This window comes from Nicotiana tomentosiformis, chromosome 1 (genome assembly GCF_000390325.3).
Source record: "Nicotiana tomentosiformis chromosome 1, ASM39032v3, whole genome shotgun sequence".
NCBI classification, from domain to species: domain Eukaryota; kingdom Viridiplantae; phylum Streptophyta; class Magnoliopsida; order Solanales; family Solanaceae; genus Nicotiana; species Nicotiana tomentosiformis.
In genome coordinates this window covers 39,414,375-39,486,463 of record NC_090812.1, presented here as the reverse complement: position 1 = coordinate 39,486,463, position 72,089 = coordinate 39,414,375, and the positions used below count along the sequence as shown (strand labels likewise).

Below are 72,089 nucleotides of genomic sequence, written 5' to 3'. Positions count from 1 at the left end.
ATGCTTATACTTACGAAATGTCCGAATATCGACCACAAGCACGCCAAGTGCATAATAAAAATCCCGGGGAGACGGATAGCGCCATATGCTACGAAAACCAATCACAACTAAGGTGCGATAAATGACCTGCATCTCGAGAGCCATCCTGCTCATACAAGACCACAATCTACACGGGACCTCAACACATGTGTGAACAATCAAGTCGTCTCACAACCCACATGACACAATAGAGACTACACAGAATATCTGACGATGGGAATAACATCCAATGCCTGATGACTCCTCCATAAGCAATGCTATGACGAATGAACACATCTGACTTGATGTAGAGAACACATTCACATTAGACCCACCAACGGACCTCAAACCGATTCCGATTATACCATACTAGGCCAATAATCTTCCAAGGATCCACAATGGCCATATTCATGACACACACGAGCAGTCGTCCACTCCGGACCAAACTCCCACAGTTCACAACCAAAGGAATAGAGCGCCTTCCAGGCATAAAATCTCACATTAACGATAGTACCAAAAATCTCCATAATTAGTTTCAATCTTTAACAATCAAGTGACTAACATGTCACACTTATACAAATCTCCCCGTGGGGTACGCTCCCACGATCTTCTGCCCAAGTAGCAAAGTTCGCACATCCATACCACCAACCGTATTAATTCTGTAAAGTAAATCAAGAATCCGCAAATCAATACACAAAACCTCTTACATAGAACTTCGTTATCAGAGGACACTAATGAAAATGCCAGCTTACTCTGAACATCTGAATTCTCCCCTGATCATCCGAGCTCGTGGCATTCTTGTCAACACTGAACCGTAACCTTGATCCTCAACTTTCAAATTCCCATGCCGCTCACTTCACCTATCATGCTGCTACGCAAGAATACAAGAATCTGTCATAACCTCTGAACTACTAGTAGAATAAATACTTCATTAGCTATAAACCTTTCACATAACTCATTTCAGAAGAACCAATGAACCTCAAGTCGTGATCTAAACCTCCACGACTCTTCCAGAATCCATTTACACCACAAGGCCATTTGAATCAAATACCTCCCAAACCAATTAAGTTATGGTGGTTGTCTGTCACGGCCCAAATTTTCCCTCCGTATGATGTCGTGACGGTACCTAGTCTCTACGACAAGAAAATATGCAGTACAGGGAGATCTCCCGGAATACCGTTCCGTAGTCCCAAAGTAAATATGCAGCTAAACAATAGAATTTTATAGTTACGGCACTAAATTCTAAAGTTCAACCTAAGTACCAATTAAGGAAAGAAAGGTAAATTCACTAAACATGTTGCACGTAGTTCAAGTAAACAATTAGGGCAAGTAGGCATGTTATTCTAATCTAGCAGGATACTACACATGCTGATGAAACTCAAATAAGAAAGAAATCAGGTTATTACTTAGTAGAAAAATGGGTTTTTACACAATTAGCATGTGTACGTACTCGTCACTTCACGTACACGGCGCTCATATATCAAAATAGTTCCAAATCCTAAGGGGATTTCCCCCACGCAAAATTAGGCAAGTCACTTACCTCAAGTCAAGCTCAATCAATCTGTAAGAATGCCCTTTCCTAGATTATCCGACTTCAAATATCCAAAATCTAGCCAAACACAATTGCATATCATGAATACAACCATAATAGACTCATCTAATTAATGAAATCAATATTTTAACAAAAATTCCGAAATTCGCCCTAAAATGTCGATCTGGACCCACGTATCAAAATCAGGTAAAAGTTACAAAACCCGAAAGCCCATTCACTCACGAGTCTAACCATATCAAATTTACTAAAATCCGACACCAAATGGTCCTTCAAATCCACAAATCAAACTTTCCAAATCCATAGTCGCAAACTCCCAAATTCCACCGTAAATACACACTAACTAGGTGGAAAAATAAATGGGGAAGCAATATTATTGATAAAACAATAAGCACAAGGGACTTACCTCAAGAAATCTCTCGAAAATGCTCTCACAAATCGCCCTAAACTGAGTTTGCAAAGTCCAAAATGACAAAAATCACGAAGCCCTTCGGTTTTAAACACTGCCTAGGCATTTCTGCACTTGCGGAGCCTGGGCTCGCACCTGCACATGTGCTTGTGCGAAAAATGAGCACTTCTGCGCAAATCACTTGCCCCATCTGCCTCCGCACCTGCAATGAAATGGGCCTCACCTACGCGCCTACGGAAATCCCGTCCGCTTCTGTGGTCTAACTTCGCAACAGCGGTCGGGCATCACAGATGTGACCTTTTCCATGCACCAGTTATTACACCATGTGCATCCCAAGGTTACATAGAAAATATGAAGTTTGGAAAAAATCGAATTTAAGTTGCGGAAAAACTTACTAAGGATTTGCCTTGTAATAGAGCTTTTTGAGAAATAAATTTCGTGTGCTATCTGAGGTCTTTTTGGGACATATTATATACAAAATTTAAGGTGTTGGAAGGTAGTTTCCAATGCTCTTAACCGTTCATTCATACTACATCCGAATAAAATGATATAAGCGTTGGAAGATGGGCGAATGAGAGGGTGCCAAGCTAGCACCTCTTTAACTTTTCAAAAATTGATATATATGTCTTAACTCATCTCTCTCTCTTCATTTTCATATAGAACCTGACCATAGAACACCATAGAACCTGTCTTTGAGCTCTCTAATAGTGTTTCAAAGAATATTATCATCCCGGGTACGGAATCAAAAAGCGATAACATTAAAACGATCCCTACGACGTAAGTATCGCTATATCGCCTCTCTTTTTATTTGTAGTTTGAATTCTGGAAGGTACTTCAAAATTAAGAAAATGTGTACTTTCTGTATTTAAGTGTATAAATATCAAGTAATGTTGATAAATTCATTTCCTAATAGTTAGAACTCACGGGATGGTGATCGGAAGCCGTGAGTTCGAATTATTTGACTTGTAGTGGACTGTTTTATGGGATGTTTCGTGTTGCCTTTGGGCTGTATATTTTTCTACTGTTTAATGGATTTTTGGAGGACAAATGGGGTGAAAAAATACCACATAATGACAGAATGGTGGGCTGGTCGTTCATCGTTACATTGTTTTAAGTTGTTTGACACTACTTTGGTTATCGTTTTATGTATGAAGTGATTAGGGTGTGTGGGCTATTTTGTGGTATATCGTGATGGAGATAAGGTTGGAAAATGATGCTTGCATGTTTTTATTATTGTGTTCTTGTTGTTGGTGGTATATGGAATTGGAGGAGGGGTTAGTTACAGAGGAGATGCTGCCCAAATTTACGTAAACGAGCTACTAGTTTAAGCTGTGGATTTAGCCTTTACTCAACACTGATTTTGAATCTCCTTATGATGTAGTAGATTGAATTGAGTTATTTGAATAATTTTTTGGAAGGTATTAAGGACTCAACGAAGTTAAGGTATGTTAAGACTATCCCTTCTTTCTTTTTGGCATGATCCAAATGATACAAACGAAACGAGCAAAATACGCAACTTTCATAAATGACTCTATTCATAGAAATACTAGGGGTTGTCTATATTCTTAATTCCCCATGTGAATTATTATTATATCCTCTGTTCATGGGTCTCAAAAAAATATGTATTTGATAAAGTTTGTCCGAAAGGCATATTGATTTTATGATATTCCGAGAAATATTATTAACGTATTTCTTATGCATTTCATGCATTTATACATGTACATTGACCCATGACCAGATGGAGTTAAAAACGCGTATATTATATGTATATGGGGTATTGGGTATGGGAAACGGTTATGGCATTATATATGCACCACCACCTGATCAGCTGGTATACGTTGATGATTTCGCCCACAGTGGCTGAGATGATATGATGGGATGCCCTCAGAGGCTTGATGATGTTATGTACGCATATACCTATGCATGGTATGGAATTTATACGCACATGCATGATATTATAAATTTTTCATGATTCACAGAGCTATTTGGACGTACAGGTTGAGTTCCTTACTCCATATTTCTTTCATGCCTTACATACTCGGTACTTTATTTGTACTGACGTCTCTTTTGCTTGGGGACATTGCGTTTCATGCCCGCAGGTCCCAATAGATAGGTTGAGAGTTCTCCTAGTAAGCTATCAGCTCAGCAGAAGGTGTTTGTGCACTCCACTTGCTCTATTTGGTCAGTATGATTTGAATATGTATTGATTGGTATGGTGGGGTTCTATCCCGAACTTTATGATATTTATGTACTCTTAGAGGCATGTAGAGATATGTCATGTATACGTATACTGGTATGGCATTATAGGCTAGTACATCATATGTATAAGTCGGTATATCAAGTTGGGTCACCCTATATTGAGTATATCCTCATGTTTTATTCTACTTATCTCACGACAACCTCTCCGACTCATTTACCTATGATAGTATGATACTAAAGATACGTTATGTTGGTATTTGGCTGAGTAAAGTAGCGGGTGCCCGTCGCGGCCCATCGGTTTGGGTCGTGACAAAAGTGGTAACAGAGCAGTTCTGTCCTAGGGAGTCTACAAGCCATGTCTAGTAGAGTCTTGTTTATGGGTGTGTTGTGCACCACATTTATAAGCAGGAAGCTACAAGGCATTTAGGATTGTCACTCTTTCTTCTTACTCTAGATCGTGTGGTAGAGCTCAGTTGTAAGAAATTCAAATTCCTAAATTCTATTTTATTTGTTATACAATGACATCTACATCTAGAAAGACAGTTGGTAAGAGATTGAATGTGGTTGTGGAAAAGTTGAGTCAGAGGAACTCAATTTTGCGTCATGCTTATGATGAGTAAATGTAAGGCCTTCAGTAGATATGTATGTACTACGACGTGTGAGCCTCTTGATAAGGATACCTAAGGCATGAATATCTATCTACCCCTATGGTAAAAAGCAACGAGAGAATCAGAAGGTAGATACTAGTTTTAATAAGTAAAAGAAGCTAGGTAAAGAAGGATACTAGGTACCCAGTTAGTGAATATTATATGTATTTACAATTCAGGCAGAGAAATATAAGTATTCTGAGTTACTTTCAACAATAACAAAGATATATTCACTAGACAACACCATTTTAGTTATGCCTTGTGGGAGCTAACAAATATAATTTAAGAGAAGGATGGGATATCAGCATCCAGTTGGGGTTAGAGTAACCAAAAACTATGGATGGATTGTTATCATTAGCTCACATTTCCGAGGGATATTGCAAACGTGGTAATGGTTCTCCTTGTGAGACACCCAGATGGTGCACTATAGAATAGTACAATTAGATATGAATACTAGAATGTTCAGAAATTTCAAAAGATTGGAATTGGAATCCTAGAAGGGAAAAATATTTACCTTTGTATGGCTCTCGTCCCTAGTAAAGAGAAAGTGTTAGGCGACCCGAAGAGCCAGTGAGTTGAATCAAGGGGGGCTAAAAGTGAAAGAATGTTTTGAAGAAGTTTTCATAATAAGGTGATAGACAGAAATATTAGCAGGAGAATAAGAAGAAAGTAAATAAAGAATTATGAGTAAGATGTGATAAATGGATAATAACGGTAAATCAAAATATGATAGAACCACAGATGCTATAGTCAAGTGAAGGAAAAGACAAGAAGCTACAGGCCTTGAGACAATAAAAGAGTATAAGCCATAAAGTCATGTCCCCATTTCGAGAAATGAGTTGGTGACTCATACGTGATTACCAAAAGGAAAGGTTAGGCCCCTGGAGTAATAAAAATTAGTATGTGCTAGTGAATAAGATAAACTGAACATGAATTCAGGACCGAAGGATTTGATAATAATTGACATCGTGAGAATTTCATATATCACATTCCGGCGATAATTGAATGGACAACAGAAAAATAACCTTTAAAGGTCATTCAGGAAGACACTTCCCTAAAACAAGCGTTGTGAGTAGAGTTAAGCTTAAGGGACAAAGTGTGTCAGTTACACTAGGTGTCACCTTTGTATGTAAGAAATTAAATTATCCCTGGTACAGAAAGGTTACTGCAAGGCAAGTAAGAGTCTGTGAAGATGTGAAAATACTCCAAATAAGAAGAGGTGAAACATTTATAGGTAAATATTCATAGCAATAAATGTTAGTACTCCCCTAAAGAGGTAAAATAGTGTGATATGGTATTAAGTCGGAGTTATGTGGATAAGGTAACAATGGAATAGTAAAGGAAGAATGTGGTAGAAAGGCGAAAGAAATGAGATTGCATTTATTCAGATCCTACGGATATGATACGACTCCGGAACATTATATAAGTATGACGACGAGGAGAGGCAGTAAGGGTTCCATCACTAGATGTTATTGATAAATAAGTGCAAATGAACACTGGATACATAAGGAGCCAGTGTGTGGGGTAAGTTAAGACAAAGGATATAACCCAAGAGAGATTACGCATAATATAGATATGAAAATGGACTAACGTGTAGTTAGTAGTTGATTCAGGAAGAGCCTAGCCATGGCTAAACAAGAGGATACAGACAAATCAGCAAGTTGTGCAAGATAAACATAGTGAAACCCAACATAGAAAATTCAGTCTCACAAATATGATGACATCGTAATCCTTGAGAAATATTAATATAGGAGTTGGGGTTGTTAAAGGTACCATATAAGTGTTACAAAAATAATAAAAAATGGCGCCAGTGAGAAGACAGTCAAAAATTTCAGTTCAGAATCAACCTTACGAGCTCAAGGGTGTGGAGGTAAGTAATTAAGGATAATTATAGGTGAGTAAGAACGTCAAAAAATTCTTTCGGGTATACGATGTAATAAGCTTGCAGCTTTACATGAGTCAAATGGTCTCTCTTAAGTACTACAAAGAAAGACTAGCTGAGGGAATAATAAAGAAGGCTTCAACTTAAGCATAGTGACATAAGGAAGAAATGGTCTTGTAACAACAGACTCACAACAACATTGTATGCACTCCATAAGAAAGTGGCACATATCGTGGCTAATGAAGGGGGGAAAAAATCAAAAAATGATATTTGAGATCATATGAGTTACAAGAAATTCCAGTATTTGTGGGCAATAAGATAAGCCATGTATTCATGCAACAAGTGGCATAACAACCATGAAAAGTAATTGCTTATGTTTAAAGAGAACTAAGAAAGCACAAGAAGAATTATCTGACCCACGATTTAGAGTTAGCGGTGATTCATGCACTAAAGATGTGGACGCACTATTTGTATGGCACTCATATTGATATATATACAAATCATAAGAACCTTCAATATATCTTCAATTAAAAGGAATTAAATGTATGCTAACGGTGATGGTTGGAGCTACTGAAAGACTACAGCGTTGATATTTTATACCATCCAGGGAAGGCGAATATAGGAGTCGACGCCCTCAGCCATAGATCTATTGGTAGCCTGTCATATTTATAGCCAGAGAAGTTTAGGATAACCCATGAGATTCATCAACTAGCTAGTCTTGGAGTTCGATTACTGGACAGTGATACCGGAGTTACTATTCAGGACACGACAACATCCCCTTTAGCAACTGAAGTGAAGGAATGCCAGTATGAGGATCATGTGCTAGCTCATTACAGAGATACATCCCCTCAAAAGGAGAATACACCATTTGAGATTACAGGAGATGGAATCCTAAAATATCTAGGTCGATTATGTGTTCTAATGTGGCAGGGTTGCGCCAGCGGGTTATGGGAGAAGCTCACTATTCTCATTATTCTATTCATCCAGGAGTGACTAATATGTATCGTGATATCAAGGGAATATACTGGTGGGACGGAATGAAAAAGGATATAGCAGAGTTTGTTGCTCAGTGCCCTAATTGTCAGCAGGTTAAGATTGAGCATCAGAAACCCGGTGTATTATTATAGGCTATAGAGATTCCGACTTGGAAATGGGAAGTGATTAATATGGATTTCATCATAGGCTTACCTCGTACCCAACGTAAGTTCGATTCTATATGGGTTATTGTCGCTAGACTTACAAAAGTAGCCATTTTCTGTCTGCCATGACTACTTACTCAGCAGAGGATTATGCAAGGCTTTACATTAGGGAGATAATATGACTTCATGGTGTCCCTATATCTATTATCTCATATAGAGGTGCTCAGTTTACACCTAATTTCTGGAGATCCTTCCAAAATGGATCGGGGAATCAGGTAAGTCTTAGTATATTATTTCATACCCAGACAGACGGTCAGGCTGAACGTACTATTCAGACACGGGAGGATATACTACGGGCTTGTGTGATGGACTTCAGGGGTATCTGGGATGATCATCTTCCACTTATTGAGTTTGCATATAATAATAGTTATCATTCCAGCATTCAAATGGCTCCATACAAAGCTCTTTACAGACGAAAGTGTAGGTCACATATCGGATGGTTCGAGGTTGGGGAAACTAAGTTAGTAGGACCAGAGTTGGTACAAGAGGCAGTTGAGAAGATTAAGCTTATAAGGGAAAGGCTATTAGCAGCACAAAGTAGTCAGAAGTCCTATGCAGATAATCGACGACGAGACTTGGAGTTTCAGGTAGATGACTGGGTATTTCTAAAGGTATCACCGATGAAAGACATTATGAGATTCGATAAGAAAGGAAAGCTTAGCCCTCGGTATATTGGACCTTATAAGATTATACGCATAGTAGTCCAAGTAGCATATGAGTTAGACTTGCCTTCCAAATTGGAGTCTGTACATCCAGTATTTCATGTGTCTATGCTCCGTAGGTGTATTGGAGATCCCTCTAAAGTCATTCCAGTTGATGATGCTCAGGTTACAGAGCAGCTACCATATGAGGAAGCTCCCATTGCTATACTAGATAGACAAGTTCAGAGATTAAGAACTAAGGATGTAGCTTCGGTTAAAGTACTTTGGATTAACAATAATGTGAAGGAGATGACTCAGGCAGCTTAAGAAGAAATGAAGACTAGGTATCCTCACTTGTTTCCACTTATGGAGGAGGATGAGACTGAGACATCACAACCTTTAGGATGGTAGTAGTATCGTTACAGAAGAGACTCTGCCAAAATTTCTATAGATTTCTGGGAGTTTAACATTCGAGGACGAATGTTTCTAAGGGGGGAAGATTGTTACACCATGTGCGTCCCAAGGTGACGTAATGAATATGAAACTTGTTAATCATGATTTAAATGATTCTAAAGTCATAATATGGCTAAATATGATATTTTGATAGAAAATATGAAGTTTGGAGAAAATCAGATTTAAGTTGCGGAAAAACTAACTAAGAATTTGCCTTGTAATAGAGCTTTTTGAGAAATACAATTCATGCGATATATTAGGTCTTTTTGGGACATATTATATACAAAATTTATGGTTTTGGAATTTAGTTTCCAACGCTCTTAACCGTTCATTCATACGATATCCAGATAAAAATATATAAGCATTGGAAGATGGGCAAATGAGAGGGTGCCAAGCCAGCACCTCTTTGACTTTTCAAAAGTTGATATATATGTCTTAACTCGTCTCTCTCTTAATTTTCACATAGAACCTGACCATAGAACACCATAGAACATGCCTTTGAGATCTTTAATAGTGTTTCAAAGAATATTATCATCCTGGGCACGAAATCAAGAAGCGATAATATTAAAACGATCCCTACGACGTAAGTATCGCTATATCGCCTCTCTTTTTCTTTGTAGTTTGAATTTTGGAAGGTACTTCATAGTTAAGAAAATGTGTACTTTCTGTATTTAAGTGTTTAAATATCAAGGAATGTTGATAAATTCGTTTTCTAATAGTTAGAACTCACGGGACGGTGATCGGAAGCCGTGAGTTCGAGTTATTTGACTTGTAGTGGACTGTTTTGTGGGCAGTTTCGTGTTGCCTTTGGGCTGTATATTTTTCTATTGTTTAATGGAATTTTGGATGACAAGTGGTGTGGAAAAATACCACATAATGACGGAATGGTGGGCTGGTTGTTCGTCGTTACATTATTTTAAGTTGTTCGACACTACTTTGGTTATCGTTTTATGTATGAAGTAATTAGGATATGTGGGCTATTTTGTGGTATATTGTGATGGAGATAAGGTTAGAAAATGATTCTTGCATGTTGTTATTATTGTGTTCTTGTTGCTTTTGGTATATGGTATTGGAGGAGGGCCTAGTTACAGGGGAGATTCTGCCCAAATTTACGTAAACGAGCTACTAGTTTAAGTTGTGGACTTGCCTTTACTTAGCACTGATTTTGAATCTCCTTATGATGTGGTAGATTGAATTGCGTTGTTTGAATAATTTCTTGGAAGGTATTAAGGACTCAACTGAGTTAATGTATGTTAAGGATATCCCTTCTTTATTTTTGGCATGATCCAAATTATACAAACGAAACGAGCAAAATACGCAATTTTCATAAATGACTCTATTCATAGAAATACTAGGGGTTGTCTATATTCTTGATTCCCCATGTGAATTATTATTATATCCTCTGTTCTTGGGTCTCAGAAAAATACGTATTTGATAATGTTTGTCCGGAAGGCATATTGATTTTATGATATTTTGATAAATCTTATTAAAGTATTTCTTATGCATTTATACATGTACATTGACCCATGACCAGATGGCGTTATATATGCGTATATTATATGTATATGGGATATGAGTAAAGGTTATGGTATTATCTAAGCACCACCTCCTGATCAGCTGGTATACGTTGATAATTTCGCCCACAGTGGCTGAGATGATATGCCCTCAGAGGCTTGATGATGTTATGTACGCATATACCTATGCATGGTATGGCATTTATACGCACATGCATGACATTATAAATTTTTCATGATTCAAAGAGCTATTCCGACTTACAAGTTGAGTTCCTTACTCCATATTTCTTTCATGCCTTACATACTCGGTACTTTATTTGTACTGACGTCCCTTTTGCCTAGGGACGCTACGTTTCATGCCCGCAGGTCCCGATAGACAGGTTGAGAGTTCTCCTAGTAGGCTAACAGCTCAGCAGAAGGTGTTTGTGCACTCCACTTGCTCCGGAGTTGCCTATTTGGTCAGTATGATTTGAATATGTATTGATTGGTATGGCGGGGCTCTATCCCGAACTTTATGATATTTATGTACTCTTAGAGGCTTGTAGATATATGTCATGTATACGGATACTGGTATGGCATTATAGGCTAGTACATCATATGTATAAGTCGGTATATCTAGTTGGGTCACCCAATATTGAGTATTTCCTCATATTTTATTCTACTTATCTCACGACAGCCTCTCCGGCTCATTTACCTATAATAGTATGATACGAAAGATACGTTATGTTGGTATTCAGTTGAGTAAGGTACCGGGTGCCCGTCGCGGCCCATCGGTTTGGGTCGTGACACCTGCGACCCCTGACCAATCCACCAAACTCCGCTTCTGCGCCAATTTGCTCGCACCTACAGGCAGCCTTGCGCAGGTGCGATTATAGCAGAACCAGCCCAGCACCAGAAAATCTTCCACGTCCAAAAATGATCTGATAACCATCCGAAACTCACCCGAGGCCCCCGGGACCTCGACCAAACATACCAACCAATCCTAAAATACCATACAAACTTAGTCGAGCCCTCAAACCACATCAAACAATGCTAAAATCACGAATCACCCTCCAAATTCAAACTTAATGAACTTGAAAATTCAAATTTCCACAACCGATGCCGAAACCTATCTAACCACGTCCGATTGACCCCAAATTTTGCACACAAGTCATATTCAACATTTCGGACCTACTCCAACTTCCGGAATCGAATTTCGGCCCCGATATAAAAAATTCCATTACCGGTCCAAAACTCCAAAAATTCGACTTTCGCCAATTCAGCCTAAATAAGTTACGGACCTCCAAAACACAATCCAGACATGCCCTTAAGTCCAAAATCACCTAACGGAGCTAACAGAACTGACGGAACTCCATTGCGTAGTCGTCTTCACACAGTTCCGACTACGATCAAAATCCTAAAACTTAAGCTTCCGTTTTAGGGACTAAGTGTCCCAAAACACTCCAAAAACCAAAATGAAACCTCCCGGCAAGTCACAATAGCAGGATTAGATATGAGAGAAGCAGTAAATAGGGGATCGGGGCTATTACTCTCAAAACGACCGGCCGGGTCGTTACATTGTCGAGCCCAAACTTAGAACCACAAACCACATGTATAACTTCACACATCGAAGGAACTCATCATTGCCATAATCATGTTGATTCATCCATTACTAACTGGACCAACTTCTACCAATTCACTCTTCACTTGCCTTAGAAATAATAGTAGCTCTATTCAAGAATCATAACGAAACTCAACAACACTCCTCCCGAGTGACCCACTTCACGAGTCCACATCGTCTCAATACCCATGAACTATATCATACCTTCCTCATGCGCACAATAGCATCTCCAACTAGTACACCCATTCTGAAAAACCTTCCGTGAATCCGAAACTGTTTCTCCTATTTTTCCAATACTGCCCCGCAGACCCTATGATAACATAGAAATTCCCTAAGTGTTCTTCACATTCTACTGCAAAATCCCGGTCTCCAGCCTCATAACTGTTGAGAGTCACCCACTCTAACTTGGTCCCGAATATAAGCCAAACTCTAGTACGTTGTCAGCACATGAACACTCCCAAAGAAGTAACCAGGTGAATTATTTTTCCTTGTACATCACATCTACTAGAATCATTAACTCTGAGTCTCCCTAAAATCTGCGCATGAATCGATAAGGCAAAATATAGCACGCATTCATCAAATATTTTTCTTGAATTAACCCTGATGTTTTCTTTCCTTAGTCATAAATAATCCACCAATGCACTGATAACCAGAATCTGCACAAGCAGACAACCACGCGATCCAATCGTAGACAGTGGGCTCCCCCGCTTAGCTTTAAGCTACAATCACATAAATCTAGAACCCACAAAGATTCCTCCTTCTCAATCACCACGATCTCGCATCGTTAACCCGCCACATTCTCGAAACCTCCTGTTAAACTTTTCATAAAACATCCCGAATTATCAGCCACAATTGTTTGTTCAACCTCCCCTAGATAGTAAGTAGAACTCTTCGTAGAATCTTCATCAAAATCACGCGACCGCCAACCTGCTCACAAGAGATAGCCCAACTATGGAATTCCATACCGACATCTCCCAACGACGCTGCACAGGGTACAACTACCACAAAATCAGTAAACCCTCCTGGGCCCATGCTCGCCTACCAGCTGTACAAGTCTATCCATTCCCCATTGGCATCAACTGAAAGTCTGACAATACATTCCAAACTCGAAGTCATGTTTCACACATCTTCATTTCTAGCAAACTCCCCTCTGCCATAATCAAGCTTCCTCCGTCCAGCAGCCACCATCCCAAATGAAATGCTTAGGATTAGTCATTATCCACCATGATTCCCAAATCGCTATAACTTTCCTCAAGGCAAGTGGCTTTCCTACCACAAAATCCACATGCTACTCTCACTTCAGTTAAACCACCTCCTTTAAGCAACTTCTCGACATCTGCTCTTCATACTTGACCTGCTAGTAACTTAACCACCGCGAGACACCTATTGTCATGTCCTTCCTCATCCTTTGCTGCCCAAATATTGCCTCAAATCAAAATCCTTCTCTGTAGCACCTGAACTAATAAATTGCTACCAACTCTATGCCTCTTCGAAGAACATCTTTCTCGAGCCATCATCTTTCTAATCACCGGTTCGATTATAAAATCACTACACACCGCCATCTCTGCCCCAAAGGCAAATCAAAGAAGATCATAACACTGGCGAACCTTAATACATTCAAACAAGGACAACAACACCACATCACAAATGAAAATTCCACCACGCTCGAAAATATCAAGTCTCATTACTCCATCAACCAAAACCTGAACATCCATAGTCTGATTGCCCTTCCTCCGCTGGAATTAGATGCCGAACCTCTAAACCATGAACTGAGAAATCCTCCTTTCGAGTCATTCACTGCCGCGAACCATAAATAGGCACCCTACCATTACACCAACACTGTGCGATAACAACACATGGACATCATAGCAACCTGTGCAAAGTCACAAAACTATTGGAATATAGATACTAAGTCGAAATGACAGAACATCCTTTCGCAAGGCGACAATAATAGTCCGCCCGAACACGCAGGGAAAAACATCCTGCACCACATCTGCAGTACCACCACAACTCCTCGATGCCCAATTGATAACAAGCATTTTGCGTCTCATAAGATTAAGTAAGAAGGAAATAAAGGCATGAGCCTCAAAGGAATAAAATCACACGATGAGGAGTCAAGAAGGGAAGTGCTCCTAACAGCCTTGTAGCCTCTCGAAGATAAGTACAGACGTCTCCGTACCGATCCGCAAGACTCTACTAGACTTGCTCATGACTCGTGAGAACCAAGTGAGCCTAACGCTCTGATACCAAGCTGTTATGACCCGAAACTCACTATAGGTCGTAATGGCGCCCAACGTCACCGTCAAGTAAGCCAACTGTGAACTACCAATTTAATTATGAACTTTATTATTTCTGAAATCGTAACTCTTTATTAGATGAATAAATCAACGCATAAAAATTATGGAACTTTATAATTTTTAACAGAATAGATAATATAAGTGTGTAAATGCTAAGCAAAATCACAAACAACTCCTAGAACATCCCAAAACCCGGTGTCACAAGTGCATGGGCATTTACTAAGGAGTACAATAATAATAAAACATTTATCTGGAATGTAAATAAGACATGATAGAATAAATGGTACGATGGAGACTCTATTGGCTGTGATACGCAGCCTAAAATGCAGCTCACCATAAAGTCTCCCCAACAACTGCGCCTATGAGCCAAGATAACCGCTAATTAAACTTGTCAGATCCTACACATTTAGTGCAGAAGTGAAGTATGCATACGTAAATCAACACGTACCCAGTAAGTATCTAGCCTAATCCCAGAGAAGTAATGACGAGGGGTCGACATCGACACTTACTAGAGGTCGAATAAAGCAATATAATAAATTATAAGCAGATATGAAGCACACAACAATAATGAGGTAAATATATAAGTTACATAATCTTCCAATATTTCTTTTTAAAGTATGAATATCACAATCTTGTATTCTACCTTAATAGCTCAGAAAATGTCAAGTGCCAAATATCAAATGAATAAGGAATACCATATAAAATTTCGGGCATCAGCGGAAAGATAATCTCGTGAATGTTCGGACTGCCAGCGATATAACGCACGATTATGCTGAGGTTGTTCGACCCGATCCAAAATAATGTGTACACTACCGAGGATCGAGCGACTCAAATCATAGATGCAACTATTATACTGTCCAGGCGTTCGGCCCGCTCCACAAGAAAGGAAAGAAATCATCAAATTACGAGACACTTGCTTACAATACAGTACATGGGTACGAAGAAAATTTAACCTTTACCGTTTCTCAAATAACTTGCCAACAACTCAAGATAATAAATATATTTATTTATTTATTTATTTTCTAAATCAATTCAATTATAATTTCAATTAATTAAGCCAGCAGAATAGATTCAAGTATTTCAAATATTACATGGTATAAAGTCCTAAGTCTACTCGGACATAAATATGCTTTATCTACGTACGGACTCTCGCCACCTCGTGCGTACGTAGCACCCACAACTAATAGCACATAACAATTACATCACCTAGGGCTAGTTTCCCCCTCACAAAATTAGAAAAGAGACTTACCTCGCTCCGAAGTTCCATAACCATCTCCAATGCCGCACTAACTCTTTAATTCAAAGCCAAACGATCCGAAACTGGTCAAACAATGTGCAAAACAATCAAAATATACTCCAATGCGTATAACTTAATAATTTATAATAATTCTCAACTCCACTCGAAAAGTAAACAAAGTCAACCCTATAGCCCACTTCTCGGAACGCGACGAAATTTCATGAAATCCAAACACCCATTCCGATACGAGTTCAATCATACCAAAATTATCAAATTCCAACAACGAATCCTCCAAATCTCCAATTTACACTTTCGGAAGATTTCACAATTTTTCTCAATTTCTTCCATTAAATTTGAAATAAATGATGAATATACCCATGGAGTTATGATATGTAATTAATTTCGGATATAGAACACTTACCCAAGTCGAAGTCGTGAAGAACTCCTCAGAAATCACCCAAAACAGAGCTCCAAAAATCCAAAACGAAATGAGGAAAATGACCAAGTTAGATCCCTTAATAATTTGTCCAATTTCGCTTCTGCAGACAGATTGGCGCATCTACGACGTCGCTTTTGCGAAGCCCAATGCCCAGTCGCACTCGCGCACCTGCGAAAATAATTCCGCTTCTGCGCCATCGCAAGTGCGAGTCTTATTTGCGCATCTCCGAAGCCGACCGCTTCTGCGGTGAAGATTTTCCCTTGTGTGATCCATGCCTTGTCCCTTCCTAGTCGCTTCTGCTTTGCCAAAGACCACATCTGCGATCACGCAGGTGCGTGAAATGCTTCGCACTCGCGACCACTACCAGTCCTTCCAAATTTTGCTTCTGCGAATGCTGCTTCGCTTATGCGATTGTGCATCTGCGATCAACTTCATCGTATATGCGATGACACCAGTGGCTGCCAAAAACCAACTTTTACAAAAATTCCAAACAATCTGTTAACCACCCGAAATCTCCCCGGGGCCCGCTAGACCTTAACCAAATATACCAATACGTCCTAAAATATGGTACAGAATTAGTCGAGGGTTCAAACCACGTCGAACCACATCGAAATTACGAATCGCGCCTCGAATCGAATTATGAGTTTTCAAATCCTCCAACTTCTACAATTTGCACGGAAATGTATCAAATCAATCCGAAATGATTTCAAATTTTGCGTACAACTCACAAATAACTATATGAACATATTCCAAGGCTCGGAACCTAAAACGGATATTGATAACATAAAAATCCACGTCAAGCCAAACTTAGAAAATTCTAAAACCTTCAAAATGCCAACTTTCCACAATAAGCGCCAAAATACTCTTGGGCGACCCGATACTCAACCTGAACATACGCCTAAGTCCAAAATCACCATACAAACCTATTGTAACCTTCAAATCCTGATTTAGAGGTTGTTTAAATCAAAAGTCAAACCTTAGTCAATTCTTCCAACTTAAAACTTCCGAAATTAGAATTTTCTTTCCAAGTCAACTCCAAACTTCCCGAAATTCAATTCTGACCACACGTACAAGTCATAATATCTGAAGCAAAGCTGCTCAAGGCCTCAAATAGCTGAACGACTAGAGCTCAAAATGACCGGTCGGGTCGTTACAGTAATAATCGAAGAACATTATTACCTAACAGTATATCACTACGGTATATAATATAGTGTGGGAGTATATAACTATATTGCAATAGTATTATAGTATACAATATACTATAACTGTATACTGTAATAATATGCAATATACTATAACAATATGTTGTAATAGTTTATAATATATTATAATAGTACACTTCAACTGCTATTTGTTGAATCATCTAGGTGCTATTGTGCAAAACTAAAGTCATGGTTATAGTAATATTATACTATTATAGTATACAATATATATAACAGTATACCGTAATAAATAAGTCATTTTTTAATATTTTTAATTTTTCCAACTAGGTCCTTCAAATATTTTCTAAAATGAATTTTTTGATGGAGTTCTATAAAAATAATATTCATCGCACAAAATAGTAATATGGGGAAAAAAAGAAATCAAAAAAATGTTGAACGAAATTAGAAAAGGAAAGCGAAATTAAAAAAATAAACAAAAGGAAAGTAAAATGAAAATAAACGAGCCAAATTGAGTATAAATGTGGTGAATAAAGAAAATAAAGAATAATATGATTCTGAAAAAAATATATGAACATAAAAAATAAAAATAAAAACGAGAAAAATAAAAGGAGAAAAGAAAGGGAAAAAAAGCAGAGAAATTAAAAAGAACATGAGAAAAAAAATAATTACCCACAAAAGCTACAATGGGTAGGAAGAGTAATTAGTTTGGTAGGTAGAAAAATCAATGGGTAGGCAAGAGTAATTAGTTTAGTTTTTGTGGGTAAAGCTACAAAACTCCCAAAAAATAAATCTATCTATCTATATAGAATAGGAGAAGAAAATCATTGTGATAATGCCAAGTGTCACAACAAAAATTCAACGAGTGTCAAATTTTAGGACAAAGTTAGTTAGATTAATTAATTTAGTTACTCTTTTTCAATTTGAATTAAAAATAATCTATATCTATTTTTAAGGAAATTATTATAAAAAATAAAAAAAGGATATAAATAAATAACTTCAACGTAGAGATATATAAAATGATAAGACTAATTTGTTTTTTGAGATGAGGAAGTTTTTGAATAATAATTCATGTGGTCATGATATATGAATAGGATTATCTAACAAAAAATATTATAATAGATAAAACTAAAGACAAAAATATAAACAATAATTTCAAGAAATAAATAAAATATATAAAGATATAATTTAACTTATTATGTAGTAATTTTCATAAAAAAATAAACTTTCATATCAAATACAAACGGGAAGAAAAATTCAACTTAATTTCATATTGAAATACAACAACAACAACAACAACAACAACTCAGTAAAATCCCACAAAGTGAGATCTGGGGAGGGTACTGTGTACGCATACCGTATGTCATGACCCAAACCGATGGGCCACGACGGGCACTCGGTACCTTACTCAACCGAGTACCAACGTAACGTATCTTTCGTATCATACTATCATAGGTAAATGAGCCGGAGAGGCTGTCATGAGATAAGTAGAATAAAACATGAAATACCAACTTGGGCCTATAAGACCAAAATGATCACTCGTATACTAAACATAGGCCGACAAGGCCATACAATCTTTTACGTACATGGCATATGTCTACAAGCCTCTAAGAGTAGATAAATACCATAAATGTCACGGCCCAATTTCACCTATAGGTCGTGATGGCGCCCAACATTACAGCTAGGCAAGCCAACTTAAGAAATTAAGCATATATTGACAAAATTTAAAACCAAAAAAATAATAAAATACCAAATTCTACCAATGTATGTGCCAAGACCTGGTGTCACGAGTGTATGAGCATCTAGTAGATTATACAAAACCTCAAATATTGTCTGAAATAAAAATAGACAGAATGAAAAATACAAGGAGAGACACTAGTAGCTGCAGATAGGGGTGTACGTGAGGCGGTTTGGTTCGATTTTTTATTAAACCAAACCAACTATGTCGGTTTACTAAATTTATAATCAAATCAAACCAACATAAACTCGATTTTTTCGGTTTCGATTTTTGTCGGTTTTTTCGGTTTTCTCGGTTTTTCGGTTTATTTTCGATTTTCCTTTTTAGTTATATTATGCTTGAAAAAGAGATCAAATAATCACCAATTGTCCGCATGGTTACTATTCATTAAAATAATATATGAGGAATAGCAATTGTTCGTATGAATCATAATTCCAAGACCTTCCATAATAGAAAATGACAACAAACATGTGATAAACCAAAAGCTACAACCCAACTTGTAGTTCCACAAAAAATATTAAGTTAATTAAAGTTGGTCAAGACAAAAGTTAGAAATAAGCAGCAAGCAGCCAAGCACCATGAATAGGTTGACACTATTTTGTTTAACTGAAGTTCTAAACTAATCAATACTCAAAGGGTCACCTGGACATTCTGGAAAAAAAAACAGTTACATGTTAAACAATATAAAGATAGAATCAAATTCATTACGAATTAAATATATAAAATTACCTTCTTCAACTTGCTCAATTTTCTTAATTTCTTCTAGATAGTCTTGAAGCTTGCATTCCTTCTTAGAGAACCTTTAACATTAAGCAGTGATTTCATCACAAATGTAAGTGCAATATTGGATTGAAAGAACACAACTCGTAACATCAAATTTCAGGACCAACAATCTAAGATAACAATTATACCCAAATTTAAAGGGATAAAATAACATAATTGGTTTAATCAAATACTTTAACTTGCCAAATTGTGTTGGAGCAGTAAGACTAATATGTAATTACAAACTTGGACAGTGGCTCGGAATTGCAAAGAAGGAAGCTCGTCGTGAAGTGGATGGAAGGGTTTTCACTATTTGGAGTTTTTTGACTTGGAGTTGGAAGATAGGAAAGATACAGAAGAATAAAGACAAGGAATAACCTATTTTATTATCTTTTCTTATTGGGTTTTAGTTTGGGCTTCAAATTTAGGTTGTGTAATTAGAATCTATTAAGTGGATAGTGAATTTACAAGCCCACAAATAAATAATATCTCAAGACATTGAAAACTATCAAATAATTTAGAAAATACTTACAAATTAAATTTTAATGATTATTTTTTATGTATATATTTATATATATATTATGTCGGTTTGATTTAGATTCGGTTTGACTTTTTTTTTTTAATACCAAACCAAACCAAGAGTGATCGGTTTTTTATTTTCCAACACCAAACCAACCAAACCAAACCACAAGTCGGGTTTTTTTTCGGTTTGACTTGGTTCGTCGGTTCGGTTTGGCTTGACGGTTTGGCTTGTACACCCCTAGCTGCAGAACGGCTCAGAAAGGCAACTCACCACTATGCCCCTGGATAACGTGGGTGTAAGACGATAGGTCCCCCACTAGTACTTGGCTCAGGTCCTGCACAAAAAGTGCAGCAAGTGTAATATGAGTACGTAAACAACGTGTACCAAGTAAGTATCAAGCCTAATCTCAAAGTAGTAGAGACGACATGGCCGACTTTGACACTCACTATAGGTCAATAATAATAACTGAAATATAACTAGAATATCTAAATCAGCATTATTCATAGAATTTACAATAATTTATTTAACCAGCGGAAATAATCATATTCCTTCAAATGCAACAATTCTCAATATATTAATTAAATTCCTTAAATTCAAATAATTTCTAATTTATCGATTAATCTCATTTACAGGAATAACAATTAATTCCTTAACAAGAAGGAATAATAATTCATTAAATTTCAAAGATTTTCCAATTTATCAAATTGTTTCGCAAGCTTGAAATAACTATTAAAGTATCGTGTGATTATTATTATTAAGCACGAATTTTTGCCGAGGACGTACGGTCCGATCCAGAGTGTCGTGTACACTGCCAAGGGACGCGCAACACGATCCATAGATGCATCTATCTTGCCGAGGCGTTCGGCCCGCTCCACAAGAAAGGAGGACATTTTCTTATGTACCTCCGGAAAGAGAGTATATTTATTATAAGATAAATTCGGGAGGAAGAATAATTTCTTTTAACAATTAATTAATTTAAACAGAAAATCAAGCATATGAGATTTCCATCCTTTAATATCTTTATCTAACAATTCACAATATATTCATATATATCAATTAGTATTAATTATACAAGGAATAAATTTACACAAGTAATTCATGCTTTGAGTCCTAAACTACCCGGACTTTAGTATTAATAGTAGCTACGCACGGACTCTCGTCACCTCGTGTGTACGTAGCTCCCGCAATTAGCAACAATTATTCAATTTAATCCCTATGGGATGATTTCTCCCTCACAAGATTAGACAAGAGACTTACCTCGTCTCAAAGTTCACTTTCCGATTACCACGTCGTGTTGAATTCTTGATTCGACGCTGAAAGATCCGAAACTATCCAAATATTATACACAATAATTAATATATGCTAAATGATTCGAAATTTATCTATTAAATAAATTACCTTATCCAAAATGGTAAAATTTTTAAACTTCACCCCGGGCCCATGTGCTCGGATTCTGGAAATTTTTGGATGAAAACGTTACCCATAATCTCAAGAACTTAAATATATAATTTCTACCCAATTCCATAACTATTTTCGTGTTTAAAATCTCATTTTTATAAAAATCTATGTTTTTCACCTAAACCCTTGATTTCTAAGATTTACTAGTTATAATCTACCTATAATCTATATATTTAACTCAAGGGGTATGGAATTAACTTATCTCCAAGTTGTTAGTTAAAATCTTCTCTCAAAAAGCTCCAAAATCGCCCAAGAATGGAAGAAAATGGGCTCAAAATGACTGAGCCCCAATTTTTAACACATTCTGCCCAACAATCATTTTCGCACCTGTGGAAGACTACCGCACATGCGGCTTTCGCACCTGCGGAAATTCTTCGCAGGTGCGAGTTCCACTCGCCTGGGCCAAGGTCGCATTTGCGCACACAGCTTCGCACATGCGCATTCGCAGGTGCGCAAATCATCCGCATCTGCGATCGATTGCCCCCTTCCCTTTTCCGCTTCTGCGCACAAAAACTCGCATCTGCAAGGTTCGCTCCTGCGAGCTACTGCCGCACCTGCGAGTGTCGCATCTGCAACTGGCCAAGCGCAGGTGCGATTCTAACAGTAGCTGGGAACTTCCGTTTTGGTTCTCAATTTCCAACTTGGTCCGAGCCTCGTCCGGTTGATACTCGGGGCCCGCAGGACCCCGCCCGAACATACCAACGAGTTTGAAATCAAAACACGGACTCGCTCGAACTCACGAAATGTGTAAAACAACATCAAATCTATGAATCACACATCAAACCAAATTGAATCAAACTTAAGAATTTCAAGTTCTTCAATTTACTTCCAATATGCCAAAATATTCTTAAACTACTCGGAATGACACAAAATTTTGCGTACAAGTCTTAAATCACTATACGGAACTATTCCCAAACTAGAAATTCCAAACGGACTTCAATTACTCAAAAACCTACCCCAAACCAAATTTAAAGAATTTTAAACCTTCAAATAGTTGAGTTTTACTATTAAGCGTCAAGATGCTCCCGAGTTATCAAAAACCTGATTCGGACATACGCCCAAGTCCAAAATCATCATACGAACCTATTATAACCTTCAAATCCCGATTCCGGGGTCATTTTCTCAAAATGTTGACCGAAGTCAAACTTATCCATTTAAAGCTAATTTAAGAAACTAAGTGTTCCGATTTCAACCCACACACTTCCAAATCCCGAACGAACCATCCCCGCGAGTCATAAATAAATAAAAGCATGTTAGGGGAGTTTTATTTTAGGGAACGGGTTTCTAAAAGTTAAAATGACCGGTTGGGTCATTACATTCTCCACCTCTTAAACAAACGTTCGTCCTCGAACGGGTTTAGAATAATACCTGGAGTGCTAAGTAAGTATGGATATTTGCTCTGCATGTCCTCCTCGGCCTCCCAAGTCGCTTCCTCGACTGGTTGGCCCCTCCACTGGACCTTTACTGCAGAAATCCTCTTGGACCTCAACTGGCGAACTTGTTTATCAACAATGGCAAATGTCTCTGCTTCATAACCCAAACTCTTATCTAGTTGAACTGTGCTGAAGTCCAACACATTTGATAGGTTAGCATGATACTTCCGGAGCATAGACACATGGAAAATCGGATGAACTCCCGATAGACTGGGAGGCAATGCAAGCTCATAAGCAACCTCCCCAACTCGTCTCAACACCTCAAATGGGCCTATAAACCTTGGGCTCAACTTGACCTTCTTCCCGAATCTCATAATTCCCTTCATCGGCGAAACCTTCAAGAGAAATTTTCACCTACCATAAATGATAAATCACGCGCGTTCTGATCCGCGTAACCTTTCTGTCTCGACTATGCTGTATGAAGTCGCTCCTGAATCAACTTTACCTTTTCCAAGGCATCCTTTACCAAATCAGTACCATATAACTTAGCCTCACCAGGCTCAAACCATCCGATAGGTGAACGGTATTGACGGCCATATAAAGCCTCAAATAGAGCCATCTCGATGCTAGATTGGCAACTGTTATTGTAAGCAAACTCGGCCAAAGGCAGGAAATAATCCCACTGACCTCCAAAGTCAATCACACATGCCCTAAGCATATCCTCCAAAATCTGAACTGTCCGCTCTGACTGCCCATCGGTTTGCGTGTGAAAGGTTGTGCTGAGCTCTACACGGGTCCCTAATTCACTCTGTACTGCTCTCTAGAAATATGAAGTAAACTGAGGACCTCTATCTGATATGATGGAAATTGGCACACCGTGCAACCGAACTATCTCCTGAATATAAATCTGGGCCAACCTCTTTGAAGTATACGTAGTCACAACAGGAATAAAACGTGCCGACTTGGTCAACCTGTCAACAATCACACAAACTGCATCAAACTTCCTCAAGGTCCGCGGCAACCCAACTACAAAGTTCATAGTAATTTGTTCCCATTTCCACTCTGGTATGGTCATCTGCTGAAGTAGGCCACCTGGCCTCTGATGCTCATATTTAACTTGCTGGCAATTTAGATACCTAGCTACATACTCAACTATGTCCTTTTTCATTCGTCGCCACCAATAATGCTGCCTCAAGTCACGATACATCTTCGTAGCACCTGGATGAATAGAATACCGAGAACTGTGTGCCTCATCCACGATCTTTTGCCTCAGTTCATCCACATTATGAACACACAGGCGATTCTGGAGTCGCATAACACCATCCGCACCAATAGTAACTTCCTTGGCACCACCTCGTAGTACCATTTCTCGAAGAATCATTAAGTGTGGGTCATCATACTGGCGAGCCTTGATCTGCTCAAATAGTGAAGACTGAGTTATGACACATGCAAGAACTCGGCTGGGCTCTAAAATATCTAGCCGCACAAGTCTGTTGGCCAAGGACTGGATATCCAAAGCTAATGGTCTCTCTTCTGCTGAAATGAAAGCCAAACTACCCATACTCTCCGCCTTTCTACTCAAGGAATTCGCAACTACATTTGCTTTACCTAGATGATATAGGATAGTAATATCATAATCTTTTAGTAATTCCATCCATCTGCGCTGCCTCAAATTTAGGTCCCTCTGCTTGAACAAATGCTGCAAACTGCGATGATCAGTATAAACTTCACAAGACACCCCATAAAGATAATGCCTCCAAATCTTGAGAGCGTGAACAATCGCAACTAACTCCAAATCATGTACCGGATAATTCTGCTCGTGGGGCTTCAACTGATGTGAAACATATGCAATAACTCGCCCTTCCTGCATTAATACATAACCCAAACCAACGCGTGAAGCGTCGCAATACACTGTATACATTCCCGAATCGGAAGGTAACACTAACACTGATGTTGTAGTCAATGCTGTCTTGAGCTTCTGAAAGCTTGACTCACAATCATCGGACCATCGGAACTAAACACCCTCCTGGGTTAATTTGGTCAAAGGTGCTGCAATAGATGAAAAACCTTCCACAAACCGATGATAATAACCTGCTAAACCCAGAAAACTCCTAATCTCAGTCGCCGAAGTGGGTCGATGCCAATTCTGAACTGCCTCAATATTTTTGGGATCAACTTTAATACCTTCGCCCGATACAATATGTCCCAAAAATGCTACAGACTCTAGCCAAAACTCACATTTAGAGAACTTAGCATATAGCTTTTGTCCCCTCAATGTCTGAAGCACTACTCTCATATGTTGCTCATGTTTCTCCTTACTGCGCGAGTAGATCAAAATGTCATCAATGAAGACAATGACAAACGAATCAATATATGGCCTGAATACCATGTTCATCAGATCCATAAACATTGCCGGGGCATTAGTTAAACCGAAAGACATTACCAGAAACTCATAATGACCATATCTAGTACGGAAAGTAGTTTTCGGAACATCCGAATCTCGAATCTTCAACTGATGATACCCCGACCTCAAGTCAATCTTAGAGAACACCCTAGCACCCTGCAACTGGTCAAATAGGTCATCAATACGCAGCAATGGGTACTTGTTCTTAATAGTAACTTTGTTCAATTGGCGATAGTCAATACACATTCGCATTGTGCCATCTTTCTTCTTCACAAATAATACCGGTGCACCCTAAGGCGATACACTTGGTCTGACGAACCCTTTGGCTAGTAACTCCTCAAGATGTTCTTTCAATTCTTTCAATTCTTTCAGAGCCATGCGATACGGTGGGATATATATAGGCTAAGTATCTGGAGACAAGTCAATACAGAAATCAATATCCCGATCAGGTGGCATACCTGGAAGATCTGGAAAAAAATACATCAGAGAACTCCCGAACTACTGGCACTGAATCAATAGCCGGAGTCTCTGCAGTAGTATCCTGAATATAGGCTAGATAAGCCAAACAACCCTTCTCAACCATGTGTTAAGCCTTTATAAAAGAAATAACCCAATTAAATGAACTAACCGATGAACCCTTCCACTCCAGTCTAGGCAAAGACGGAATAGCCAAGGTAACAGTTTTGGCATGACAATCTAGAATAACATGATATGGAGATAACCAGTCCATACCCAGAATAATTTCAAAATCGATCATCTCGAGCAATAAGAGATCTACTCTAGTTTCATAACCACAGAATGTAATAATACAAGACCGGTAGATCCGGTTCACAATAATAGAATCGCCTACAGGAGTAGACACATAAACAGGAGTACTCAAGGACTCACAAGAAACACCCAGGAATAGAGCAAATAGAGATGACACATATGAATACGTGGATCCTGGATCAAATAATACTGAGGCATCTTTGCCGCAAACAGAAATAATACATGTAATCACATCATTTGAGGCCTCTGTATCTGGTCTAGCCAGAAAAACATAGAACCAAGCTGGAGCGCCAACTGACTGGCCTCCGCCTGGCTGACCTCCACCTCTAGGACGGCCCCTACCCACCTGTCCTCCACCTCTTGGTGGTCGGACTACTGGTGGAGTAACTGGTCCGGTAAGCATAGGCTGCTGACCCTGCTGTACTAGTTTACCCCGAAGCCTGGGGCAAAACCTCCGCATGTGACTGGGATCCCCACACTCGTAACAACTCTTCGGTGCGATGGGCTGCTGACTAAGAGTCTGGCCCTGGGGACCTGAATACCCACTGGGAGGACCCTGAATAGCTGGTGGGCGGTAAGAACTCTCTGGTATAGCGCTGAGATAAGGTCGCACTAGAGTACCCCGAGGAGGTGGTGGTGTTGGAAATGGGGGTCTGCTAGACTGCCCCCTCACGAACTGACCTCTGCCCCCAGATGGAGCACCTCTGAACTCTCCAGAGTACCTGAACCGCTTATCTCTCATAATGTGCTCTCGGCTCCGCTGACGCACACCCTAAATCCTCCGGGCTATCTCCATAACTAGCTCATAAGAAGTACCCTTCTCAACCTCTCGAGCCATAGTGGCCTGAATACCAGTATGTAAACCAGCTACAAACCTCCGCACTCTCTCCGCCTCAGTAGGGAGTATCATAAGTTCATGGCGAGATAATTCAGAAAATCTCGCCTCAAAATCGGTCACTGATATCTGACCCTGCTTGAGCTTCTCAAACTGAAACCGCAACTCTTCCCTCTGGGAGGGTGGAATATATATGTCCAGGAAGATACGGGTGAACCTGTCCCAAGTCATGGGAGGAGAATCTACTGGTCTGTCAAGAACATAAGACTGCCACAATCTACGGGCTCTGCCCTCTAGTTGAAAAGTAGCGAAGTCAACCCCATGAGACTCTAATAACCTCATGTTGTGCAGTATGTCCCTGCAACGATCAATGAAGTCTTGTGGATCCTCATGTCGCTCACCCTCAAAGACAGGAGGATGTAGTCTAGTCCACCGGTCCAATAGTTTATGAGGATCGGCGGCTACAACTAGCCTGGGCTCAGGTGTAGCTGCTGCCACTGGCTGGGCTCCACCCATGGGTAGTGCACCCTGGGTCTGATATACAGCAACTGCCTGTCCATGAGCCTGCGCGGTAGGGGTCTGTGCTGCCCCGCCCACTTGAGATATGGCTGGGTCTGCCAGAAATAAACCGGCCTGAGTCATATTGTCCATGAACCGCATCATACGACCCATGACATCCTAAAATCCCGGTGCAGATATGAAATCCACCGAAGCTGGCTCTGCCACAGGCACCTCATCTTGTTCCTCAACAATGGGGTTCTCTGCTGGACCCACTGGCGGCATAACTGGAACAGTCCTGGGACGTCCTCGCCCTCTACCACGGGCTGGAGCCCTCCCTCTGCCTCTGCCTCGGCCTCTAGCAACTGGGGGAGTAGCTCTTCCCTGGCCTAGAACCTCATTCGAGCGCGTTCTCACCATCTGAGAGAGAATAAGAGAAGGATATTTAGAACTACATCAATTGCACGATGGAATATGAAGAAAGGTAATTTTCTAACACCCTATAATCTCTCGAAGATAAGTACAGACGTTTTCGTACCGATCCGCAAGACTCTATTAGGCCTGCTCATAACTTGTGAGACCTACGTGAACCTAGTGCTCTGATACCATGTTGTCACGACACAATTTCACCTATAGGTCGTGATGGCGCCCAACACTACAGCTAGGCAAGCCAAATTAATAAATTAAGCATATATTGACAAAATTTAAAACCAAGAAAATAATAAAATACCAAATTCTACCAATATGTGTGCCGAGACCTGGTGTCACGAATGTATGAGCATCTAGTAGATTATACAAAACCTCAAATATTGTTTGAAATAGAAATAGACAGAATGTAAAATACAAGGAGAGACACTAGTAGCTGCAGAACAGCTCAGAAAGGCAGCTCACCACTATGCCCCTGGATAACGAGGGTGTAAGACGATAGGTCCCCCACTAGTACTTGCCTCAGGTCCTGCACAAAAAGTGCAGCAAGTGTAGTATGAGTACGTAAACAACGTGTACCCAGTAAGTATCAAGCCTAATCTCGAAGTGGTAGAGACGATATGGCCAACTTTGACACTCACTATGGGTCAATAATAATAACTGCAATACAACTAGAATATCTAAATCAACATGATTCACAGAATTTACAATAATTTATTTAACCAGCGGAAATATACATATTCCTTCAAATGCAACAATTCTCAATATATTAATTAAATTCCTTAAATTCAAATAATTTCTAATTTATCGATTAATCTCATTTACAGGAATAACAATTAATTCCTTAACAAGCAGGAATAATAATTCATTAAATTTCAAGGATTCTTCAATTTATCAATTTGCTTTGCAAGCTTGAAATAACTATTAAAGTATCGTGTAATTATTATTATTAAGCACGATTTTTGACGAGGACGTACGGCCCAATCCAGAGTGTCGTGTACACTGCCGAGGGACATGCGGTATGATCCATAGATGCATCTATCCTGTCGAGATGTTCGGCCCGCTCCACAAGAAAGGAGGACATTTTCTTATGTACATCCGGAAGGAGAGTATATTTATTATAAGATAAATTCGAGAGGAAGAACAATTTCTTTTAACAATTAATTAATTTAAATAGAAAATCAAGCATATGAGATTTCCATCCTTTAATATCTTTATCTAACAATTCACAATATATTCATATATATCAATTAATATTAATTAAACAAGGAATACAATTTACACAAGTAATTCATGCTTTGAGTCCTAAACTACCCGGACTTTAGCATTAATAGTAGCTACGTACGGACTCTCGTCAACTCGTGCGTACGTAGCCCCAGCAATTAGCAATAATTATTCAATTTAATCCATATGGGGTAATTTCCCCCTCACAAGATTAGACAAGAGACTTACCTCGTCTCAAAGTCCACTTTCCGATTACCATGTCGTGTTGAATTTTTGATTCGACGCCGAAAGATCCGAAACTATCCAAATATTATACACAATAATTAATATATGCTAAATGATTCGAAATTTATCTATTAAATAAATTACCTTATCCAAAATGGTAAAATTTTTAAAATTTACCCCGGGCCCACATGCTCGGATTCTGAAAATTTTTGGATGAATACGTTACCCATAATCTCAAGAATTTAAATATATAATTTCTACCCAATTCCATAACTATTTTCGTGGTTAAAATCTTATTTTTATAAAAATCTAGGTTTTTCACCTACACCCTTGATTTCTAAGATTTACTAGTTATAATCTACCTATAATCTATATATTTAACTTAAGTGGTATGGAATTAACTTACCTCCAAGTTGTTAGTTAAAATCTCCTCTCAAAAAGCTCCAAAATCGCCCAAGAATGGAAGAAAATGGGCTCAAAATGACTAAGCCCCGATTTTTAACACATTCTGCCCAACAGTCATTTTCGCACCTGCGGAAGACTACCGCACATGCGGCTTTTACACCTGCGGAAATTCCTCACAGGTGCGAGTTCCACTCGCCTAGGCCAAGGTCGCATTTGCGCACACAGCTTCGCACCTGCGTGTTCGCAGGTGCGCAAATCATCTGCATCTGCGGTCGTTTGCCCCTTCCCTTTTCCGCTTCTGCACACAAAAACTCGCATCTGCGAGGTTCGCTCCTGCGAGCTACTGCCGCTCCTGCGAGTGTCGCACCTGCGAGTGTCGCACCTGCGACTGGCCAAGCGCAGGTGCGAGTCTGACAGTAGCTGGGAGCTTCAGTTTTGGTTCCCAACTTCCAACTTGGTCCGAGCCTCGTCCGGTTGACACTCGGGGCCCCCGAGACCCCGCCCGAACATACCAACAAGTTTGAAATCATAAAACGGACTCGCTCGAACTCACGAAACGTATAAAACAATATCAAATCTATGAATCACACCTCAAACCAAATTGATTCAAACTTAAGAATTTCAAGTTCTTCAATTTACTTCCAATGCGCCGAAATATACTTAAATTACTTGTAATGACATGAAATTTGCGTACAAGTCTTAAATCACTATACGGAACTATTCCCAAACTCGAAATTCCAAACGGACTTCAATTACTCAAAAACCTACCCCAAACCAAATTTAAAGAATTTTAAACCTTCAAATAGTTGATTTTTACTATTAAGCGTTAAAACGCTCCCGGGTTATCAAAAACCCGATTCGGACATATGCCCAAGTCTAAAATTATCATAAGAACCTATTGTAACCGTCAAATCACGATTCTGGGGTCGTTTTCTCAAAATATTGACCGAAGTCAAACTTGTCCATTTAAAGCTAACTTAAGGAACCAAGTGTTCTGATTTCAACCCACACACTTCCAAATCCCGAACCAACCATCCCCGCGAGTCATAAATTAATAAAAACATATTCGGGGAGTTTTATTTTAGGGAACGGGTTTCTAAAGTTAAAATGACTGGTTGGGTCATTACAATAAAGGCTGGGACAGGACCCCACCATACTAAACAATACACGTCTGAATCATACTGACCAAATAAGCAACATCGGAGCAAATGGAGCGCACCAACATCTTCCGCTGAGCTGATAGCCTATTTGGATAACTCTCAACCTGTCTATCGGGACCTGCGGGAATGAAACGCAGCATCCCCAGTAAAAAGGGACGTCAGTACAAATAAAGTACCGAGTATGTAAGGCATGACAGTAGTATATAAAAGACATGAAAGAAACATGGAGTAAAGAACTCAACCTGTAATTATGAATAGCTCTGTGAATCATGAAAATTTATAATGTAATGCATGTGCGTATAAATGCCATACCATGCACAGGTATATGCGTACATAACATCATCAAGCCTCTGAGGGCATCCCATCATATCATCTCAGCCACTATGGGCAAAATCATCAACGTATACAAGCTGATCAGGTGGTGGTACATATACAACGCCGTAACCTTTTCACATATCCCATATACATATAATATACGCGTATATAACACCTTCTAGTCATAGGTCAATGTACATGTATAAATGCATGAAATTCATAAGAAATACATTAATAAGATTTCTCGAATATCATAAAATCAATATGCCTTTCGGACAAACTTTATCAAATATATATTTTTCTGAGACCCATGAATAGAGGATATAATAATAATTCACATGGGGATTCAAGAATATAGACACCCCTAGTATTTCTATGAATAGAGTCATTTATGAAAGTTGCGTATTTTGCTCGTTTCGTTTGTATCATTTGGATCATGCCAAAAAAAAAAAAAAAGGGATATCCTTAACATACCTTAAATCCATTAAGTCCTTAATACCTTCCAAGAAATTCTTCAAACAAATCAACCCAATATACCACATCATAAGGAGATTCAAAATCAGTGCTGAGTAAAGGCTAAGTCCGCAACTTAAACTAGTAGCTTGTTTACGTAAATTTGGGCAGCACCTCCCTTGTAACTAGGCCCTCCTCCAATACCATATACCAGCAACAACAATAACAACCCAACAATAACAACATGTAAGCATCATTTTATAACCTTATCTCCATCACAATATACCACAAAACAGCCCACACACCCTAATCACTTCATACATAAAACGACAACCAAAGTAGTATCAAACAAAAAAAGAAATGTAACGACGAACGACCAGCCCACTATTCCGTCATTATATGGTGTTTCTCCACACCATTTGTCCTCCAAAACTCCATTAAACAGTATAAAAATATACAGCCCAATGGCAACACGAAACATCCCACAAAACAGTCCACAAAATAGTCTACTACAAGCCAAATAACTCGAACCCATGGCTTCCGATCACCGTCCCATGAGTTCTAACTATTAGGAAATGAATTTATCAACATTCCTTGATATTTAAACACTTAAATACATAAATTAGGAATTTTATTAACTATTAAATACATTCCAAAACTCAAACTACAAAGAAAAAGAGAGACTATATAGCGATACTTACGTCGTAGGGATCGTTTTAATGTTATCGCTTCTTGATTCCGTGCCGGGGATGATACTATTCTTTGAAACACTATTAGAGAGCTCAAAGACAGGTTCTATGGTGTTCTATGGTCTGGTTCTATATGAAAATGAAGAGAGAGACGAGTTAAGACATATATATATATCAACTTTTAAAAAGTCAAAGAGGTGCTAGCTTGGCACACTCTCATTCGCCCATCTTCCGACGATTATATCTTTTTATTTGGATGTCATATGAATGAACGGTTAAGAGCGTTGGAAACTAAATTCCAAGACCTTCAATTTGGTATAAAATATGTCTCAAAAAGACCTCATATACAACACGAAATTTATTTCTCAAAAAGCTCTGTTACAGGGCAAATTCTTAGTCGATTTTTCCGCAACTTTAATCCGATTTTTTCCAAACTTCATATTTTCTATCCAAACATCATATATAGCCATATTGTGACTTTAAAATTATTTAAATAATGATTAAAAATCTCATATTCATTACGTCGCCTTGGGACGCACAGGGTGTAACATCGTACCCCTACCCTGATGGGGCAGAGAGACTATTTCCGATAGACCATCGGCTCAGAAAGACGCAAATAAAATAAGAAGAAACAATTCATCAGTAAAGTCAGCAAAAATCATATAAATAGTAATAAAAGCATAAAAACCATAAAATAGATGACATGCAATAACAATAACCAATAATTAAGACCCGGGACTATGATAAATATAAAGGATAGTGTGGACTCAACATTAATACCTAATCGTCTAAGATTAACCCTATCAAACCTGCCTCACCCCCGATATGAAGTAGAAAAAGCTCGACTACTCCTAGCCTACAACCCTAATGCTTGACCTTCAAACCTTCCTATCAAGAGTCATGTCCTCGGAAATCTGCAGTCGTGCCATATGCTGCTTGATTACCTCACCCCAATACTTCTTAGGTCGCCCTCTACCTCTTCTCGTACCCACCAAAACCAACCGCTCACACCTCCTCATCGGGGCATCAAGGCTTCTCCTCCGCACGTTCCCGAACCATCTGAGTCTCGCTTCCTGCATCTTGTCATCCACAGGGGCCACACCCACCTTCTCCCGAATATCCTTATTCCTAATCTTATTTGTACTAGTGTGCCCGCACATCTACCTCAAATCCTCATCTCTGCTACATTCATCTTCTCGATATGAGAGTTTTTGACCGGCCAACACTCTGCCCCATACAACATGGTCGGTCTAACCACAACTCTATAAAACTTACATTTGAGTATCAATGGCACTTTTTTGTCATACAGGACTCCAGATGCTAGCCTCCATTTCATCCAGCCTACCCCTATACGGTCAGTGACGTCCTCGTCGATCTCTCCATTCCCCTGGATAACCGACCCAAGGTACTTGAAACTACCTCTTTTGGGGATGACCTGTGATCCAAGCCTTATGTCCCTGCCTACTTCCCTTGACTCAGCGCTGAACTTACACTCCAGGTACTCTGTCTTAGTCCTGCTCAACTTGAAACCCTTAGACTCGAGGGCCTGCCTCCAAGCCTCCAACCTCCCGTTAACACCGTCTCGCGTCTTATCAATTAGCTCAGCGAATAACAAACACCATGGCACATCCCCTTGAATATGGTTTGTCAATTCATCCATCACCAATGCAAATAAGAATGGGCTAAGCGCAGAGCCTTGGTGTAATCCCATAACAACCGAAAAATGCTCTGAGTCGCCTCTCACAGTCCTAACCTTAGTCTTAGCTCCATCATGCATGTCCCTGATCGCTCTGATGTAAGCTACCGACACACCCTTTACCTCAAGACATCTCCAGAGCACCTTCCTAGGGACCTTGTCATATGCTTTCTCCAAGTCGATAAACACCATGTGTAGATCCTTCTTCTTATACCTGTACTGTTCCACCAACCTCCTAATAAGGTGGATAGCTTCCGTAGTCGAACGACCCGACATGAACCTAAACTGGTTGTCGGATTAATTTTATATTGAAATAATACAAAAATAATAATTATTACATTTATTAGTAGATTTAAGACATATAATAAAAGAATTTCTCCGTTTAACATTTGAACTAATTCAACACCATCCATTTAGAAAAATAATATAATAATATTCATATTATAGATAAATACCAAATAAAAAAATTAAAATATTTTAGAATAAAAACTAATGTGTAAAGAGGAGAATAAATATAATGTGATTCTATGCACACTTTAAATTTACAACAACAACAACAACAACCCAGTAGAATTCCACCAGTGGGGTCTAAGGAGGGTAGAGTGTACGCAGACCTTACTCCTTCCCCTACCCCTGAGGGGTAGAGAAGTTGTTTTTCGGGGGACCCTCGGCTCAGAGACAATCGGTCTGTAACAACAACAGAAACCAGAAAAATAATATCAGCAACGTGAGAGATAGCAAGTAAATGGAAGAGCAATAACACAAATACTATGCAACCACTCTTTAACTTTTTTTTAATATAAAATTAAGTAAATAAATAATACTTTAAAATATTATTGATAAATTTAAATATCGAAATAATTTGAGAAAGTCATATAGGATAAAGTCAAGTTAAATTTCAAGAGTAACACAAAATTATATTCATTGTATTATATTAAACTGATAATTTATTAAAAATTTATATGTCAATTTAATAATATTAAGTAATGGATAGTATAATTAGATAAGCAAAGAACATAAAAAGAAATTATACATATATACATACATACATATATATATATATATATATATATATATATATATATATATATATATATATATATATATATATATATGAGAAAATATAAAAATATAAGACTTATAATTAGAATTATGATGAGAAAAGTCGTACATATACACATAACTAAAATCATAATAAGCAAATAGTTATAACGGAAATATACTAAACAAAAACAAATTTCAAGCGATATCGTAAAAATATATATAATAATTAAATTTCTCATGTAGGAAATTTAGTTAATAAATAGAACTCATAATTTCATAATGGAAAATACAAAAATATAAAGATACTATTAGGATATTAAACATAGGATAATTATATTATATATATAACACAAATTAATAATTACTAAAAATATTGGTGGGACTTTTATAAAAAATTATAAAAGGCTTATCTCTTAATACTTTTGATGAATTCAAAATAATAATTTAATAAAAAAATATTACATTATTTAAAATTTCAATAAAAAACAAAATGAGAAAAATAATAAAATATTATAATAGAAAAGAGTATACGAAAAAAGGGGATAAAGATAATTTTATGATATTTGTATTTTTAATTAATTAATAAATAAATAATACTCAAGAAATTTATTGATAAATTTAGACAATTGAAGAATTTTGAACGGTATAACATAAGTTTAAAAAAATAAAAATATTTTCATAGTAAGAAAATATATATCTATATTATATTAATAGAGAAGTATCATCAAAATATTAAGCCAATTGTAAAGTTAATAAAAAGTCATATTAATAAATGTATAGTACTGAATACTTGCTAATTTAATAATAATAAAGAATAAATAAAGAACAAACAATTTATTTGATTACTATATAATGTGTATCCTTTGATTTTGTATAGATTTTGTTATATTTTTGTACACTATTTTAAATAATAAAATAACAATTAATATTTATTAAAATAATAAGATATATTAGATCATAATTTTATAAGATTAATATTTTATCAAATTATTCGTGCATCGCGTGAGTTCTAACACTGCTATAGTAAAACTATCCAAGGTACTTCTTTTAGTAGGTTGAATCAGATATGATTTTAGTACTGGATCTAGTAATTATCATAATAACACTCAATTCTTTTAGTAGGTTGATTCATTATTTTCTTTTAACCAGTTTGTCCGCTGTATATATGAGTATGAGTGTTGGGATCCTGGTTTTGGCTCTCCCTTTTGGGATTTTCGGATCGCCATTTCTGATTCTTGATGAATAACAGAGGAACAAAATAAATAGTATGAAGATCTGGCCACTTTGGTCCCTCAAGTGTTTAAATGTTTCAGTTTAGTTCTTATATCACTTTCGGTTTAAGTTGCAGTTAGCCAGTTACCAACTGCAACTCCTATATTTATGATGATTTTCCTCCTTTTTTCCCCCTCACTTTTCATTTGTTTTGGACAATTTTATTAGTTAGATATAAATTGTTTTTTCAATTTTTTTATAATTCTATAACTGAAAATTACTTAGAAAAAAAAACAGTTTCTCCTATAACTTTATAATTTATAATACATTGGTTTCTTGACACATGCGAGTATTGTTCTATTATTTTTGTGATCTATGCGTAATCTCTTGATTTTCTTGCAAGATTATGAATATTTTGACTTTTGAATAATCCTCATGTTAGAGGCATGTGACTATTTGTAACTTTTATAGTCTTGTTCTACCTTATGTTACTTTTTTTTTTTGGATCATTCCTTAGTCCACTTTAATTAATTTTTTTTTGGCTTTTTTTTACATATATTAAAGAATTAATATTTTAGTATTGAATAATAATGGAATTGATATATTAATCTTAATTTATTCATTGAAAATATAATAAATACTTTTAGACTTTTTACTCCAAGGGTAATTTTTTTAAAAAATATATTAATTCCTTCTTAATATTTTAAAAAAATCAAATATTATGAATCATAAAAAAAAAAACTAAAAAATTAATTTTAAGTGGATCGGATAAAAACTTTTTCTTTAACAAAGAACATGCATTTGGTTCAAATCTCAATGAGCTACCACAAGCTAGTCCGTACAAACGTTTTAGTTCCCACACGAAACTTTCTCGAAAACCTCACATCTTTATTTAGAAAAGAAATGTGAGATTTAACCAAAAAAAAGAAATACAAAAGCTAAAGAACAATATTAGGGGTCAGTTGGTCCACTCCATTGAAATACTAATACTGAACATTAAGTTGTATGATAATTTATTATTTTTTATGCGAGATAAAATATAAAAATATTATATGGCATTAGCAATATTGGAATTGAATAATTTTAAGACAAAATACTTTTGTTAAGTAAACAATTTATGTATAATAATTTATTCATACTTGCATCACAATAAAACAATTCTTTCATTACAAATTAATTTATCCCTTAAATAATTGACGTATTAAAATTTTCACATAATTAGCCTCAACTAATAATAAATGAGAATTAAACGGGCGAAGTGCAAGAGTAGCAAAATATTTGGAGTACAAAGAATATCTCAAGTTTCAGCTTACTTACCAGACCCTCCTTTACAATAAAATAAGCACTACCTCTGCTACTTCCCCACCTATACTTTCCCCTCCAACCTTCAAATTCTGCATTTTCTTGCACCCTTTACCTTACATTTTTCTGGGTATTCAATCAAAATCCAAGCTTTATCTTAAAAAGACCACATTCCTCTTTATGTTATTACAGTGCTGAGGAGGTTAAAAATGGGTAAGAAAAGCTGGATTTTGTGGGTTGTGACTCTGCTGCTATGTTGGAGCAAGATTGCAATGGCTAAAAAGCACATGAAGTACAAGGACCCAAAACAACCAGTTGAGGTTAGAGTAAAAGATCTTCTCGGTAGAATGACTCTTGCAGAAAAGATTGGTCAGATGACTCAGATTGATAGGTCTAGTGCTACAATCAAAATCATGAAAGATTACTATATTGGTAACTTTTCAAATCTCTGTCGCATTACTCCCGTACCTATTTATGTGACATAGTTTGAATTTGCACATAGTTTTAAAACTTTTGAAACTTGCGCTTTTAAACATGACATAACTTTTGAAACTTGTGCCTTAAACATGTCATAACATTTGCGTCGCTATAAAGTAAAGTCTTGTCGCCCCGAAAGATTCTCATTAAGGGGGTAAAATAGTAAGTGCAAAGTTAATTGTATCCAAATTTAGAGGTGTGTCGTTCTTTTTTAGTAGAGTAGAAAGGAAAATGTATAACATAAATTGAACGAGTAAGTATCATTTCCATGTTTGTATATTTCTTTCCGCTATATATTTGTTTCTTTTGCATTTAATTTTTGGTTGTATAGCCGGTTTGTACTGTTAGTTTCTGGAGATTCTAAATATTGTCGAAGATTGTTTTGAGAGCTTGAAGTATATAGTAGTAGTAGTATCATTTGCATTTTTTTTTCTTTGTAGTTGCTGTGTGTTACTTTTCTTATATATTTGATAATGTCAGGTTGAATTAGATTCTTATGAGAATTTGAGTTTAATCCTTATGAAATACATTAGTATAATTTCACATCCGTATTTTGGATAAGGAACATTTCACATCCATATAATTGTATACTTTACATATTTTTCTAGTTTTTTTGCTTTTCTTTGCATCTCTTGATGATGATAAGTTACTAGCAGTTACTTTCTTTGAGATTCAGTTTAATAGTCGGAGATTTGATAATTCCAGCTTAATAGTTGTGAGTATACATGGTTACTCCAGCATTTTTTGACAATTCAGCTACAAGATCAGGAACTGCAAAATTGATGGAATAAGAATTAAGTAAAAAGAGCTGAAATGAATAGAGCAATAAGGGAAATTGAGCTAAAGTTAGATCCTTTTCAGTTTTCACTGATTCAGTTTCTTCATTGAAATTTGAATTATCCAGAGTACGCTAAAGGCTGTCGATGGAGTTTGGAAGCATGTTTTCAACATCTTTTTGTTATACCTCAGTCTTGGCTTTTATTGATTAATGATTAGGACCTTTTGAAAAATGAAACTATGGAACTGAAAGAAATGATTATTAAGTGCAAAACCAGTGATCGGAAAAATGATTATATGTGCAAATCAACTGCAAACAACATTTATTTTACAATTGTTTACTTATATTCAGATTCTGATGTTATGAAGCAGTAATTAACAACAAAGCATGAACTCCAGGAATATCTTTTAAGAACCAAGTAATTACTAACATCTTCTAAATAACCCATTGTCAAAATAAACTAGGAAATAGACTGGATTATATTTACCTTTTTTGAGATGAAAGATGGATTATATTTACCTGTGTTTAAACATTTAGATGTAGGGGGTCAAATCCCAATCAAAGGCTCTCCCACTTTTGCTTAACATATCATGTGGGTACGACATACAGATAATTGAAATTTTTGTTCGGTTATTCTAATTTAGGGAGTGTATTAAGTGGTGGGGGAAGTGAGCCACTTCCGAAAGCTACTGCTGCAGATTGGGTTAATATGGTGAATGACTACCAAAATGGTTCTATGTCAACTCGCCTTGGGATTCCTATGATATATGGGATTGATGCCATTCATGGACACAACAATGTTTTCAATGCCACCATATTTCCACATAATGTTGGGCTTGGAGCTGCTAGGTAATGATATTTTACATGTATGCTTTCTTTAAGTACAACATTCTTTGTTGAGTGTTGACAGATCAAAGTTATAATTTCAAGCTTCATTTCTCTTTTCTTGAAAAAGTTTAATAATTTCATTTGGGAAAATAACATTGGGATCAGCCATTTATTGGCCGTTAATAGACAGTTCTGCTAAATGGCATCACTTTTCAAGATATATCGCAATTCATATAACTTAAGCCCAGTAACTGTGTCTCATATGTAAATTGTATCTTGGAACTATGAATGTATTGTATGTTCAAAAGCTTTTTCTGATATCATCTACGATCATTTTTGCATTTTTGGAAATGTTTCCCAGTTCAAGGTGACATGATGTTGGCCTTATCCTTTTGCTTTCTAAAAAAAAAGATGTTGGTCTTATCTGAACATTCTGCCGAATATCTATTCTTCAGGGACCCTGAACTCATGCGAAGGATTGGTGCTGCTACTGCTCTTGAAGTCAGAGCTACAGGGATTCCTTATGCATTTGCTCCTTGCATCGCTGTAGGTGATACCATCATATTTCTAATTTATCTTGTCACAATTAGTGGCATTCTTTTTTATTTCATATTTTAAACTTTCAAGTTTTTCTTTAAACCTCTGTGGGCAGGTTTGCAGAGATCCTAGGTGGGGCCGCTGTTATGAAAGTTATAGTGAAGATCCCAAGATTGTTCAAGAAATGACAGATATTATAATTGGGTTACAAGGCGAAATTCCTAATGAATCGAGGAAGGGCATACCTTATGTTGCTGGAAAGTATGGAAACTTTGAAGGCAATGCCATACGTATTGTTTTATATTCTGCTCTTTGAAAGTTAGAACTTATATATACGGCCAATTTCCTCATCATTCTGCAAAGAATTGTCCAACCTAAGTTAATGGGAACCTTGACTGCTATTTAGTTTGCTTGTTCTCACTAGGGTGCAATGAGGTCCAATATAAGATGCTTTGTACTAATGTTGTTTTCCATTTTAGTAAGCCTATTTTTGTAGTTATTCTCAATTATTTGACGAGCCTTTTGTGAATCAGTTAAGATCTTATACTTACATTTTGGTATTGGTTCCTGGGTAATTAAATTCTAAGTTCCTATGAATTTATCTGCCTGTGAAAGGATTGCCCTTGAGTAATAATCCACCAACTCTCCTGATTTTCAGGAATAAGGTGGCTGCTTGTGCAAAGCACTTTGTTGGCGATGGGGGCACAACTAAGGGTATTAATGAGAATAACACCGTGACTAACATGCATGAGTTACTAAGTATCCACATGCCCGCCTACGACGATTCAATTATCAAAGGTGTTGCTACAGTAATGGCTTCTTATTCTAGCTGGAATGGCCAAAAGATGCATGCAAACCATGAACTAGTTACCACTTTTCTCAAGGGTACACTCAAGTTCAAGGTAATGTTCTAAAAATGACATGAAATTAAATAAACCTCAGTGGTCAATTCGGAAGCTTGTAGACCCTTCGTCTGAAAAATATGGAATAGAGGCGGCTAGTTATTTTTCACATTGGAAGTACAGAAATGTGGAACTAACATCCTCCAAAATATAGTTTTGATATTTAATGTGTTTGCTCATGCCTACTATGTTGTATCACTTATAGTTGCACCATTTGAAGGTGATATTACTGATTGGTGTTGATAATCTACCAGGGTTTTGTCATTTCAGATTGGGAAGGTATTGACAGGATTACCTCTCCACCTCATGCCAACTACACTTATTCAGTTGAGAGTAGCATTCTAGCTGGAATAGACATGGTAAGATCTTTTTAGTGGCAACATTCAGCTAAATTCTGAAAACTGCTATTAGTACTTCGAGAGCTGGAGTAAATTAATATTCAGCTGTATTGTGTTTGAGAAATTTTAAGGGTTCAATCTAAATCAGGAATATTTTCAAATTGGTCATTTGCAGGTTATGGTCCCATATAATTTCACCGAGTTTATCAATGATCTCACTTACCTTGTCAAGAACAATTTTATCCCAATGGCTCGTATTGATGATGCAGTGGAGAGGATTTTGTTAGTTAAATTTACCATGGGACTTTTTGAGAACCCCTACACTGATTTCAGCCTTATCAAAGAGGTCGGGAGCCAGGTAGGCGTGATACTTTACATTTCAGGCCTCATTTACTCAGTGCATGTGTCCGTAGTTTGAGGTATACCTTTTAAATGTTTGAATTGTGAAATTCAGCTCTTGTGGTTGTAATAACCCCTGGTTTGCGATCAGGAACACAGGAACTTAGCAAGGGAAGCTGTGCGGAAATCTCTCGTACTGCTGAAGAATGGGAAAACTGCTAATGACTCATTGCTACCTCTTCCTAAGAAAGCGTCTAAAATTTTGGTCGCTGGTAGCCACGCTGATAACTTAGGTTTTCAATGTGGCGGATGGACTATTGCGTGGCAGGGGTTTAGTGGTAATGACGATACAGGAGGTATTGTCAATCTATATCTTCTGATGCATTTCATAAGACCACTAATAATACATTTAACGACTTCCTGTGAATAGAAAATTCAAATTTCTTGAATAAGCTCCCCACCCCCACCCTAACATGACAATGAAAAAGACATGCAGACTGAGTATAGAAGTTGCTCTCATAATTTAATTGTATTGTGCAAAAAATCATTTGGAAAAATGTTATAGACTCTAAAGTTTGGTGGTTATTGGAAACTGCAGCAGACTAAGTAAGTAATGTCGGTAATGCCAAATAACCATTTGCTATTGTCAGTCGACTAGTGTTGAGAGATGGCTGAACAGAATTAACTTCATTTACAGGGACTACCATCCTTGGTGCAATAAAGTCTGCAGTAGATGCAGGAACAGAAGTCACCTATGTTGAGAATCCCGACAGCAAGTATGCTAGTTCCGGTGGCTTTGACTATGCTATTGTGGTTGTTGGCGAGCATCCTTATGCTGAGACGGCAGGAGACAGTCCTACTCTCACAATAGCAGATCCTGGGCCTGATGTCATTAACCATGTTTGCCCGTCCGTGAAGTGTGTTGTAATCATCATATCTGGTCGACCGCTCGTGATTGAACCATATCTACCGTCAATTGATGCACTTGTAGCAGCCTGGTTACCTGGTAGTGAAGGACAAGGTATCACTGATCTTCTTTTTGGGGACTATGGATTTACTGGAAAGCTTCCAAGAACATGGTTCAAAACTGTAGATCAACTTCCAATGAACGTCGGTGACCCCCACTATGATCCACTGTTTCCTTTTGGATTTGGGCTCAACACATCTAAGTCAACAGTGGCAAGGTAAATATCATCACTCAGGCCAGATGCTTAAGCTTACCGGTATTAATAAAAATTTCTGTTCTTCCAATAGTTTTACTCAGTATGTACATTGCTGCTTCCTTCATCCATCATTTTTTCCTGGTTCACATCTGTCAATTCCTAGCTTTAGCATAATGTTTAACTGCACATGAAAGTAACTAATCCATATCTACACCAAATGTGTTTCCTTTTTTGCTTCTTCTAAATTATCAACATGATTCAGAAGTGTTTCACTAGATATTGATTCCTAAAGTAACGTCTTTAATCATGACAGCTAGATTTATATTAGAGATGCTAAAGTTTATTTGACGTGATAACGATCAGTACTATTTTTGTATGAATTTCTTTGTTGATGGTAATTCTGATTGGTGCCATCTTGCACAGGTCCGTATCGTCAGGTGCTGCTGGAAAGCCATATGTCTTTGGGATTATGGTTTCTGTATTTATTGGTTTGTGGAGTATAGGCAGAGCATTCCATTGACTTGAAACAACAAATTTATTAGACTAGAAGGATTAGAAAGAACATTTCTTCAGTAGCTCTGTAGTCTTCTATTTCTCTCCAAGTATGCAGAATTATATCTCTAAAAAAGAGAATAATAGTCTCTCTACCTCCACAAGGTAGGGGTAAGGTATGCGTACACACTACCCTCCCCAGACCCCACTATGTGGGATTATACTGGGGATGTTGTTGTTGTTGAAAAAGAGAAGAATAACTAGTTATGATTAAATAGAGATGTATGTAGCAGCATGAGCAACTCATTTGTAGATGGCTTCTTTGTCTTTGTATTCCAGGAGGTGGACATAGTTGTCCCAATCCTACATGTATTTACCCTTTTGACATTAGTTTAAAAGAAAAGAAAAAACTATTGTTGAGTGTTACACTTTTTGTTCTGTGATCTTACAAAACTTGAATGTTAACACTTTTTGGTTTACAAATGGTTATGGGATGAGTTGGACAACGCAGATCTTGATATGCAATGATTACAACTTAACATTATTTTTATTTAAATATTATAATACAAGTATTGCTCTATCTTACCTAAAATAATATATAAATTTTTACATATGTTATCTTAGTTAGTCATGACAAAGAGTTTAATATCAAAATTAAATATTATATTAACTTTAAATGTTTTTTTTACCAAAATCAAATACAGTACTATTATGTAAAGATTATATTAGTAAAAGAGAAAATAATGTTGTAAACCAAATGTTACAATATTAACTATGTTAAATTTATATTGAGAGTATTTTTCAGACGAGAAAGTCCAGTAATTGAATTGTGGAGAAGATAACAAAAACAATGGCAAAACCAACGAGTATTTATTCTCCTCCTACCGAACAAAATAAACAAACAAAAGATATATACATAAAAACATACCTACCCAAAATACATAAACACGACAATAAACCTACCCAAAAACCCAAGAGGAAAAAAAAATAACCCACCCAAAACCTAAATTTGGTCGAAGCCAAACAGCAGTCTTCTATTCTTCAACAAATCAACTTCTTGTTCAGTTGTTGTTCCCTCTCTAAAGTACTGTCTCACTGAAACCCATGTAAGTAATAAAGTAAATTTATGAAACTCTACATCACACTGTTATATATGTATACATATTCACAATTAGGTTTCTAGGGTTTGCGGGTATGTTGATTTTTAGCTCCAATTCTTACAGTTATTCGGGGTATGTCAATTCAAGAGATTGTTGCTTAATTTTTGATGGGTCACTATTTTCTTGAGATATTTTTGCTCTATCTCTTTCTTTAATTGCTCTTCCATTCCGTGTTAATGTTCTAATTCTCCGTTATGATTTTGGTAATTGTTTAAATGCTTGGGGGGATTTCATGAATTTGTTAAAGTTGCAGTGATTATAATTCTCTTTTTGAATTAGAGTTTGTTTTATGCTTTTAGTGTTCTAGTTCTCACTTTTGCTCGGTTTAGTTTTGGTAATTTCTGCATGAGCTCGCTTCTTTCGTCTCCTTGACTGTGTTTTTTGTGTCAATGTTGAAATTGTTTCTTATTTTAATAACTATTGCATTGTGAAACATGGTTTTCTAATTGTCAGTTATGCTCAGTTTGATTTTTGGTATTGCGAAAACTGGGTTATGGTGTCTTGTCTTTTTGTACTAGTTTTCTGATGGGGTTTTCCTGTATTTTTAGCTCCAAGTCTGTATGGTTTTTGAGTTCTTTGGTAAACGGACCCTAGAATGGAGTAAAGAGAAAGAATGATTAGTTAATCTCCTTTGAGTAGGGTCAAGGTGCCCATCTCTTCATGCTAGATTCATGGTGGGATTTCATTATAGTTTAACTTTCGAGGTCAATTGGGTTTATGAGTTATATGCTAAAATTAAACCAGGTAAGAGTCATGAGAGTAACACTGATTAGTAACTATCCCCTTAGACATAACTCATCAAGAAGAAGTGATATGTGAGACCTTATTTATAAAAAAAAGGATCTTTGACAGTGGTAGATTTTCATTCAGGACATGTTTGGGTGGAAAAAACTACTTGAATCAAAAAATTTTACTGGACTGACTTTGTTTATGATGATATGAGCTATGGATTTGAAAGAATCAGCATCTAGTTTTGTTAATATAAATTTTCTGGTAAATAAAGCAAGTTTGTGTAACACTAATCTTTTCATTCTTCATAGTTCATATTAGGTTAGACTAGTAAGTTTTTGGATAAGATTATGTCAGACTGATAATGTTTAAGAGTTATAGATGAGGAGAAGTACAAAAGAAGAGAGCTTTTATAGAGCCAATATGGTAGCTGTGGTCTTGATCTGATATGCAATGCTTTTTTACCTTTTGTGTTGTAGTTCCATCAAAGAAAATTGTAGCTTGCGATATGTCTATGCCAAACTATATAGTCTTAAGATGCATGTGCAGAATATTGATCAAATATTAAAAATAAAAATAAAGAAGATGCATTTGTCAACAGTGCCTAGAGTAAACTATTTTGAGTGAGGCGTATCTTGTTTTTGAATTTTAAGTGGGGGAACAAGTGGGGTCACTGGTTGTTTCTTCATTATTTAAAGCTTGGTCTAGAAAAGAGAATAATTTTCATTGGAAGTGAGCAACTGGATCCCATGTAATACTTGCATTAAGTAGTATGCTATAAACTGTGAGAAAATGGGCTTCATTTTCTGGCAGACAAGAAAGGGAGTAAGGGACATGCATTGATTCTCTGATCATGGAGTGTGAATTATATATACTTGAAAGACCAACTGTTAATGAATGATGTACAGTTCAAAATAGACTTGGTTGTAACTCCATAGCTCCTCTTTCTAGATCTGATCTTTTGTAGTGTTCTCTACTAATGTGCCAAATAGTTCTAATGTTTGTCATGTTAAACATGGGGCATGTAAGGAACTTGATTTGTTTCTGTGACAAGAAAGTCTCACTCCAATTATCATGAGGAACTTTTTTCTTGACGATCCTTATTTGCTCTCACCCTGTGAACCTTATGAAATTTCTTTTACAGTTTAAGCATAAAGCTTTCTGGAAGAGGAACCATTTTTCCCCTTACATTCTCTTCTATTTTGAAAATGAATCATAGTTTAGTTGTTGCTATTTAAAATGAATTCCTAGTTTTTAACTTTCTGGGCTTTTTTGGGTAGCAATGGTTGCTAACTAAAACCGTTAAGTAATGAACTTATCAAGAAAAAAGATTGTTTATCTAATGTACTTTTTAAAGTGATATTTGTGTTTATATACCTGTGCACATGCCCCTTGACAACTCTATTTCACAGTAAAGAGATATGGAGGAACTTAATTTTATCAAAGAAGAGAATGCGGAGGAACTAGATCAAAGCCTTAATCAACACGAGAATGAGGGAGTACCAGAGAACTCACTCCTTGAGGTGAAAGAAGAACATTCACTCCTTGAGGTGAAGCAAGAACAGGAGCAGGAGCAGGAACCAAAACAAGAACAAGAAGAGGAACAGGAACAGGAAAAAGAACTACAACAAGAAGATGTTGCTACTACTGCGGGTGGTGGCGAAAGGTGGCCAGGGTGGCCAGGGGAAAGTGTATTCCGCATGCTGGTCCCTTCACAAAAAGTAGGTAGTATTATTGGACGCAAGGGAGAGTACATCAAAAAAACAGTTGAAGAATCAAAAGCTCGTATCAAGATTCTCGATGGTCCTCCTGGAACTTCTGAGAGAGCAGTAAGTCCCAGCTTTTCTACCTGTAGACAAGATACTTCTCAAACTCCACCCTGTTTTCTTCTATTACTTTTTGTTTCGTTGCTTACTAATCCATGTTTTTCCTTTTCTACCTGTAAAAAAATTAGTTACCCCCCCCCCCCAAAAAAAACAATTTTTTTTTTATATATATATATACACACACTTTTAAAACAGATATAGAACTTAGTCAAAGGGTGCTGGGAAGTCCTAAACATCAAGGATTTGAGTTGTTCGATCGTGACCTCTTGCTGTTATTTGTCTCTTTCCCCATCTCATCTCTTCCTTTCTTGTGGTTGTCTAGGTATGATACTTATCGGGTGAAATTAACTGTTGGTCGTTATGGACCTGTCTTAACTACTCATTAAAACTGCTTGTGTAGTTGGTCAAAGTTTTTAAAACTGCTGCGCTTTTATAAGTAGAGTTGGGTGACTGCTATTGGGTTTAAGAGAAATGCGGACATCTGGTAATTGATGGCAAGTGAAACAAGAAGCTTATAATGTCTGTTCAAGAAAGTCAGCAAAAGTGCCATTGGAGCATTCACCGGAAAGAATGTAAGGGAAAAATTTGTAGCAGGCAGGCAGTGTGTGGCCCTTCATTATTAGGTGGAAGTTCCTTGAACTTCTACAATGATCATAGAGACTTTGATATCATGTGAGAATGCGAATCTGATACCCTTTAAGAATTCGATAGAGGTGATATATTGATTGCTTCATTTCGGTTAGGATATATAGATTGCTTGATGATTTGATCAAGGCAGGGCAATAGGTTTTTAAAGTTTAAACACTAGGCACATAAGATATTTGCCAATGTGGGACGATATCTAGCATAACATTACTCTCTTAACACTCTATCTCTAACACTAACAGTAACCTTGACATTCTAATTTGAATTGTTAAGAAATGGAACATATGGTAAAACGTTTGAATGCAGATGGTATATATTTAATTTGAGTAAAGAGAATTCCTTACTATGTAAGAAGGCGAGCCACAATATTCTGGCACGAGCTTTGTGATTACTCTCTCCGTCCCAGTTTTGGCTTCGCATTTAGTTGGGACATGAATTTCATTTAAGAGTTGAAGCCTTACTATTCTTTAAATTAAAGTGGGTCCAAAAGTAGAGACAACGTTAACTTTTGATAACTTTCAAATTTTATAATAATATGAAAATTCATTTTTGTAATAAGAATAACAGCTTTATTATTTTTAAATTTAAAGGTCCAAAAGTAGAGACTACATTGACTTTTTGGTAATTTCAATGTTTAGAATAAGATGGAAGTGCATTTTTGTAATAGTAATCACAGGTGTCTAGAATAGTAGAGAAAAAGTTTCTATTATTGGAAGAGGGAGACAATCTGGAACAACCCAACGTAGATGTAAGGCAGATGATTTGGCACAGGAGTATTTTATTAACCAACATTCTAAAATATCTGTCTTTTACAATAACACAATTCTTAGAGTATGGTTCGTACTAATGAAAGCGAACACACTTTCCCTATAGTATTTTAGTCTGTACTAATGAAAGACAAAATACTTTATGTAGATGTATATATTTTGCTAATGGAAGAGAGCACACATTCTTCTAGTTCATGATTCGAAACTTGTATCGCTGCAGTTAAGTTATAACATATTTTTTGTTAAGTACAATTAAGTTATAATTTATTGTAATGAATTGCTGCTATGCGGATAGGTAATGGTATCTGCCAAGGAGGATCCCGATGCCTCTCTTCCACCTGCTATAGATGGTCTTCTGAGGGTTCATAAACGTGTTGTTGATGGGCTGGAGAGTGATTCTTCTCATCCTCCTCCAGGTATACCTGGAAAGGTCTCGACAAAGCTGCTGGTGCAAGCAGCACAGGCTGGAAGTCTAATTGGAAAACAAGGGACAACTGTCAAGACCATTCAAGAAGCATCCCAGTGTATTGTTAGAGTTCTTGGAACAGGTTCTTTCCTTTGCTTTTGGATATCTCTGTTATTCAACCAAGGAACAAGATGTTAGCATTCTCGTCCGTGTTTTAGGGACATCCATTTTGCCTTTGAGTTCTTTTGTTCTTGAACTCTTTGTGCAATCAACTATCTTATCTATGTGGTCTTGGTTTGTACCCTTGGCTCTATTTGAATAAATGCATGAAATTACTAGTGCCTTCTAGCTTGTTTTAAAGTGTCAAGGAGGGGGCGATTTTCTTGAGTTTCTTGTTCAGGAAAAAGGTTAGCTTTTAATGCAGGCAAAGTTTCAACTCAGAATAATTAACATCAACGTTTCAGGGTCTTGTATTGAGTTAGTCATTTCAATAGATCATCTGAGCCTTGGCTAGTACTCCCTGGCTCCCTGCAATGTTTCCTTGAAAACTATGCATGGTGAGTGTGTTTCTTTGTGGAGAGGAAGTTACTTTAGTATAGTAGAACACGCAAGATTGGGAGATTGCGGAGCTCCAAAATTTATTGGCACTGCTATACGGGCAAGACAGGCCCTATCCATCTTGCAATTCTTGGAGATGGGGGTTGCGTGGCGATGGTTTGTTCACCGTAAAGTCCTTTTACCAGAATATGTTGGTGAGAGAGGAGGCTACTTTTTCATACTCCTCGATCTGGATTCCTAAGGCGCCCACGAAGGTGTGCTTTTTTGCATGGCTAGCAGCGAGGGGAGTGACAGCGGAAAATCTGCGAAAGAGAGGAATTACACGTGTTAGTTGGTGCTACATGTGTAAAAGCTCAGGGGAAGAAGTTGATAATCTTCTGTTGCATTGCCTTGTGTCCTCGGGTTTGTGGAGGGCAATCCTGAATCTTTTTGGTGTTTAATGGGTGATGCCAAACACTGTAAAGGAAATGCTATATAGCTGGGCCGGTTTCCGTAGAAGAAGCAAGCAAAAGGCGTGGAAGTTCGCCCCGTTAGCTCTCATGTGGACAGTTTGGGGAGAGAGAAATAGGAGAGTTTTTGAGGGGATTGAGTCTCCTTTTTCACATCTTAAGAATAGTCTTTTATCTTTGATCGCTTTTTGGTGCACCCATATAGCCCCTACTTGTGTAGAAAGATTGGGCGTCTTTTGTAGAGAATCATGTTCTGATGTAAATTCTCTACTTTTTGGTATACCACTTGTATACGGGAGTCTTTTCTCCCTTTTGATTAATACAATTTACCTTATAAAAAAAAATAGAATAAGGAATTTAAGTGGTAATCATGTAAGAATAAAAATAATAAGAGTTTGAAGTATTTACTCAAAAGAATAATAGCAAGAGTTTGAAGCCTGTAAATCTTTCCAACAACTAAAGAAGAGATCTAAAGGGTAATAGAAGACTTTTGGCCATGCCTTTTAATGAATTTGTATCGGATCTTATCCTTTTCATTCTAGTAATAATAGCACGTTTAATACGTCGTAGTTTGTTTTGTATGAATTGAATCAGGTTAATAAAACTTGTTCTCATGTAAATATAATTGTGGTATCCAGATGTGGTAAATCTTTTTTGATGAAGTAAACATCGTCATTAATGGCATCAAAAGATGCAAATCGTGGAGCTATTACAAAAGATACTAGTACTAGGTGAAAAAGAGATTTTGTTACTCCATACAGTGAGGCCTATGCTAGGGATAGGGAGTTACCAAAATCCGAAAAGGTGTCAGGAGAATTTACAGGGAATAAGTTGCTCCAGCTATATAAACTTAAGAATTCAGCTTTCAGGGACTGATTTGGAGTTGATATTTCATCAAAACATCTGTTTCTTTCGGCCCGAACACACCAAAATATGCAAGTAGGTATCATCCTCCAGTTTTTTCTGATGATGCTGCCAACTTTCCAAGTGCTCCAGATGCATCCTTGACACTTCCTGGCATAACCCAGCTGAGTCCAAAACGGAGATAAACATGTTCCAGATATATGCTGTCATTGTACAATGTAATCCAGATGCTGTAAATCTTGTAGTAAGTGGCAAACCAAGGGCAGAAGTTCAGGAAATTTTCTAGGTCAAAATTAAAATTTAGTATTACTAATTGAGCCTCGATCTAAACTAGTTGGGGTTAACTATATAAATCTTTTATACCCATTTATCTTTATTCAGGCCCATTTCATTTAAATACTAAATAATGTTCTTTTAATGCATAGTAGGGGTTAACTAAAACTAGACTCTCTAGGTCCCAGCTCACTCACATTGACATAGAAATCTAATAAAAAGATGGGGAAAAAGAAAATAATGAGTTATCTTAACTAAAGGATAAATTAAGATCATAAATTTTAACAAGCGCAATATGCCTAAATTAGACTTTTTATGGTCTCCATGTGTCTAGTCATTACAGAAGACCTAGCCCTCTTTATGAGTAGTTGCAAATGAGCTACAGGGTTGTAATTCTCTGACTCAAAACAATACAGGGGATGTAATTCCTTCCAGGAAAGAGTATTTTGCTTGGAAAAGCTTATGGAGTTGATGACACGGTAAGTGCCTTATCAAAGAAGAGTTAGTTTGAGAGGGTCGATGGGATCCAAATGCAGATCATCAAATACCGTTGAGAAGCTGTAAGAGTCACCGAATAAAATGCATTTTCTTAAAAGATTTCAATTATTCCCTCCCTCCCATTTTACGTGAAGGGGCTTGATGGTTATGGAATTTACAAAAGAAAAAAAGACTTCTGAAACTTGTGGTTTCAAACATGCCATGAGATATTTGTGTCTATAAAATCATGTCATTAAGGGTAAAATGGGGATTCTGTGATAAAAATTATTTCCAAAGAGGTGTCATTCTTTTTGGTACTGACTAAAATGAAAAGAGTCACATAAATAGGATGGAGGGAGTATTATTTTTGTTCTTATTTATCAAAATATACCTGAATGAACAAGTGAAAGCAAACATTAAGTATGAAAACATTAGTGAAGCCTCACTGAATGAATTTGATGCCAAGGATGTGGTTTTGTTCTCTGGTCATTTTGGTCTAATATTGGATTTATAGTCAGGACCTCTTACATCTCGTTGCGTGTAGGACTACGTTGTTCCACACTTTGGCTCAAGAGCACGTGGTGATCCTCCTAGCTCAAGGAGGCATCTAATCTTTTTGTACTCTAGGTATGTGTACTGTTTGTATGCGTAGGCTTGAGCACACTGAATTAAAATTCGCCAAGCTTAGACGTTTTTTCAAGACTTGAACTTTTTCCAATTGAATTTGGTCTCATCCTTCTTTGGAAATCTTAAACCTGAGATTAAACTAAAACTTTTCTCATATTGGAGTCAAGTTTAAACATGAAATAACAGATTAGTGGAAAGCTAAAACATAAAATAAACTAGAATGTGGAAAGTCATATTCCGGTTGTGTATACTTTTGTATGTCTAACTTAATACTAGAGGAGTTAGGTAAGGTAATTCCTGTGGTTAAATTGTTCGGTTGGATTTGGAGATTGCGAGGTCCTTAATTGGTACTATAGCCTCTCTACGTTCATCATGAACTATTCTTTGGGACTGTTTGGTTCAATTTTGTGTTCTTAACTGCAACTTAATCACTAGTTCATGTGGTCTTACTTCCTTCTTGTGATGCTGCATATCATTGCAGAGGATCTTCCTGTTTTTGCACTTCAAGATGATAGGATAGTTGAAGTAGTAGGGGAGCCTGCAAGTGTACACAAGGCAGTTGAGTTAATTGCTAATCACTTGAGGAAATTTTTGGTTGATCGCAGCATAATCCCAGTATTTGAGATGCAAGTAAGCCTCATTTCAATTAGAAATTTTTAGGACTGTATCTTAGCATCTTTTGATGGATAATGAACTTATTTATTGTTTAGATGCAAATGCCAAATCGACCAGTGGAACACATGCCACCTCCACAGTCTTGGGGTCCTCCTCCCCAAGCTTTCCCCTCAAGCGCTGCTGGAGGTCCGGGATATGGATCTAATCCTCATTTCATGCCACCACCATCAAGGCAACATGATAGTTATTACCCTCCAGCTGACATACCACCATCGAGGCAACATGATAGTTATTATGCTCCAGTTGACATGCCACCCCCACTGGAGAAACAACCTCATCAGGGAATTTCTGCATATGGAAGAGAAACTCCTATGTCAATGCATTCATCATCCAACAACACAACTGCACCGTCTCTGATTACTCAGGTATGTTCTGTTACTCTAAGCAAACTGAGTCAGTAGTTAAAGAGAAATGGGTGTGTTAAGCTTCTTATTGTTGGTTTACATGAGGAGAACAGTTCATTAGTTTTGAAATTAACTACAGCTTCAACTCTACATGCCCATCTTTCCCACCATTCTGTTGAAAGAAACCAAAAGGCTGGCAGTCATTCACTAAAAGACAGGTGGGAATTACCAAAAAAGGGGAAATTGCTACACACCCTATATGCACTTCAGTAACAGGTATCAAATTGTAGTGGGTGATACCTTGATGCACTATAGTGCAGGTTATTTAGCTAAGCAAGAAATGCATAAATGGTAGGGTAGCTTTTGTAGAATTTTATTCCCAGGCAGTTCTGTTAACTAAGCTAGTCGGACAACTCCTAGCTTTACTTGAGAAGTACTCCCTGCCAGGTTTTTTGGAGTTAGAGGTTCAACCTATCTAATTTTCTGTGTGACTTTGGACATACATTTCTTAATTTTGTAAAAAGAAAATTTGCTTGATTAGAGATTTTGTTAATGTACTTATAAATCACAATATTCTATAGTTAAAATATTTTGATTTTTTTTGAGAAAATTGTAGTTGAAGAAAATTTTGACTTCCGAAATAGTAATAGGTGTTACTATGATGTGATACAGGGAGAATATATTTTAGGACTCATTTTGTAACTTGTGTCGCTTCCAATAATTTTCACTCATTTAGTGACGTGTTGCTTCCAATCTTAATCATTGTTTTCGTCCATTTTTTCCCCGCAAAGACTGCTCAATCAGTTACTTGATCTTTTAGGCTTCTTTTTTGCCTGCTTTTGTATCGTTTGATTTCTTGTTTCTCCGAGCTTCTTTTGTGACCTCAGTTGGTACTTCGTTGGTTAAACAAACTTGATTTCCTGATATATCATGGTTTTCTTTTAGCATTTTTAGAGATGTCTTAGGCTTGTAATGGCATTGTTGTTTTCAGTTGGTGCCAATCTGAATCACTGCATTATGCACAAATAGCATATATCCTTGGCCTTACACTGATACTTTATCAAATTGGATACTTAGCTGAGAATTAAGGATTGAACTTCAGAAATATTTTTAGATTGCAAAAATATTGGCAATTTATATGCAAGACATCCTAAGCAAACCTAATATGGTCACGATGAAGTGCTAGTAAACAAAATGAGAAAAAGAAAGATATTCATGTGCGAGTTTTTGCTTGTTCTGAGGGCATAGTTTTGCAGATTACACAGCATATGCAGATCCCATTGTCCTATGCTGATGCTGTGATTGGAACAAATGGTGCGAGCATAAGCTACATCCGGCGGGTTAGTGGTGCTACTGTTACCATACAGGAAACAAGGGGAGTTCCTGGGGAGATGACTGTTGAGATCAGTGGAACTGCTTCTCAAGTCCAAACAGCACAACAATTGGTACAGGTAAAATTCTTGCTTCACTTGTCATAAGATTTAAGCTCTTTTTTCTGCTGGTATGTGCATATGCATATGAGTTTCTGTTGAGTGGGTGCAAAGTGCCGTCTTTTCTTTTTCCATTTGACTTTTGGTTTAGCCAATATCCGTGCTTCTCATATCCTATCTTGAAATGTATTTGTTTATTCTTCATTTGTGTGTCGTAGAATTTCATGGCAGATGCAGGGGCGCCTCAGGCACAGACAGCTCCACCAGCTGACCAAGGCTACAACTCCTATGGAGCTCCTCCTACTTCTATGTATTCATCTGCCCCTACAAATCCAGGCGTTCCAGGTCAATCAGGAGGCTATGGTTCAGTGTATGGTACCAACTATGGCTATTGAGCTGGACCCTTATGCATTTCATTTGGTGAACAAAACTAATAATCCTTTCATCAGAGTGCGTTGTACTGTTGTACCTTCATTTAGGCCTAGTGACATGGAAAACTCCTATAGGTAGAGAGTATTTTATGCATTAGGGTCGTTCCAACGATGTACCTACCAAATGTCTATTTCATTTTTCTCCTGATTTGTCTCTTATCTCACCTTCCTAGTCTTTCCACGACTAATATGATCTTTAACACTGAATAATTTCATATTTGCTCGGTTAGCTGCCACAGCGCTCAAGGATGTAAAAATATTATGACTCTACATGGTGTTTGAGGATGTTTGGCGGTTTGCTCTGTTGCAACTAGTATTGCAGCTGCGTGAACACAAATAGTTGGGATTGTATAAAAGTCGTCCTTACAGAAGTACCTTCTCCCTTGGGGCATTGGGCTGGGTTAACAGAAGAAGAGAGAACAAGTAATGAGGTGGAGGCTAAAACTAATGAACTCTGCTTTAGGGACTTATGTTTTTCTTTAAAATTTGAAGCAGCCATCCATATTGTTGATGAAATAACAAAGAAAGCTCTTTTACATTAATATCATATTATGTTCTGATTGAACAAATTGGCTATAGTTCTCTAGCGATTTAAGGCTACATCGGATGTAATATAATAACATCTCATAAACTTTCAATTGAATCCAACAGTATATGGCGATTGGCATTAATTTTTTTTTTTTTTTTTTGGATAATAACTGTAAAATATTACCATTAAAAACCAAATAATACACCTAAAATCTACCTTTTAACTCTTGGTGAATATTTTCAAATACGTCTCAAATCCAAACTCGGCAAGTCATGACCTATACCAGGTTTTAGAGTTCAAATCTCTGTTCCCTCATCTATTTTTCCTTTTTTTTTCTGTTTTTTTTTTTTTGGAAGTAGAGTTTGACACTTATCTCCCCCAAAGAGAGAATAATATCAAGGAAGCACATGTCTACTTGGCCCATTATATTCTATTTTTGCTGATCCCACAGCTGTCACAGATATGGAATAATGAAGCCTTTCACTCTGCTTGCTAATTTGGCTGGACCAAGCCCTTAGACAGAGATAGCAGAAGGCAAAACCCTCCATGGCCATATTCTTCATTCATGTTGACCCCATTGCATCAACATAAGCGCGCGCACACAAACATAAAAGCAAACCCATCAAAAAACTGCCCCCAAAAATAAAAAATAAGTATTACGATAAAGGTAAATTTGATAATAAACAAGCTCGTCTTTTGCCAACCTATAATGCAACAGCACCTGTCTTACTTTCTGCACAATATCAAATTTGTCGCATCTCCACATTTTATTCTATTCATAACCTGAATAAAGCGTCACGAAACAGGAGATGACCAGTTCCCAACCTAGGACTCTTGTTTGGAGCATACTTTCATATTCTGTGAAGAGAAAGAGTACAGAAAGAAAGCCAACAAAAGAAAACCTACATTCAAGCTAATGCTCAAAATTTGAGTTTATTGGGCCGTAATGTAGTGACAAATCAAACCAACAGAAAACCCCAAACCAGAGAAAATCACACGCATTTCTCACTTGTTTGAAGGTGCCTTCTCCTGCTTCCGATCGGGCTTAAGGAACGGGTCCTGCAAGTTAACATTTGAATAAAACATATCAAACTAAGAAGGCGGCCAAATATTAACTCCACCTTTGTAATAATATATAGCAATCAGAAAGCAGAAAGCGCATTAGACAACTTATTACCAACCAAATAAGGAAAGAAATTAGACAATTTGCAGCAAAAGAAAGCACAGTATGTTATATATTATCTTTTGACCATGAGATATTAAGTTTTTAACTGAGAGGAGTTTGCCAATAGCTTATAGAGTCAATAACAATGAAACAAAAAATTGCCACCTTCAATTTCGTTCCATCACGCACCTCCTCTCCCCACCACCCCAAGGGGAGGGAGAGAAGGTGGGTAGTCACCTCCATTTTTTCATCTCCTAAATATATACTTGCTCCATGACAAGTTCCTTTACACCTTTTCAGAAGCACACCTACAGGCTACATCAGTGTATGTACCTTTACGCTGCAGCTTTAACAGAGACCAGTATCCAAGTTCTTACAACTCGCAGACTGCCTTGCTTGCTGCATTTCCCTTTTTTTGTTTTTATGTTATTGACAAAGTTTCCATTTTAGTAGAATAAAAGTAGACACTGGATTAATGAGATAAACCCTACATTTAACCCATGGGTGACTTTTGCCTTACATCTCGGACACAGCAGTACTATTCCACGGTCTCACAGGACTGAAAATTAACAGTAATTGCAAGATTTTGCAGAAAGAAATAGGTGAACTGAGCAACTGACTATCATTTTTCTTTTAATAATGACAACGGATGATCACATATAGGTGGGCTATCAAGATGTTGACTGTTGATTAAACAGTAGCAAAGGACAAAAGAGTTGCAGTAAGCCAGTAACAAGAAATAGGAAGACTAGTAGAATGTTTCAGAAACAACGAAAAAGTAGCAGCAGAAGATAGTCCAGCAGGGTCAGGTGTAGCTCAAGATTGAACAGCAAAAGAAAATGATTTTGGGTTTTGTGTGGGGGTAGTTTTTGGGAGAGAGAGAGAGGCGAGCAGCAAGAGAGTTATAGAGAAGGGGAGAGGGTATTCCAAACTTACGCGAGATCAGAAGAAAATGCACATCTATAAACAAAAAAAAAAGAAATTTTCTCATAATCCTACTAAAACTTTAGCTTCTTCTTCTTCTTCTTGGGTATTCCAAACTTACGCGTGATCAGAAGAAAATGCACATCTATAAAAATAAAAAAAAAAGAAGGAAATTTTCTTATAATCCTACTAAAACTTTAGCTTCTTCTTCTTGGGTATTCCAAACTTACGCGCGATCAGAAGAAAACATCTATAAACAAAAAAATGGAAATTTTCTCATAAACCTACTAAAACTTTACCTTCTTCTTCTTCTTAAGACTTCCTCCTTTTATCCTATGGCCTTCTATTCACAGATGAGCAAATATTTACTTGGTCCAGCAATTGCGATTGGGCATCTCTTTTAATAACTTTTCTCCTATCTCATTATTATACATAGGCCTAATCAAGTAAGACAGCATGGTACTTGTACTGAAAATAAGGTGAGACACATCATACATCCATAACAAGAAATGTTATCTACATTTACATGACCTACGATTAATTAAGCTCCCAATTCTGCTCATTTAACAGATAAAAAAAGGCAGCCCGGTGCACTAAGCTCCCGCTATGCGCGGGGTCTAGGGAAGGGCCACACCAAGGCACATTTAACAGATATGAGCTGAAATACTCAAACCAGCTCAAACCCAATCTGAATTCAACAACAACAGATTTAGTTGACGTGAAGGGATTCAGAAAGAGACAGAAAAGTAAAATAGGACCATTATTTCATAAGGAGTAAAATTGAAGGGGTTGGGCAGGTCTTTCAGCCCCTTTGAAATAGAATGTATAGAAAAATGCATATGTCGTTCACTTCCCTTACACTTGTATAAAGCAAGTGGAAGCAAAAGTATATTATTAGGAATATACGACTATGATTGTCTCTCTCCTTTACCCACTCCCTCTCATTCGTGGAGTTGGAACCAAATGCAGAGCAAAGCTAGATAATTTCAGTAGTTTATTTATAGCCTCAATCCCAGTCAATGAATTAAAATAAATTCTAAATCCATTCACCTTCCCTGATACCACTGTTTTCTCCACACCGAAGACAAGCTATTAACCAGACGAAAAAGCCATCCCCCTGTAAATTTTCTTTTACAGGTTGAAGAGTTTTTAGGGCTCTGCCAGCAGTTCAGCTTATCTGTAGACTTGGCACACAATGAACAATAAATGAGGTTCACCTCCACACCTTTGTGTGGTTAAGTTACATATATTGGATATGGGTGCTTCCCTCAAAGTAAAGTTTAACACACCCAAGCCCTTTTCTTTTCTTGGGGAAATGGGGGGGTTTGAAGTTCTCGGATCTATTACAATAGTTGTGAGATTACAGTTTTATGTGAAATTCGCTCAAAGCAAAATTTACCTTTTCCCTTGGGTTGAGATGCAAATTATTCAATTTAGGGATTATCAAATCGACTCTATCGAGAAACCCTAATCCAGTCCCGATCTAAAAGAAATGAAACAGCTTCAACAAACATTCCGAATAACAGAGATAAGATTAGCATGGCCAGTGGCAAGGATGACACGACATACAAAAATCCAGAAATGGCCTCACAAAGAAAAACTAGAACAAACAGGAGAGGGAAAAAAAATTTAAAATATGGAGAGAGCTGAGCATACATTTTGGACGAAGATAAAATTGGCGACGACGATAGTACCGACGATACCGCCGAGAATTGCAGCGGGGCCTGTTAGCAAACTCCATTTCCGGTGTATCATCCTTCTTCCGATATTCTCTTCTCCTTCTCTCTCTCTAGTCGTAAAAAACTCTTTAATCCCAATTCTAAAAGACTCTCAAATTCTTTTACTAATATCATATTAAATACTTGATTGGTTGCATAAGAAAAAAATATTAATAAATATTATATTTTATTTGTAACATATTCCTATTGTGTAATATTTTTTTCTCGCTTTTGCGTACCTTGGAATACTTGCTACCTCAACACCTTTTGTCACTAATATAATAGTCACGTAATTACTATATCCTTGGTTTTAATTTTAAAAATTAATGGAGGACAGAATACAAAGACGACACTTCTTTTTTCAGTCTCAATTCAAATATAAATATTTAAATGTTTCAAAATGAAGTTTACATAATAAGAAGCTACATAAAATATGGTAAAAATTACACGGGCGCCTTATTTGGTCGTCCTCATTTAACCTATATCCATATTTTAAAAATTCTTTAACCTATACCTTAATTTTGACAACTTGACTCCTCTTCTTACTCCTGACGTATGCGCTCCTTACTTCCTCCTCTTCTTTTCCTCTTCTTCTTTTCTCTCTCAAACACATGAGACTTTGTATAAGTATTATTGATTGGATCTGTAAAGTTTTATTAAATCTTATCAACTACCATATTCTATGTTGAAGGACTAGTAAATAAAACTCCACAAGCTGGTTAAAGTAGGTGTGATTTGTGTCTTTCCCTGGTCCATCCTTCTTAAACATACAACAACAACTGACTACTACATGTCCTCTCTTCCAAGTTACCTCCACAAAAATGGCACATGCATGTGAAATTTATTATACACAATAGCTGCCCTCGCGATCTCTTGGAATTAGCTTACCCCTTGCTTTATGATATGATCTGCAGGAAAAACGACAGAAAAGGGCTGCAGAACTGAAAAATAAAAGATAGGAAAAATAACTTCAGAACATTATCAAAAAATCAGTTAAAACTTCAGCACAATTTAGCTTAAGTTATATTTTAAAGCCATCTAACTTCAAAAAAAGGCAGAACACAACTTCAGCTCTAAGACTGTTGAAGTTTAGCAAATATAAAACAAAAACTTCAGCTCCTAGAATGCTGAAGTTCAGCAAATACAAAACAAAACTTCAGCTCCTAAAATGTTGAAGTTCAGCAATTACAAAACAAAACTTCAGCTCCTAGAATGCTGAAGTTCAGCAATTACAAAACAAAACTTCACCTCCTAGAATGTTGAAGTTCAACAATTACAAAACAAAAATTTCAGCCAAAACATGTTGTAGTTTTATTGAATTGAAGTTTGCCATTGCACTATGAACTGAAATTTGCGTGATTGCCTTTGCAAGTCAGGCCAAACTTCAGGCTATCTGAAGTTTTGCTTTGATAATGTAAGCAAATCTTACCCAGTTGGACTGACATGTCTCCTTCAATGGCAAGACTAACGGTTTAAGGGCATTTGTGGTCCAAAATATAGACGGCAAGGATATTTTTGGTACCTAAAACAAACAGAAGGCATTTTTGAGTTATTTCAAATAATTCAAGGGCCATTTTCCGGGGTAAAATCCCCTTTATGTTAACTTTTTTATTGCTACAGCCTTCAATAGTAAGCTTTAGTTTCTACTAATTTATTTATTTATTTATTTATTTTTGCATTTTTAAAAAACTTTCAAATCAGCGTCAGCAGGATTAACTGCTCGAAAACATCAAACATGATACCAAAGGTAAAATTGAGAGGAAAACTTACATATACAAAAATATACTAGAGCGAAAGAAAAAGAAGCAACAATGTCCATTTTTAATAATAATAAGAAGAAAAAGGCAGAAAATTTCACTTTATACAAGATCAAATGTAAAAGGTACAACATTCTATACAAATAGAGAAATTATTATTGGATTTTTAAGCTTAAATGTAGCTTAAAATTATTGAGTTTTTAAGCTTAAATGTAACTTAAAAGAGGGTGAATGGGAAATGGAGTGAAATTGAAAATATTTGAGTTTCCCTCCTTGACAAAGGGATATTGTCCCATATTGGAAGAGAAAAAGATTTTGATGGGTATATATACAATTGCGGTTCTTCTAACTCTTAAAGAGTTAAGAAGAAGGCAAGCCTCGCGCCGCCGCCGTCGTCCCTCGGCTACGGCTTCGGTTTTTGGCCCAAATATATTTGTTAATAGTAAATATTAACAGAGTTGTTATTAAATATCCGATTTTTTGTAAACGGAATATTAATATTAAATCCAAACGTAATAGTATATGCCCTTCGCTTTTTGCAAAAGACATTTACAAAACAGTTTGCACCTCTTCGGATTTGAAGAACAATTTGCACCTCTTCAGATTTGAAGAAACAGTTGGCACCTCTTCGAATTTGAAGAGTTGCACCTCTTAAGTTTGAGCTCAACATTGACTATAAATACCAGTCCATTCTCTCAGATTTTCCATACGAATTTCTGACTTCTCCTCCTATCTTCTGCATTGTTTTAACTACAAACAAAGCAACAGTAAGTGTGATTTGCTACCGATCTTTGTGTTCGCTGAAACACTAGTGTTTGAAGTATCGCTACACCAGTGTGTAATTCGTTCTATCCTGGGAGAAAATAATCCACAACCTTGAGTACTAGGAGGGGATTAAATTCCTTAAAGAAACACTGTGAATTCAATGAGCTCGGATTAAATTCTGTTTCGTTTATATTTCTATTTATATGTTATTTTATCTTCTCCAGAATTATTTTACATATACAGTTCAATAACAATTATTTCTGTTATTTGGGACAACCACGAAAGAAAAGTCCAGTATTTTGAGAAACGAAAAATAAATTGAGAATTTTATAACCCGAATGTTTGCTTTTAGTTACAACTTTGCTCAGTTGACAGTGGAGGCTGCCATTCTGCTCACCGTCAAACTTGTAACTTTTTTTGTTTTACAACTGTGATCTTAAACGTATACCTCAAACTAATTTACCGGACACTTGTTACCTTCCACTAGCACAGGTATCGAAGAGCTTTACCTATCAAGGCTTAGACAGTGTTTTTTATCTCGCTGAAATTTGAACCTTGGTCTCCTGTTGTCATTTTCATTTCATTGTCAACTATACCACACTCTTAGGTGCGGCATAAAACTGGCAACCTGAACCCTAGTCCAGAATCCAGGTTGGACCACACTGTGGATGACAACCAAGTAAAGATATCTTAAATTTCATGTAATGCTACACATCGTCAATCCAAGCATCCTTCCCAATCAATATGAAACCCTAAAAAAGATAATCATCTAAGTACAGATGACACATGTTTCATTTCCTAACAAGAAAACAGCATGAACAGAGATTGGTAAATCAGAGCCATTTCAAATTTGTCAATCTGAAACACAGGTTAACCAATAAAAAAAAAGGAAAAAGAATGACAAAGCCAAAGAAAATAGACAACCAACTAGAAGAAAACAGCAATACTGGGGCAAGGCAATGTCATCGACTCTAACCGGTCAACCAGCCATAGCCGAAACCCTACAAATATACTGAACCAGCAACAATGTGGTGGTTCATAGGTAGTTTCACTGACCCAAAAACCAAAAATTAAAGTTAAATATAATCAACTCAATGAACCGAACCTTAGCTTCATTGAAATCCTATACAAGGCATGATAAGCATTGACCACAATGCTTGTCTACGTGTGCATACACAACATTATAACCAACAACAAAAATGTAAACTTCTACTTTTGATACTAGACCTCAGGATTAACCAAACGACCGTTTGGAGCACAGCAAAAGAAGGAACTGCTGCACCTGCACTTGGCATCTTTTTAGTAATAAAATACCGGGTTAACAGCCAATTGAGAGGAGACAGGAGGGCATGCAAAGACTGTAAATTGCATGTGGCATCCACAACCTAAGAAAACCAATTTTCTTGTTATCATTGTTATAATACCAAACTTATCCTTTGTTGCAATGTATTATTAAGACAAATCCAAAAAGGAAAAGCTTACTAGACTAGTAGATGAAAAGTTATCACTATGGACTGAGAAGCTAACTAGAAATATCCTTCGACAGAACATAAGATAAATTCTGCACGGGAAGAGGGTATCACACAGATTTCATTGTCTGCAGAGACAACTCAAATTGGAGCTGCACATGTCGTTCTGAAGTGGCCAGTCTGATTGCAGCGGCTACAATGCACAACCCGCTTCACCCTACCACGGTCTTCTGCTCTAACTCTCTTCTTCCTTGGCCTGCCAGGAGGACGAAGTGACTTAGGTGGGTTTATAACAAGCTCCTCAGCATTTGGATCTCCCTCTGACAACTCCTTCCATAATGATTTATCTGGAATAGGATGTATAGTTTGGGAATATGTCTTCCGATACGTTGCAACAGTAAAGCAACTCTCAGTAAACCGGTGGACATTTTGCCGGCAAGAAAGTAGTGCTGCCACAGCATGTGCACAGGGCAAACCATAGAGTTGCCAGCCCCGACAAAGGCAGCAACGATTCCGAATATCAACAATATTGGTACCCTCATGAGATATCACTTCAAACTCAGCTTCATTAGCACGAAGAACCTGATAAGTCCGGGCACGCTCAAGAGCATCTGCAACTCGCATCTCTGCTGTAGGCACCAGGATTGACGTCCACTGCATACTGGTCTCTCTTCGTTCATTGAACCAAGTCATAAGCTGCCTCCTGATGCATTCCATCATCTGAATTATTGGAAGTCCAGAGGCCTCTAGAATCCAATTATTCAATTGTTCCACTATGTTAGCAGTCAAATGACCAAACCTTGTGCCCTCAAAATAAGCTGTGGCCCACAATCGTGGAGGAATCCGCCGAATCCAATACGCAGCATCCTGTGATATTTCCTCAATCTCGAGAATTTTTGCTTCGAACTCAATTACTGTAAGAGCATGTGCGGCCTCCCACAACAGGTTAACAAGCATTGTATTGTTGAATTCCTTACGGAAGCTTTCACTCAAATGACGCATGCAAAAACCATGGAAAGCAGTGGGAAAATTTGCTTCAACACCATCTACAATGCCCTTCTGCCTGTCAGACAATATGGTAAGTCTTGGCATGTTTTCAGTATTGACCTCTAGCAAGGTATGAAGTTCAGAGAGAAACCACATCCAGTTATCATCATTTTCCTCATCAACAACACCAAATGCTAGCGGAAAAAGGCCGCCATCTCCATCAAAGCCAGTAGCTAAAAGTAAAGTACCAAGATATTTACTTTTCAAGAACGTCCGATCAAGCCCAAGAAGAGGGCGACAAGCATTTAGAAAACCAAAAATAGAAGCCTGAAATGATATAAAAAGCCGCTGAAAGCAATTATCAGCAGGATTTGCGTAAACTGATGCTATACTCCCTGGATTGGTCCTTTTAACTTGTTCACAGTACTGAGGAAGAAGGCGATAACCTTCTTCAAAGGAACCGCGCATAGCAGCCATTATTCGTTCCTTTCCACGCCAAGCTTGTTTGTACGACAGGGTGATTCCATGAGTCCGGTGAATTTCTTCAAGGATCTCTTTTGGCTTGCAATTTGGGTTTTCCCGGAGCCGTTGCTCCACAGAGTTGGCCACCCACTGAACTGAGGCTTGCTGATGGCCGAGATGCGCGATTCCTCCACATGTATGGTTGTCATGAATTGTTCTGATAGTGAATGTGGGTACACCTGGAAGTTTGGCAGCATGAATGCGCCAAGGGCAGCCCTCACTGGCACACTTAGCAGTAAAACGAGTTTTATCAGATTTTATGGTCTGAATCTCGAAGTGAAGAGCAATGGCTGTGTCACGTAAAGCCCTTCGGCAGCTTTTGACATCAGGGAATTCTTGTCCCACATGTAGCTCATAATCAGGTGTTGCTGAAATAGTTCGGGCCTGAATGACAGGGCCTGACGAAGCAAGAACCATCTGGCCATCATGGACTTCAAATACATGTTCAGGTTGTTCAACTCCCATATCATGGCTCTCAACCACAGCTAATTCCATGTTATCACCAAGCTCTTGGTTTTCCTCGATGCCTAACTCATCTTGTTCAGAAATATCTAACTCATTGTTTTCATCAGGCAACTCCTGGTTTTCATGCTCAGGCTTCCGCTCCATTGGTAAACCATTCTCGTTCTCATACTCATGCTCGTGGTTCCCGTCATGATCTTGGCTCTGCCCTATACCCATCTCGTGCTCATCGTTATGGTTCTCTGCTAGTTCCAATCCATGGTTCTGGCTTATACCCATATCATGAGAATGGTCAAACACTATTTGCTGGTTCTGATCACCAACACCTAAATTGTGATTTTGGCCAAGGATCAACTCATGGTTCGCCATTTATCTTTGCAAAAGTACCTACACTTCAATCAATAGGCTGTTCTGTCACCTGTTCTACCAATCTGAGAAATATGGGGACACCAATCTTTGCAAATGTACCAAGAAAAGATAAACTCTTCTCTCACTTGATGAAGTATCAACTCACGACTAACAAATATCACTAATTTTTACTTCAGCTGATTTCACCAAGGCCTGCTTCAAAGTGTAAATGATTCATGATTTAGCTAATTGAACCAGAGAGTATGCAGGGAGAAGTAAACACAGTTACCTAAACCTATTATCAGAATTCAAAACCAGAAAAATAAAAAAAGATAGGACAAATAAAAACCAAAAGTTAAAGGAATACAATCTGACCTGCTCCCAGCACTATATTAGTCCAAAGCACTGATCAAACTCCGTGAAATAGCAGCTCCTTTCAGCTACAAGAATGAATTAAAACCAACAAGGCTCAATATAATTGAGCTGTACAAATCCCTAAAACAAACAATAGAGTAAAAGAGATAGTCCCAACAATCTATTTATCACAACATCAAAAACCACAAACCAAACTAGTAGCAGGAACCCAATAAAAACCAAACTCACCATCAATTAAGAGAGAGCCAAAAGTCAAAAGACTAGCTCTTTGAAATCAAGATCGAGACTTTGTCGAGCAGCCCTAAAACCCAAGTGAACTAAAACTCAAAGATTCCAGCTTTTTCAATCAAAACACCAAGAAAACACAAAACCCATCAGAACCCATCTCAGATTTCACCAAAATTGATCCAAATGAGAAAAAAAAGGATCGAAATAGGGTTCCAAATTGAAATCCAAGAAAAGGGTCTGAGAAATATTTGAATATGGCGGGTAAAAGGGGTAGGCTGAGAGAGAAGGAGAGAAAGGGGAAAATCGGAAAAGAGGAGTAAGGGCAAGGAAGGGAATGGAAGGAGGCTGGAGAAATAGAGGGAATGAGGGGCAAAAGGGATTTGAGGGTTGCGAGGGTTGTGTTGGGTATTACAGCCTTATGGGCTTACCTTGAGAACGATGGGTATTTAGGTCATAATGGGGCACCCCTTTTCTCCTTTCCCGTTTCGTACTTACCATACTACCCCTTTTTCTCTTTTTCTATTTTCCCTATTTTCTTGTTTTTGTCCCTACATCTTCAAAAAGGGACATAATCCATTGGGTTTAAAATATTTTAAACTTTTGTCTGTTGAAATAAGGACTTTATCTTTGTCTGCACTAGTTTTTAGGTACGCTTATCTAGATTAGTGAGTCTAGACTTTTCCAAAAAACTAGTTTTTGGATATTTATCTATCTCGATGAATATAAAATTTTAGAAAATTATATAAATATTATATTTGAATTTGAGTTTGAGTTATAAAATTAAAATTAACAAAAGCTTAAGTTTGTACAAGTTGTTGATCCTAATTAGCTAACTTCAACGAACGAAGAAACTCTCAAGACCAAAACACATTTTTTCTATTTTTATGATCAAGGAGATATATTATATGAATTATTTCAAACATATTAAAAAAGACTAAATTACTATTACAAAATGTATTATTCAACCACTACATTTTGATTAATCTACTATTTCTTTATTTTGGAGGGAACTTTTTTTTTTGTCCAAGCACACAACCATGCATCCGAATATTTTCTTTTATGGAAGTAAGAATCTAAGATTGTAATGAAATTAATTAACGTTAGTAGATTCTAAAAGAACCATGTCAATCTATGAGCCAAAAATATGGTGCTTATGTTAAAAAAAAATTTCTAAACTTTGCACGAAATCGTTACACACCTAAATAAAGTATAGTCTTAGTTACCCTCGAAGTTGGCTATTTGATTGTTACTCCGGAATGGTAATGTGATAAAGAGTGTGGATACATACACTCTCCTTTAGGCGCGTGAAAGTGAAAAAAATTAAAAAATCAAATTGCTGATGTAATATTTTTCAATTGTTAATATAATTATTTATTTATTACAATATAATTATGTATTTATTCTTAATTCATCTAATATACAACATATTTTATCTAGTTTTGTATTTTTAATTTCTTTTTTAGATTTAATGGCTATTTGATCCAATTGTATATTTTATTTTATTTTCGGATCAAATTTATTTAAAAAATTTAAACCGAATTCCAACACATTAGCATAAAAATGGTTTAGCTAAAATAATAAAATACCAATTGTGTATTATTTATTATTTTTTTATATGCAAATAACTATCTATCTTAATTGTGTATTTTTATTTTTGGGTCAAATCAATAAAAAAAAAATTAGCTAGAACTTTATTATTTTCTTGCTTAATTAAAAAGATATGGCCAAAATAACGGAGTTGTAATAATTTTTAGAAATTCACAACATATTTGAAATTCTTAAAGCCATCTACTATGTTGTTTAAGAAAATAGAATAATTATTATAATATTTATTTTTTAAATTATTTTTGACAGGCACACACATTTTTGTATCCCATTCAAAAAATTATTTTCTCAAAACTTGGATAACGACTTCTACAGTCATTTAAGTCGTATTGTTTTGGAAGATATTAAAAAACTTAAGTAATAATTCTTACAAAAAAAAATTTAAATAAGGAAAGAATTTATATTTATATATAAGTAAAATCTTAATCGATATTAAATTCCTAAGTATTAAGAGTTTTTACCTAACTCAAATAAGGAAAGTTTTAATAGTCAAATTTTAAATTAATTTGAAAAACCTAAATATTAAAGTCCTAATTATAAGGACTTCTTACTCAATTCTAATAAGTAATAAATTTGATTAAATGTAACAACCCGACTTGTCGTTTTAAGAATTTAAGCCCCGTCTGGTGGCATAAGGCCCTGAGCAGCTTCTTATTATGTGTATTGACTTGCGTGCGTGGTTTAATTCAGTTATCGGATGTTTCTGAGTGATTTGGAACACTTGGTCCCCAAGACGGAAGTCTTAGGATTTTTACCGTAGTCGGAACTGTGCGAAGACGACTCCAGAATGGAATTTTGACGATGTCAATAGCTCTGTATGGTGATTATGGACTTAGGAGCATGTCCGAAAAATTATTTGGAGGTCTGTAGAGGAATTTGGCTTGAAATGGCGAAAGATGAATTTTTGAAAAGTTTGACCGGGGGAGTTGACTTTTTGATATCGGGGCCGGAATTCGATTCTGGAAATTGAAATAGCTTCATTATGTCAATTATGACTTGTGTGCAAAATTTGAAGTCATTCCAGAATGATTTGATGTGTTTCGGCACAAGATATAGAATTTAAAATTTCAAAGTTCATTAGTCTTGAATTGGGTATGATTCGTGGCTTTGATATTATTTGAGACCTCGAGCAGGTTCGTGTTATGTATTGGGACTGGTTGGTACGATTGGACGGGGTCCCGGGGGCCTCCGGTTTGATTCGGGGTAGTTTTGAACCAAGTTTGGGTGTTTAGATGCTGCTAGTTGCTGGTTATGGTATTGTTCTTCGCGTTCGCTAGTAGCCTCTCGCGTTCGGGAAGAAGGATTTTGCTGTTAGGACTTTGTTCTTCGCGTTCGCGAAGAAGGAAATTTTGTTGTTCGTTATTTGATTTTAGAGGCTTATATCTCACAATATACAAGGAATTTGGAGATTATCCAAAAATAAAAATTGTAGCCCTTTGTGTCTAGTATTCAGAAAGGTAAACCATTTTTCGATTGGAGTTGTGTACAAAAAGTTATGGTGGATATACTATAGGCTGTCCGAAAAGAGTTGGGAAATCTCTGTTGCATAGGGCTTATTTTAGAAGCTTATATCTCATAATCTATAAGGAATTGGGAGATGAGCAATAAATAAAGGTTATAGCTCTTGGAGTCTAGTTTTCAGAAAATCAAACCATTTATCATTTGGAGTTTTGTACAAAACGTTATGATAATTATATTATAGACTGTCTGAGAAGAGTTTGAAAATGACTTTTGAAGAATTTGTTCATCGCGAACGCGAAGAACAAACCCCTGGGCAGCAGAATAAAGTCCAATTTCGTGTCATTCTTCCATTTTTAGACCAAGGAAGCTCGGGCGAGGCGATTTTTCGAGAGTTTTTCAAGGAAAATATTGGGGTAAGAATTCCTAACTTGATTTTGGTTAAATTACATGAATCTATTGTTGTTTTTATCACTGAATTAGTGAATTGTGTTGAAAAATTTAGAAAACCCTCTTGGTTTAAATTTAAGATTTGAAGGCCGATTTTTTATTGGAATTCGATAAAATTAGTATGGTTGAACTCGTATCGGAATGGGTGTTCATATTTTATGAAAATTATGTCGGGTTCCGAGAAGCGAGTCCCGCATTGACTTTTGTTGAGTTTTTTGGAATAAAATTTTAAGTCGATGTATTATTATCCGGAATTATTTTCAATGAATTTTAATGAAGTTGTATAATTAAATTGGATAGATTTGAGTTGTCCGGAGGTCAATTCAAGCAAGAAGGCAATTTTGGAATATCGGCATAACTTCAAAAAGGTAAGTGTCTTGCCTAATCTCGAGTGGGGGAATTACCCCTTAGGCATCGAGTCTTATGTGCCATTTGTGAAATGTGAAAAACCGTGTACATGAGATGACGAGTACGTACTCGGGCTTATATGTGCAAATTTTATTGAGTTAGAGTCTTGGGCATATTGTGCAGTAAATTGGATAATTGTTGGCATTTATTTAGTCATCTGTTTGCCATGCTTCAATTCGCATTTATTGAATTTATTTTTATATGACGATTTGATGTGTATGTTACCTGTATATTTATGTGAATTCCGTGAGTTTGATATTCATGAGATTTAATTTCATTATGGATTTTTCCTCTGCAAATAATTAATTAAATGAACTTAAGAAGAGGTGTTAATATAATTATCTAAATTTGGATTTAATGAAGGTGTGCCCTATGTTGATTATTTTTCTATTTCTATTGCTTGTTTTTGGGTGTTATATACATTGTGTGGAGCTTAGGCTATTTGTTGTAAAATTAATTGATTTTGTTATATCTTTAGAATTTGGTTGTGGCCATTGGGCAAATTGTGGTATGAATTGATTTTATTATATTGTCGTGTTAATTTTTCGTGTAAATTGTTGTGTTGTGTGAATCATTATTTTGGGGAGATAAGGGTGGCATTTCACTGTTGTTGTATTTGTTGGAATATTTTCTGGGCGGAGCGATAAGGGTGGCTATAGGAGCGATAAGGGTGGCAATAGCAACGATAAGGATGACTATTGATATTGTCTGGGCGGAGCGATAAATGTGGCTATAGGAGTGATAAGGGTGTCAATAGGAGCGATAAGGTGTAACGACCCGGCCGGTCGTTTTGATTATTACAATCCCGTTCCCCCATTTACTGCTCAAATTATGAATTACAGTTGTTATTTGGCTTGTCGAGGTAATTGGTTTGGGTTCGGTGAGGCTTTGAAATGATTTAGAGCATTTAGTTCCAAGGTTTAGAATTTAAGTTGAAAAGGTTGACCGGATGTTAACTTATGTATAACGACCTCGGAGAAAATTTGCTAAGAAAATTTTGCTAAGGTATGTGTAACGACCTCGGAGAATTATATTAAAAATATTTTTTTGGAAGGATTTTTACTTAGAAAGTATTATAGGAAAGAATTGTATTGGAAAGATATTTATTTGAGAAAATTATATTTGAAAATATTTATTGAAAGAATTATATTTGAAAAATAATTATTTGAGAAAATTATGTTTGAAAGAGAATTATTTGGAAGAATTATATGTGAAGGACATTTATTTGAAGGAAATGATTTAATTGGGTGTAATTGTACTTATTAATTGTTGAGCGATATTAATGGTATTCTTGCCGTCTGCTGTGCTTATCACTGGTTGTTTCATGTTGCCCTATTGTTATTTGTTTCCTATTATTTTGTATATTATATTGCACTGGTTATTAGACTAGTGAGTGTCTTGACTGTACCTTGTCTCTACTCCATTGAGGTTAGTCTTGAAACTTACTGGCTACCGACCGTGACGTACTCATACTACACTTCTGCACATTTTTGTGCAGAGCCAGGTATTGAAGATAACAGACTTGAGCAGAGTTAAAGCGGGATCGTAAGGATTCAAGGTAGAGCTGCTTGGTCGTCGCAGTCCCTTGGAGTCATTTCATTTCATTGTACTGTTAACTTGTAATAAAATAATATTGTATATTCGGTGCTC

At 36.9% G+C, this 72,089-nt stretch overlaps 4 protein-coding genes and 1 long non-coding RNA gene across 10 annotated transcripts; 3 read left to right on the top strand and 2 right to left on the bottom strand.

Moving 5' to 3' along the window:
• Positions 1–6,623: 6,623 nt before the first annotated feature.
• Positions 6,624–8,871, top strand: LOC138905963 (uncharacterized). The gene is made up of 4 exons (XM_070194477.1): positions 6,624–6,692; positions 7,377–7,608; positions 7,692–7,792; positions 8,365–8,871. Exons 1-4 carry the CDS (start codon positions 6,624–6,626, stop codon positions 8,869–8,871), a joined length of 909 nt encoding a protein of 302 aa, XP_070050578.1.
• A 28,945-nt stretch (positions 8,872–37,816) lies between these two features.
• LOC104091760 (uncharacterized) lies at positions 37,817–44,034 on the top strand. Its single transcript, XM_009597161.4, has 10 exons — positions 37,817–38,186; positions 39,654–39,858; positions 40,293–40,383; positions 40,490–40,635; positions 41,033–41,276; positions 41,531–41,635; positions 41,790–41,972; positions 42,105–42,309; positions 42,651–43,137; positions 43,540–44,034. Exons 1-10 carry the CDS (start codon positions 37,964–37,966, stop codon positions 43,634–43,636), a joined length of 1,986 nt encoding a protein of 661 aa, XP_009595456.1. The 5' UTR covers positions 37,817–37,963; the 3' UTR covers positions 43,637–44,034.
• Positions 44,035–44,535: 501 nt separating this feature from the next.
• On the top strand, positions 44,536–55,428 carry LOC104091761 (flowering locus K homology domain-like). Of its 3 annotated transcripts, none has more exons than XM_009597163.4 (7): positions 44,538–44,714; positions 46,910–47,326; positions 49,031–49,283; positions 52,871–53,019; positions 53,100–53,429; positions 54,665–54,859; positions 55,057–55,428. In XM_009597163.4, the coding sequence occupies exons 2-7, from the start codon at positions 46,919–46,921 to the stop codon at positions 55,231–55,233; spliced, it is 1,512 nt and encodes a 503-aa protein (XP_009595458.1). In that variant the 5' UTR covers positions 44,538–44,714; positions 46,910–46,918; the 3' UTR covers positions 55,234–55,428. The 3 variants fall into 3 exon arrangements, with proteins under 3 accessions (XP_009595460.1, XP_009595458.1, XP_009595459.1); XM_009597164.4 differs by lacking the exon at positions 44,538–44,714 and adding an exon at positions 44,730–44,840; XM_009597165.4 differs by lacking the exon at positions 55,057–55,428 and having other exon boundaries at positions 44,536–44,714; positions 53,548–54,749.
• A 1,118-nt stretch (positions 55,429–56,546) lies between these two features.
• On the bottom strand, positions 56,547–59,856 carry LOC104091762 (uncharacterized). Its single transcript, XR_685258.4, has 2 exons — positions 59,544–59,856; positions 56,547–56,857 (listed from the first exon to the last, which is right to left on the bottom strand). It is a non-coding gene; the product is annotated as an uncharacterized lncRNA (long non-coding RNA).
• A 3,657-nt stretch (positions 59,857–63,513) lies between these two features.
• LOC104091763 (uncharacterized) lies at positions 63,514–66,961 on the bottom strand. Of its 4 annotated transcripts, none has more exons than XM_009597169.4 (3): positions 66,519–66,961; positions 66,291–66,410; positions 63,514–66,131 (listed from the first exon to the last, which is right to left on the bottom strand). In XM_009597169.4, exon 3 carries the CDS (start codon positions 65,934–65,936, stop codon positions 63,738–63,740), a length of 2,199 nt encoding a protein of 732 aa, XP_009595464.1. In that variant the 5' UTR covers positions 65,937–66,131; positions 66,291–66,410; positions 66,519–66,961; the 3' UTR covers positions 63,514–63,737. The 4 variants fall into 4 exon arrangements, with proteins under 4 accessions (XP_009595464.1, XP_009595461.1, XP_009595465.1 ...); XM_009597166.4 differs by having other exon boundaries at positions 63,514–66,128; XM_009597170.4 differs by having other exon boundaries at positions 66,291–66,355.
• Between the last annotated feature and the right edge of the window lie 5,128 nt (positions 66,962–72,089).

Excerpts from the sequence above, each read along its gene's own strand:
- LOC138905963 (XM_070194477.1), top strand. The coding sequence starts at position 6,624 with ATGGCGCCAGTGAGAAGACAGTCAAAAATTTCAGTTCAGAATCAACCT. Across the intron at positions 6,693-7,376 it reads ACGAGCTCAAGGGTGTGGAG|CCAGAGAAGTTTAGGATAAC; the intron begins GTAAGTAATTAA and ends TCATATTTATAG. Across the intron at positions 7,793-8,364 it reads AGTGCCCTAATTGTCAGCAG|TTAGTAGGACCAGAGTTGGT; the intron begins GTTAAGATTGAG and ends GGGGAAACTAAG.
- LOC104091760 (XM_009597161.4), top strand. The coding sequence starts at position 37,964 with ATGGGTAAGAAAAGCTGGATTTTGTGGGTTGTGACTCTGCTGCTATGT. Across the intron at positions 40,636-41,032 it reads ATACCTTATGTTGCTGGAAA|GAATAAGGTGGCTGCTTGTG; the intron begins GTATGGAAACTT and ends CCTGATTTTCAG. Across the intron at positions 41,636-41,789 it reads TTCTAGCTGGAATAGACATG|GTTATGGTCCCATATAATTT; the intron begins GTAAGATCTTTT and ends GGTCATTTGCAG.
- LOC104091761 (XM_009597163.4), top strand. The coding sequence starts at position 46,919 with ATGGAGGAACTTAATTTTATCAAAGAAGAGAATGCGGAGGAACTAGAT. Across the intron at positions 47,327-49,030 it reads CTGGAACTTCTGAGAGAGCA|GTAATGGTATCTGCCAAGGA; the intron begins GTAAGTCCCAGC and ends CTATGCGGATAG. Across the intron at positions 53,430-54,664 it reads CACCGTCTCTGATTACTCAG|ATTACACAGCATATGCAGAT; the intron begins GTATGTTCTGTT and ends ATAGTTTTGCAG.
- LOC104091763 (XM_009597169.4), bottom strand. The coding sequence starts at position 65,936 with ATGGCGAACCATGAGTTGATCCTTGGCCAAAATCACAATTTAGGTGTT.